At 39.2% G+C, this 61,006-nt stretch overlaps 2 protein-coding genes and 1 long non-coding RNA gene across 7 annotated transcripts; 1 reads left to right on the top strand and 2 right to left on the bottom strand.

Annotated features, from left to right (window-relative positions):
• The first annotated feature begins 15,325 nt into the window (after positions 1 to 15,325).
• Positions 15,326 to 23,773, top strand: LOC308101244 (serine/threonine-protein kinase/endoribonuclease IRE1-like). Its single transcript, XM_080450642.1, has 9 exons — positions 15,326 to 15,432; positions 16,551 to 16,922; positions 19,480 to 19,590; positions 20,012 to 20,572; positions 21,054 to 21,226; positions 21,313 to 21,533; positions 21,660 to 21,789; positions 22,321 to 22,418; positions 23,467 to 23,773. The coding sequence occupies exons 1-9, from the start codon at positions 15,345 to 15,347 to the stop codon at positions 23,615 to 23,617; spliced, it is 1,905 nt and encodes a 634-aa protein (XP_080306768.1). The 5' UTR covers positions 15,326 to 15,344; the 3' UTR covers positions 23,618 to 23,773.
• Positions 23,774 to 33,164: 9,391 nt separating this feature from the next.
• LOC308101693 lies at positions 33,165 to 34,621 on the bottom strand. Its single transcript, XR_013934538.1, has 3 exons — positions 34,407 to 34,621; positions 33,431 to 33,539; positions 33,165 to 33,203 (listed from the first exon to the last, which is right to left on the bottom strand). It is a non-coding gene; the product is annotated as an uncharacterized lncRNA (long non-coding RNA).
• Positions 34,622 to 47,848: 13,227 nt separating this feature from the next.
• Positions 47,849 to 60,593, bottom strand: LOC308101256 (inhibitor of growth protein 2-like). 5 transcript variants are annotated; one of them, XM_080450664.1, is made up of 6 exons: positions 60,348 to 60,593; positions 59,147 to 59,352; positions 53,880 to 54,141; positions 49,580 to 51,937; positions 49,133 to 49,322; positions 47,849 to 49,051 (listed from the first exon to the last, which is right to left on the bottom strand). In XM_080450664.1, exons 1-4 carry the CDS (start codon positions 60,496 to 60,498, stop codon positions 51,477 to 51,479), a joined length of 1,080 nt encoding a protein of 359 aa, XP_080306790.1. In that variant the 5' UTR covers positions 60,499 to 60,593; the 3' UTR covers positions 47,849 to 49,051; positions 49,133 to 49,322; positions 49,580 to 51,476. The 5 variants fall into 5 exon arrangements, with proteins under 5 accessions (XP_080306790.1, XP_080306792.1, XP_080306791.1 ...); XM_080450666.1 differs by having other exon boundaries at positions 47,849 to 49,322; positions 53,889 to 54,141; XM_080450665.1 differs by having other exon boundaries at positions 47,849 to 49,322; positions 53,886 to 54,141.
• Between the last annotated feature and the right edge of the window lie 413 nt (positions 60,594 to 61,006).

Raw genomic sequence — 61,006 nt, forward strand, 5'->3', positions numbered from 1 at the left:
GATCATGAAACAAATAAAACAAAAAAAGATTTTGTTGGTCTCCGTCTAAGGACTTTGTGGAGGGAGTCTTTTTTTCTGCCAGTTTTGCTTTGTTTTTGAGACCAGCTACAGTCAGTAAATATTCCTCTTTTTCTTTTTAGTTTCCTACGATTAAAAAATATATATTTACAGAAATACTTTTTTAATTTTTCTAAAGAACCTCATACATTTAAAGCAACAAATGGAACCAAATGGACCCTGGTCCACTGTTTCCCAAGTTATGGGTCGGGACTCAATAGTGGGTCGTGGACACATTTTTTTTTACATGAGTAAATAAATCCCCCCCCCCCCCCAACTTGTTAATTAAGTATTCAATCAAAGCTTCCAGCAGGTGATTGGCCCGTGGATTACAGTTCATTGAACATTGTAATGTATTAAATACATTTGAAAATGACATTGGTTTGTTCTTCATGGAGCAGATATGACATTTGGAATATTGTTGATGTCCAAAAAAACATTATAAAAGTGAAAATAAACTATCTACAAGATCAATGTCACAAAAATAAAACATTCAAAAGAATGTAATTTAAGAAAATGCTAAATAAGAAATTCCATAAATGAAAATAATGAAAATCTACAAGAGTGAAGATCTACAAGCTCAAACAAATTTCATAAAGTAAATACAAAAAAAAAAGCAATTCCATAAAGTAGGGGGAAACATTTGTTTAACATACAACTTGCATTTAGTTGAAATGTAAACCAGTGGTTCTCCACCTAAATAATTGGCAAAAACATTAAGATTTAATATAAAAAGTTATACCAAATAAATAACTTAGTTAATAAGTTAGTTCCAATGGATTGATTGGTCTTTAAAGCATGCTCTGAAAAGGCCCACCCATCTGTCCACTTAACACGGCTGTCATGTTAAGTGGTCAGATCCAGAATAAGGCTGAGAACCACTGATTTACACATTTCAAAGATCTACAACTACGGCAGATGAAAACATAACCCTATCGATTAACACTCTGTACATGAGCAACATTTAATTCTTTCACAATTAAGATCATTTTTAGAGGAACTATATTTTATTCACCACTTTTTTAAAGCTCGGCGGACATTGTTTTAATAAAAACCTGATAATGCTTTTAATCGGTTAAACGACAGATAATATTTTTTATCAAACAAAAATGTCCACAGAACTCACAATTGTGAAATAAAATCTTGACTCCACCAATTTTTTTTAATTTTAATTGTAATAATTTAATCATTTACAGACCATAAATGGGTAGCCATGTTAACATCTTTATACAAAAGAAACCGGTTGACGAAAAGACTCACTCCACAAAAACCTTAAGAAAAACACCTTAGACAGAGACTAAGAAAATATATTAGTGTTTTATTTTGTCATGCTCATAAAGTGCTCCAAGTGCTAAAAGTGAAAAGTGCAGCAGCAAACGTTTGTGTCAAAGGACCATCGTCAGTGCCTCGCCTACTGACCGCCGTGAATAATCAAGCTTTACCCGCAAACGACAACACATAAATCCACATCACATACTACACTACACTACACTACGGTCATTATGTGATGTGGACTGACGCGATGAAGCTTTAACCGCAAATGATTGTCTCTGATGCTATAGCACTGACGATGGTCCTATGACCTAAATGTGTGTTGCTGCACTTTTCACTTTGAGCACTTGGAAAACTTTATGAACATGGAAAAAATAAAATAAAAATATGTTTTCTTAGTCTCTGTCTAAGGAGTTTTCCAAGATTTTTATGGAGTGAGTCTTTATTTCTGCCAGTTTTCCTTTGTTTGAGACCAGCTACGGTCAGTAAATATTCCTCTTTTTCCTTTTAGTTTCCTACAATTTCTAAAACAAAATAATACATTTACAGAAATAAAAAGTTCTCATATTTCAAAAGAACCCAACAAATGGACCCTGGTCCGCTGTTTCCCAAGTTATGGGTCAGGACTCAATTGTGGGTCGTGGACAAATTTTCTTGGGTCATGAGTAAATAAATCCCCCCCCCCCCCAACCTGTTAATAAAGTATTCAAAGCTTCCAGCAGGTAATTGGCCGTGGATTACAGTTCATTGAACATTGTAATTTATTAAATACATTTGAAAATGATATCTGTTCGTTCTGCACAGAGCAGATATGACATATTGGAACTTTGTTGCTGTCCCAAAAACATTATGAAAAGTGAAAATAGCCGACCTATGTCGGCAATGTCACGAAAATAATCAACATTCAAAAGAAAGTATTTTAAGAAAATGCTAAATAAGAGATTCCATAGAAAAGAAAATGGAGTGAAAATCTCCAAGAGTGAAGATCTACAAGCTCACAAGTGCAAACACATTTCATAAAGTAAATAAAAAATCTATTCCATAAAAGTAGGGAAAGAAATATTAGCAAACATTTATTTATTTTCTTCATTTGTTTAACATACAACTTACATTTAGTTGAAATTTAAACCAGTGATTCTCCGCCCAAGTAATTGGCAAAAACATTAAGATTTAATATAAAAAGGTGATACCAAATAAATAAGTTAGTTCCAATGGATTGATTGGTCATTAAAGCATGCTCTGAAAAGGCCCACCTATCTGTCCACTTAACACGGCTGCCATGTTAACTGGTCAGATCCAGAATAAGGTTGAGAACCACTGATTTACACATTTCAAAGATCTACAACTACGGCAGATGAAGACATAACACTACCGATTAACGCTCTATACATGAGCAAAATGTAATTAAGTTTCACAATTAAGATTTTTTTTTTAAAGGAAAAACTATTTTATTCACTTTTTGTGAATTTTGTGCTCTGTGGATTTTGATAATGCAACCTGATAATGCATTTAATCATCGGGTAAACAATACATCATATTTTCAAAAATATCCACAGAACTTGCAAGTGTGAAATACAATCTTGACTCCTCCAACCAAAAACATTTAGACAATTGTAATAATATAATCATTTACAGACCATAAATGTGAAGCCATGTTAACATCTTTATACAAAAGGAAAATCGGTAGAAGAAAAGACTCACTCCACAAAAACCTTAAGGAAAACTCCTTAGACAGAGACTAAGAAAATAAATGAGTGTTTTATTTTTTCATGCTCATAAAGAGCTCCAAGTGCTAAAAGTGAAAAGTGCAGCAGCACACCTTTGGGTCAAAGGACCATCGTCAGTGCCTCGCCTACTGACCGCCTTGAATAATGAATTTTTACCCACAAATGACAACACATAAATCCACATCACATACTACACTACACTACACTACGGTCATTATGTGATGTGGACTGACGTGATGAAGCTTTAACCGCAAATGATTATATCTGATATAGCACTGACGATGGTCCTATGACCTAAATGTGTTGCTGCACTTTTCACTTTGAGCACTTGGAGCACTTTATGAACATGGAAAAAATAAAATACAAATATATTTTCTTAGTCTCTGTCTAAGGAGTTTTCCTTAAGGTTTTTATGGAGTGAGTGTTTATTTCTGCCAGTTTTAATTTGTTTTTGAGATCAGTCAGTAAATATTCCTCTTTCCTTTTAGTATCCTACAATTTATTTTTAGCAGATCTACAAGCCAAGCTTGTAGATCTGCTATTCTCACTAGGTCCCAGGGAGACACACGTCTTTTGGGTCTCGAGCTAAAACATTATGATAATCCTTACACTGGAATGTTTACATCCCAGTGTGTTTTTGCCATTGTTTGTTTATTGTTAATTTCAGATCCAGATTCATTAGTGACTATTCTTCCTGGGGTCAAATAGTAAAATGAAAATGAATTAAAAGTACATATAAGAAGCAAGCAAAAATAGAACATGTGCTATTTCGTGAAAACAACAAATCTAAGCAATAAATTAGAAACAAAAAAAAAAAGGTTGTGAAAATAGATTTACATGCTCGTTGTGAGCTTGCAAATCTTATTTTCACTAGTTTGGGTCCTGAGCTAAAAGGTTTGGGAACCTCTGCAGGGGCACAATGCCTGGTAGCTGTTAAATATAGAGCTTACACATTTTGATTGACATCAGTTATGACTGTAATGTTTAGAATGCAATCACACAGTTATGACACATGTTTAGAATGCAATCACACAGTTATGACTGTAATATTTAGAATGCAATCACACAGTTATGACTAATGTTTAGAATGCAATCACACAGTTATGACTAATGTTTTTTATTTTCCAGAAGTACAGTCTACAGTGACTGAACTGTCTCTTACACAGTGTCACAGTGGCTGCTAGCTTCTGCCTATGAGTTCAATTCAAAGTTTACAATTTAAATGGTGCATTTATCTATAGTACCTTTAACCAAAGCACTTTGTAATGTGCATTACATTCGCCAACCTACTCACCAGGGGGAGAGATAGAGATGAGAGGGATAGAGAGACAGAGAGAGAGAGACTCGTATAATTTACATCATTTGTGGACGATTGACATAAATTATACGAGGCGCATATGACGCAATGGCAGCAGCATTCTTTGCTTCATGTTCTCTGCATCAGTCTCAGTCCAGCATCAGTCCATTTTCTTCATTATTCTCCTGCCAAATGACGAGCATTGTACGCAAACAACGTGAAACGAAGTCCACATCACATACTGGTCATATGGTTGTATGTATCGTTTATATTATATTATTATATTATTATTATGTGATGTGGATTGACGTGATGAAGCTTTACTCGCAAATGACGGCACAAATAACGAGTAACTATACGTGATGCACATGCCGACATCCGTCACACACCTTCACATCACATACTGGTCATATGTGATGTGGATTGGCGTGATTAAGCTTTAACGCAAATGACGCAACGCAAAATCAATTGTGCCAATATTTGTCAGCAATACAGCAACAACATGAATGACATTAGTACACAACATACAACACTATGAATGACATTAGTAAACAACATACAACACTATGAATAACATTAATACACAACATACAACACAAGCAACAGGAATAACCAAAGTCATTAAATGCATATGATATGAATGATGGCCCTACATCTCTTCCTGTTCTGACCTACTGTAAACAACGGCGTGTACCTCGCCTATAAGAAAAAATTGCCGACCGATGTGAATGACGAGCTATCCGCAAATGTCGTGAAATAATCACAAAATCACATAAATACACATCACATACGACCAGTAATGTGATGTGGCCTGACGTGATGAAGCTTTACTCGCAAATAACCTGAAACGGTACAACGCAAATCAAATTACGTGAAACGACACACGACGTAAAGGACAACATGCATCACATACCTCCACATATGTTCATATGTGACGTGGACTAACGTGATGAAGTTTTACCCGCATATGTTGTGAAATGACACAACACAACACATACATCACATCAATCCACATCACATACGGCCCCTGTACAGTCATATGTGATGTGGGCTGACGTGATGAAGACTTACCTGCATATGACGGAAGCGACGTGAAATCATAAGACATGACGCAAATCAAATGTAATGAAGGTTTACCCGCATGTGTTGTGAAATGACAACACATACATCACATCAATCCACATCACATACTACACTACACTACACCATGGACTTATGTGATGTGGGCTGACGTGATGAAGACTTACCTGCACGGATCTGACGTGAAATCCTGAGACGCGACGCAAATCAAATTACTTATATACCAAATGACGCGAAATGCTACGAGACATAAATCACACAAACGCTGGCCGTGACCCAATAATAAAAAACACTGGTCCAGTCCCTTCTTACTTATTCTTCACGAATGACGGGCATTAAACGCAAACGACGCAAACCGCTGGCCCGCCACCCGTTAAATGACGCAACGCAAGCGGCGCTACGCGAACGACGCTGATAGTGCAAATTTGACGGTTAAAGCTAAAAAAAAAATTGTTGATACTATGACAGGGCAAAAAAATATATATTTTAACTTTATCAAAAATAGATAAAGCACAAATAGGTTTAACTATGTGAGTTTGCTATGTGACCAAGAGCCACATATACTATACCCTGTCACTATATTATACAACCTAGTATACATATACTGTACCCTGTCACTATACTATACAGCTTAGCGTAGGCCACATATACTGTACCCTGTCATTACATAAACAGCCTGGTATACGTATACTGTCAGTACTACAAATGGAACCAAATGGACCAATGACGGGTCCATTTGGTTCCATTTGTACACACAAAAACCACTAGTGAAGAACTAGTGCAATAGACAGGCATGAAGAAAGAAATAACAGACTTTATAAAGACTGTTATTCTGAGTACTCAAAGACACACTAGAAAACAAAAAAGTTATAACTTTATTCAAGCAAATAATGAAGAGAAAAGAGGGGAAGTTAAAGTATGGAGGTCAGGCAGAAACCTTGTATGTCCAAAATTGTTACTTTTTAAAATGGACACAAAAGAACTTGTGTTCCAATGGATCCAATGTAATTATCATGATCTTTGCGTTGTGAGCTTGTAGATCGGCTGTTTGTACTGCTTTAGTGTGTGACACTGTAGTATGACCAAGTAAAGAAATGTATTTACGACAAAAAAAATATGTATATATATATATATATGGAGATACAAGGTTTCTGCCCGACAACCAATGATAGACCGTGTCACTACTATCACTTACCTTGAACAGCAGCCACGACTCAGACAACAGCAAATGAAATAAAAAAAACACTAAGAAAGATGCAAATGACACTACGGACATCATTTGCTTTCTCTTTTAGTTTGCGCAGACCTACAGCATAGATGACTGTAAACACAGTGTTAATGGGGCTACATGCTACCATAATGATACCAGACATAAATCACATAGCTCCACATCACACACATTTGTACACACAAACCACTAGTGAAGAACTAGTGCAATAGACAGGCAAGAAGAAAGAAATAAGAAAGTGTTTTTCTAATACAAGAAATCGATCAAATAAGACACAAAAGTAAATAAAAACAAATCATTTTGTTATTGCTTTATTAAAGCAAAGAGAAAAAGAGGAGAAGTTACGACCACATATGGTCGTATGTGATGTGGACCGATGTGACCAAAGCTTTGGGCGCAAATTACGTGAAACAATAAATAAAATCACATAAATCCACATCACAGAAAGGCACATGGTCCTATGTGATGTGGGCCGACGTGATGAAGCTTTACCCACAAATGACGCGATGCAAATGACGTGAAACGATAGACGCAAATGACCACATACATGGTATGGTAGCATGTAGCCCCCTTAACAAGCAGCAGCTGCAATCAAAAGGTTCCTACCTTCCTGCCATCTTCACTGCAGTGACACAAAAGACGTCTTCTTCTTCTTGTCATCTTCGTGTTCTGTAAAGACACAAAAAAGAAAACACAAACGTTGAGTTGAGCAGGCCTTACAGGGTGACATTTTGGAAGCCATGATGATCTGTAGAGACATAAGCTGGTCACTGACAGCTGCGTGCTTAACTGAGTCTTCCAGTTTAGTAGACCTTGTATTGTGAATTTGTACTTCCATGTACTGTGATTCTCATGTCTTACTAAATAAAAGTACATCAATCAATCAATCAATCAAACCATTATGACATTTTACTTGAGTAATTGTCACAAATAATTGCGATTAACGATTTAATTGTATTATACATGAACATTGAACATGTTTGAAAATAAATGAACATTTTTGTAACCAGAAGAGTGGGCACCCGGGAAAAGTGGGCACTTCAATGTGTAATTGGCCATTTCTATTCCTCAAAGTAAGTAATTAAGTAACTTAAAGGAGTAGTTCACCCACAAAATGACTTATTTTATGAAGCCTTGAATTCATGGATTTGTTTTTGTCGCATTCCTATGCCAATAATTAGATTCCCGTCTCCTACCGGCTAATGTATCTGGTAGGAGACACAAAGTAAATTATTTACTTATCTCCTACCGGAAATACACCCGGTCATCAAATTATTGGCTTAGTAATGAGACAAAAACTAAAACAAAATCATGGGGTGTGCAATTTATAGAAAATAAGTAATTCTTTGGGTGAACTGCTCCTTTAAGTACATGATTTGAAGATGCTTGACTGGCCTACAGCCACTGTGGGCATAAAAACAATACGTTTTAGGTCTGATAATGATGTACCCACCCGTACATGTTCACATCATGTATACTTTACACTACTTAAAAGGGATAGTTCACCCAAAAACGTACTTTTTTTCTATCCATTAGTCACCCCATGGAGCCTTGAATTATGGACCGGTAGGCAGCGGTTCCGGTAGGACACACAAGGAGACTCTTTGTGTCTCCTATACCGGAACCGCTGCCGGTCATCAAATTATTGGTTAATTTGGTTAAAAACGTATCCATGACTAATCCATAGGAAAAATAAGTAATTTTGGGGGTGAACTATCCCTTTAACACCATTTTGCAAATTATTCATTTGTTTTACATTTTGGGAGAAAAATAACCAATTTAACAAAGAGGTGCCGTCTATTCCTGTATCAAACACCATGTTCAAGTAAAGTCTACAATGCTTATCATTTAATCCAGTTTCAGAAACAACTAAAGATAGTGGCTCTCAAAAGTTTTCATATCAAGGACCCCCAAATGAATATTCATTTGGCCAAGGATTGGGCCTCTTCCTTACTTCCTTCACATGTGTTACCAATGATACTAATGAAGGCTCTGTTCCATTTAGTGTAGCACAGTGGTTCTCAAAGGACCCCCATAACTCTGTGTACAGATGGAACCAAATGGACTGTAATTTGTTTCCATTTATACACTCAGAGTCACACACCCATAAGGGTCCGTTTGGAACAGAGCCTTCATTAGCATCATTGGTAACACCTGTGAAGGGAAGTGAGGAAGAGGCCCAGTTTATTTCCAATAAGGCCGCCGATTTCCAAAACTCAGTTTGTGCCTCCCTCCTACAATGGTGCCGGTGGTGTTACAGTGAAATTGGTGACCTTCAGAAAACATGTGACCATCTCGTAGACTTCACACAAACATCAATGTGACAGAGCAACTCTGTTCATAAACTAACAGCAGTGATTTACTTTGGGTGTTTGACATGATGTGAAGTGCAGAAGATGGACACATCTTTTGTCAGGTCACCAATTTCTCCAGAACACTGGAGTAGGCAGAATGTTGATTGGAATGGAATTTGAAACAAACTCTATGGTTTTACTAGACCTGTCACAATGACATACATAATGCTCGCAATGTTTTGCACAATCGTGAATCGTCATAATTGTTACCATGTTCAAGTGTTCATAAACGTCTTTTTTTTTATTGTGGGAATAGCAGATCTACCAGCTCCAAAACGTGTCACGTTGGGCTTGTAGATCGTCCATTTCCACTCCGCTAATTCCACTTATTAATGTGTTTTTTTAAAGTATAAGAGTAATTAAATGATGTATTATTATTGGTCATATCTGCCTTGTGCAACTTGTGTTTACGAAGCCTAAAAGCGGGGAAAAAAATAATTGCATTCACATGTTCCAATGTTCAACGCCAAACACAAGTAAATCATTAACCCTTTAAGACCGGGAACGCATCCGTGTCATTTTTAGATTTCTTTAGGCTATTAAAAAAAAATTCGAAAGAAATCGTTAAAATGTGTGCAAATCTTTGAATATATATATTTTTTTTTAAAGCAAACTTTTGTAACTCAAATCTTTGCTTCTGGGGGGATTCTACAAATGTAGAAATCCTCAGACCCCCGCAGACCCCATCTCAAAATATTTTGTACCAGAAGCAAAGATTTTAGTTAAGAATGTTAGTTAGAAAATATATAAATTCAATGATTTGCACAAAGTTTCAAGATTTTTCAAAAGAAATAGCAGATCTACAAGCTCATAGCGCGGCACTATGAGCTTGTATATCTGCCATTTTTTAATAGCCAAAGAAATCTTAAAATGACACAGATGCCTTCCCGGTCTTAATGGTTAATCGCAATCATTTATGTGACAATTGATAGTCAACGTACATTTTATAATGGTGACACAGCCCTATGGTTTATACTGGCCAGGTGTGATCCAGGTACGTACCGTGTGGGGTCTCCCGCCGCTCGGTTGAAGATAGCTGGTATTAATAGAGCCGCGTAGGTTGTATGGCACCACGTCCCGAGCACCGTACGCCTTGTATCTCGGACGGAGAGCGTTCGTTGGCACCGTTATACGTTTCAGCTCTCAGGGCTCGTTGCTGCGTCGACTCCATCGAGGTTCCATCTTCAAGCCCCTTGTCCTGAGTTACAGACACTCTATTACCAGCTATCTCCTGATGACTCCATCCATCCAGGACCTTCACTGAAGAACTCATACAGCGAGTCAAACGCTGAGTCATAGCTAGGAGCCATGACTCAGCGTTTTTAACTCACTGTATGAAGTAGATTTAGTCCACTCTGCAGAAGGTCACCTCATGATTAACCTGCAAGACACAGATATACACCAACATTACATTTAATATATTGTATAATAATAACAATAATAGAAAATCGAGTTTTTAAGTAGGCTATAGTGCAGGGTGATGCAACTTTGATGATGCAGAGGGCCACTATATTTCCACTCTCACTCCAGAGGGACACATTGCATATTGTTGCTGTCCGGCAAAAACCTCTTATATCCTTATTTTTACTTTTTTCGTGAATTAAATTTGTCATTCTAGTATGTGACACAAAAGTAGCAAAAATAGCAGATCTACAAGCTCAAAGCACGTCGCATCGCGACGCGTTTTGAGCTTGTAGATCTGCTATTTTTGCTATTTTGGAATTGGAAATCCAGAATTCTTTTTTTGGTCTTTTTTAATTGGAATCCTGAAAAGTTAATGTTTTATTTAATTTCAAATGCATTTAGTTATACTCAAGTTAACTTTATGAACTTAAATACAAATACATTGGACATAGTCATTAAACTAATAATATAGACTGAAGTAATTAAAGCGGGTCATGATTGCATGTTTGGAATTGGAACAGCTGAAATCAATAATATATCAATATTAACCTGCAGGCCGCATTAAGTGAAGGTGAGGGCCCGCCGGGCCGCCAGTTGCCCCTTTACGCATCAGTGTAACCACTTTAACCATTATCTTACACTTTGGCTATTTAAAAATAGCAGATCTACAGGCTTGTGCCACGCTATGAGCTTGTAGATCTGCTATTTTTTGAAAAATCGTGAAAATGTGCACATTTATTTTACTCAAATTTTTACTTCTGGGGGGTCCCTGGAACAACATATTTTGAGATGGGGGTCCACGGCCAAATACATATCATTTTGGGTGGTCCTTGTCCTTGACATGAAAAAGTTTGATTATAGCAACATACGTTCTTTTCAAAAAACTGTTATGATTTAGAAGACATTTGTAGAATCCCCCCAGAAGCAAATATTAAGGTTAAAATTGTTCACTTTGAAACATAAATTGAAAAATGTGCACAAATGTTCATGATTTTTCAAAAACAAATCAGATCTATAAGCGCGTAGCGCGGCACTCGGTGCCGCCCTACAAGCTTGTAGATCTGCAATTTTTTTTGTAATTGATAATACTACAGCGTCACATAAAAGCATCAACCGTAGCAGATCTAACAAGCTCGAAACGCACAAAGCAACATGTTTTGAGCTTGTAGATCTGCTACTTTTGCCATTTTTGAATCCTGAAAAGTAACAGTTTTGGACATTCTGAGGTTTCCTCCCGATAGAGACGATATTATAGTTTCATTTTAGCATTAGATCAAGACTCAGATTTCTTGTTATCGATTTTGATATCTTATTCTCCTGCCTGAGTGTTATGTTATGTTACAACTTAGCTCCGTTATCTCTCCTATAGGCTTTTATATTTGTTTTGTTCTAGATATTTTATGAAAAGTATGAAATGTGAAAAGTACTGTACAAATAAAATGTCATTATTATTATTATGATCTCATCTATGACATTCTTGAACACTCTCCAAAAATAGTGTTTGGAGTTTTAGTTCCATGTTAAAGTCTCAAACATCTTGATAAATGTATATTACTCTAAATATAAAGTGTTTATCCCAAAGCCACAGATGTTATCCCACCATGCGGACCTCTTGTGTGCAGTAATATTCAATGAATAAATGTTTCAATCAAGTCTGAACATCACTGTATATATCATTCAATGGGTGTAAGTGGCGCTGTTGCAGCAGGTGAACGCCGGTATAACACCCCGTGTAATCCTGGAAATACAATGACGTTCATTCACATACGGGATTAAAACACTTCTTTATTAAACTATACTGAACATTAACTGAACACTAACACCCCGTATGTGCAGATAACATATGTGGCTTTAAGATAATCACTTTATATTTACAATGCATACATAAATGTAGACGCACGAGCCTTAAGCACAGAACTACAAACGATTTGGGAAAGTGGCGCTGTTGCAGTAGGTGAACGCAGGTATTACACTCCATGTAAATGTGGAACTAGAACGGCGTTCAGACACACACGGGATTAAAACGCATCTTTATTCAACTTTACGTAATATTAAGGAGCACAACTGACCCGTATGGACGGGTAACATCCGTGTCTTTGTGTTTAAACACTTTTTTTATGTGTTGGATTGGGTTAATTTATGGGGATTTATGAGCCGTTTAAAACTACCAACAAACATCAGACTCGATCACCATAATACAATCCCTGACCGTCTTGATCCAAGGCTAAAATAGATTTATAAATACGCATGAATGTAATGTATGGCGGGGTTAGAGCTCCAAACCCCCACACAGTGAGTGAGTGTTTAAACTTTAGATATAAATCAAACATGAGTTTACAGTACCTTCAGCAGAGAGGCGTGGCGCGTTACAAGCCAGAATGTTTGAAACCAGGCGTAGTGCGCCTGCGTCTGATTTAAATCCGTATTCACATCCGGTCTAAAGACCCGCCTACTGGATCCGGTACGTTGAACAAGTTCACCCGGACGTTACATGGACAAACCATTTCCGTTTTCTGACCGGATCTTCACCCTGGATAGTGAATAGATCCACAGACTGCTTTTCACTCGTCAACACTAAATCATCTTCACCTGTGTGGAACACCGGTGTAAAGTAACTAAGTACGTACTCAAGTACTGTACTTAAGTACAATTTTGGGGTATTTGTACTTTACTTGAGTATTTCCAATTTTCAATACCTCTACTCCATTCTATTTGCCTCTGAGATGTATACATCTCAGAGGAAAATATTGTACTTTTACTCCACTACAATTATTTGAAAACTTTAGTTACTAGTTACTTTGTAGATTTTGATTATTATTACAAAACATACATTAACCACTTCAGCTCTATATGCATACTTAGGCTATTTAAAAATAGCCGATCTACAAGCTCACAACGCGTTGCAAAGCGACGCGTTGTATATATAAGTTCTATGTATAAGTATATCTATATCTATTTATTTAAACCCAGTATCTATGGACACATGATGGAATCAATATGAACTTGTATTATTTATAGCATTGGTTCTCAACTTGCGGTCCGGGGACCCCCAGGGGTCCTTGAGGAGGTTCCAGGGGTTCCTGGGGAGGTTCCAGGGGTCCCCATCAAAATGACTGAATATAGCATCACAATCATTTTAACCATTTTGTCCATATTTTATATTTTGGATATTTAAAAAAATCAGATAAACAAGCTCACAACATTTCGAATAACGTTGAATTTCTTAACATAACTCTTTTCTTCTGGGGGTCCCTGGCACAAAATATTCTCAGATGGGGGTCCATGGCCAAAAGCATGCATTAATGTGGGGGTCCACTGAGTTATAGATCCATAACTTCAGACACATGTAGTGTCTGCTGATGGACACTAGATGGCGTCCAAACAGCAGTTTTCCAGTCTGTCCATGACAAGTCAGTTGTTTTAGTTTTAAACTCTATTAATGCGTTTTATAACTCTATTAATGTGTTTTTAAAGTTCTCAAATAATTGTAGTGGAGTGAAAAAAGTATAATATTTGCCTCTGAGATGTAGTGGAGTAGAAGTAAAAGTACAGAAAATTGGAAATACTCCAGTCTCCAGTAAAGTAAAAAATACAAAAAAAATAATACTTAAGTACAGTACTTAAGTAAATGTACTTACACAATGTATTACTATTATTTAGTGCAACTACCTGAATTAAACCAAGACACAAAGCCTCTGTCTTTTAGTGGCTTTTTTCATGTCGAACCTGTCGCCTAGTCTCTAAGCTGTGCAGGTGTTTGCCGGTAACTTCCGCACACTTTATGGTGCGTCTTTTTTCACATACCCGTCAATCAATCAATCACAATACATCAAAATCAAAACATAAACATGTAAACCCTCCAAATAATAACACAATTAAAACAAACATTTAAACCATCCAAACAATAACACAATCAAAACATAAACATTTAAACCATCCAAACAATAACACAATCAAAACATAAACATCACAAACGATAGGACCTTATACCCTCAAAGGATGGCGTTCTTTTAAGGACTAGGCTACTTTGATTCATTGGCATAATCTTTTAAATGCCATTTAAAAAAACGAAATCCTATTTTACACATATGTGGCAGCGCTATAGAGTCTGCTGGAGGTTGATCCTGCCTGGGTTTAAACCGGATACGGAAACGGTAAATGCATGTATGTGCGCGTGCATATAACCGGATATGGAAGGCGGGCTCTAGACCGGATCACACTGGTTTATTCCATTGAGTTTCATGTTTTTCTGCCGTGTCGTGTGTAAAGCCCGGCTAACAGCGACATCTACTGGAACACAATGTAATAGTTCAGTAGCCATGGTTCACATGATTCTCGTCCGTCACAAGCGTCATGGCGCAACTTGTTCCTGGTTTTGTCACTTTCTCCATTTACAACCCGTACATACACGCTCAAACCCCAAATATAAAGTGGTTACCCCATGGCCACGGATGTAACAAGTTAAAACGCTTGAGTCTAAGTACCCGTATTTTCCGTATTGTTCAATAAAAAGCATTCTAATCCGATTGGTGGCCATTTTCTTAGAATTTTCTCTATATGCTTTCAAATACGCGAACCTATTGGTAGGGAGGTGTACTGCACGCTGATACATTATAACTCTATGATAAAATGGCCACCAATCAGATTAAAATGCTTTTTATTGAACAATACGGATGATACGGGTACTTTAGACCCAAGCGTTTTAACTTTTTACATCCCTTGCCATGGGGTCATTACTTTATATTTGAAATCTGAACGTTTAAGTAGATGTACGGGATGTAAATGGGAAAAACCCAGAAAACAAGAACAAGTTGCGTCATGACTGTTTCAGGGCTAAAAGTTCAGATGACTCCACGGACGAAATCGAAAGTATTAAAGTAAACTAACAAGTCTGATCAAATCCATGCACAAAGCAGGAGGAAAACATGATGGCGGATCTGTCCTTCCAACTCAGTGTTCAATTCAACATTCTCCTGGTCATATGGACCAGCTGTTACAACACATCTGTGACAGGTAAGGTTAAGTTATAATGTTACATAATAATAATACAACTTATAACAGTTATTACAGTGGAGTGGCGCATAGGGAGAGGTAGCTCTGGTCCAGAGCCTCAGTGAGTTCTCCGCTCTGCTTATAGACAAAGAATTACACGAGGGCTCCAACTTTAGTCAAAATAAACAAAACTACTTTACTAGGCTACTCATCAAAACAAATGCTGTTTTGTGTTGTTGAAAGTCTATTCTCCAGGGTGGGAAGCCTCTCAGCGCCTCACCTTCTCTGTATAATACACTTAGTTTCTGGGCAGAAAATAGTAAAAAAGGTTTTACTCAACTGCGCCCCCTACAGTTCTGGTCAATGGTAGTTTATATTGACCAGATATGTAGGGGGCGCAGTAGAATACATAACATAATTTCCGTTTCGCGGAAATATTTTGTTTTCTGCCCATAAAGTGTATTATACAGAGAAGGTGGGGTGCCGAGAGGCTTCCCACCCTGGAGAATAGACTTTCAACAACACAAAACAGCCTTTGTTTTGGTGAGTAGTGAAGTAGTATTTTTTACTACAGTTGGAGCCCTCGCAGGGCAGTGAGTGAGAGAACTCACTAACGCTCTGGACCAGGGCTAAGGGAGGGGCTGATAAAGTTTTGTAGAAAATAATCTGCTGACGTTTTATTTTTGTTTGTTTGATTGATTGATTTGATTTGATTGAATACTTTATTAGACAGAAATGCAAACAGTACAGTCCTACTCTTGGTCTAAAAGGATCACAAAAAAACGGGGAAAAAAAGTCCTGAGGACTTCAGTTGTTTCCATTAAGGTCCTATATTCTATTCATAGAGATATTATACAATAATATACAATACTGTATATCCTAGACATAATCATAGTAGCCTGGTTCACTTCCCTGCCCCGGTCTGTGTGTCCATGAGCAAAACACTAACTGCTCCCCCTTGTCTGTCTGTCTGTCTGTCTGTCTGCCTGCCCGCCTGTCCGCCCGCCCGCCCGCCTGCCTGTCTGACTAATACAACTTACAAAATAACTTTTTTAATTTACAACTTGTAAATTAAAAGTTCAAGATCAATGTCTGTAGACCTACTAAAACTTTTCTTTCTTGCTCTCTTTTTCTGTAAGGAAAACATCAGGTCATAGGGTCAGCTCAGCCCGTGGTGGCCAAAGAGGGAGATGATGTCATCCTTCCTTGTCACATTGAACCTCCTGTCAGCGTGGCCAGAGAGACGGTGGAGTGGACCAGAGTCAGACCCAACCCGAAGCCGGTTATGGTGCATCTCCGTCAAGATGGACGTGAAAATACAGATGAACTGGACCCGTTGTACAGGAAGTTGTACAGGACATCCCTGTTTCAAGACAAGCTGTCTCATGGTAACATCTCACTGAAGCTGAACAGGGTGACGCTCTCAGACAACGGGACGTACAAGTGTTTTGTTCCAAACCTGAAGAACAGCATCAAGAGCAGCAGTGAGATCCAGCTCCTTGTTGTTGATGGTAAGATTTACTGTTCAAAACATGGATGGGTAAACAACAAGGAAGAAAAGAGCAGCAAACATAGCTTTTATTACATTTTATTCAAATAGACCGCCGAAGTCTGACGTCATTTACACATCCTTTGTTTGTCTACCTGGTTCGCAGTTTTCCACCCCCGTTCTGAATCCCATAGACGTATTTAATATCGCGTCAAATAAGAACTGTGTTCCAAAAATAAACAAATGACCCCGGCGGGTTGACTCTTATGGATATGAAGCATCAACTGACGGTGAGAAAACGCTAATGTTACTTCCGCCGAATTAGTTACATTTTCGCCAGAAACAGACTGTATCAAATATAAGTGACTGACTATCATAAACGATACAGAACCTCCTCCCTGACAATAACGCCGACACGCGGTGTTTATTTTTGGACCACAATTCTTATATGAGACGATTCTAAGATGACCCAATGTTATTCTCCATAGAGAAATTACTTCCGCAAACCTGGGGATGAACGAGTGACATCAGGACTTCGGTGCTCTATACTTTTCAAAATCAACTCCTAAACGGTTGAACTACCAGTTTTCAATTACACATCTCTGCAAGCATATAGATATACTAGCTTTTCAGGCTGCTATACGGCCTTCAATCTAGTGTCATATCATGCTGATCAGAGCAATGTCACAGAGTTATGGCCATTTGGAGTGTTAAACACTGCTGTAACACTGTTACAGCAGTGTTTAGCCCATATACTGTATGTGCAATGTAGGTTTTGTTTGGTGTGACTATTCTCACGCCAGACCTCGAACAGTGTGCCATGTTTGGTGAGGATCAAAGCAATGATGCACCTCACAAGTCTGGATGTTACATTTGTGACATCCACAGTCTGTCTGCCGTCTGTCCGCCGATCCACCCTCCCTCTAGGCAAATTTAATATAGGATGTATGCATGCATGTATGTATTGTGGAACACTGATCAAGGCCAAGACACAGATAGGCAGGGTACAAACCCAATAAAGGGCATTTATTGAAGGTTTGGCTCAGAGAGCATTGTTTATACGTTTCTTTCAATTCAAAATCATAAGGTAAGTCAAATGTAACACAGGTTCTTCCCAGGTCGGGGTTTCCATTCACATTTCATTCCATGCATTTAGTACGTTCCGCAGGTTGCCTATAAAATAAAAGAGACATTCTTTTAGTTTCCAGTTTCACTAACAATGTCATCATTGGTAAAGGGAAATAGTGGAGTTTCTCACTTACCGCCCGAGCACCTGTCCATTCACCAGGAGAGCCAGTGGAGACTGAGACAGAGCGGCTGTGTTTTAAAGCTTGGGTGCCACACCTAGCCGGTCATCGCAGGTGCGCTGAGTTGGGGTTGATTCATGATGAGGAGAGGTAGGTACCGCCCCTCGATGACGTGGCCTAGGCTGCGGTGCTGCCTGCTTGGCCTCTCTCTGTCTCTCTCCCACTGTTTCTCCCTGGTGAGGTGCCTACCTGTCGGGCGGTTTCCCAGTGAGACTCCACAGTATGTACGGAGGGACGGACAGAGATAGACAGACAGACAGACAGACAGACAGACAGACAGACAGACAGACAGACAGACAGACAGATTGCCCCATAGTCTCAATACAATATCCTGTAGCGTGTGCTGCCCCATTATTATTTTAAATCTTGTAGTAATACATTATAATTGAATGCAATTATAATGTAATTAGTGGTTATTATTTAACATGGGTCTTTTATTCCTTCAGTCATCACAGGAATTTCTTTAGGCCTACTTTTAGCTTTCAGTGCCCAGCTTATTTATGGAATTTTGTCTCTGAGTGCCACAGCCAAAATTAATTGTAAAAAAAAGTGCTTAGGAGCCGAGATACAGCCTTTTTCAGTAAGAAGTTAAACAAAGAGTGAATGGAGCAGCAAATCTTCAAATCATCATATCTTTTTTTTTTATGTTTTAGACGTCCAGTGGCACTCGGGGCTTATATATCAACGGACGTTTTAGACGTCCAGTGGCACTGAATGAGTTAATGGATCCTATGTTAAGTAAAGCCTGATAAAAATATCATACTCCCAAAATCCACCAGAATACCGGAAACTGGAAAATCTACTCTGTTAAAGTTTTTCTGGGGGGGACCCTCAGACGCCCCATTTGGGGGCGTGGTCAGTATGACCCCCCCCCCCCCCCATAAACCCCCCCCTAGAAAAAAACTCTGACGGTCTGAGGTTGGCAGGTATGTGTGTTTGTTTAAGATAATTCTATGAGATTACCCTGTAGTGAGTGATACTACCAGTTTTCCAAATCATGTCCCAGCTTTAAACTAAAAAGGCTGTAAATATGTGAAATCGCTCGCAATATGAAACAAACAATAGTAAGCACAAAATACTCATGTATAAAACTAATAATAATAATAATAATAATATTACTATAAATGTACATGTCAAAGAGTGACACACTTTACCATGCAGGGGACACAGCTTTGGGCTACGGGACTGTGCCTATAACCATTTCAACACTGCTGTTGATTTGATTGATTCATTTTATAATATGTAGTTGTGTCATGACTTCCTGTCTTTCAGAGGAGAAAGGATCAACTGTAGGAATGATTGCAGGGATTGTTATTCCAGTGATCATCATCTTGGTGGCAGCAATACTGGGATATTTATACTGGAAAAAGAAGAAGCAAACTAGTAAGTCTTTAACTAATTTATTGACTACTTTATTTTTCAAATGTATATCTAATATTATAAATTTCTATTGTATTGTATTGTATTGTATTCTAGATATATCATCTTCTTTTGGCTTATTCCCATCTGGGTCACCTCAACAGATCATCTGTTTCTGTTTTCTGTATCTTCCTCACCTGCATGTCCTCTCTGTCACAAGTGTGTGTGTGTGTGTGTGTGTGTGTGTGTGTGTGTGTGTGTGTGTGTGTGTGTGTGTGTGTGTGTGTGTGTGTGTGTGTGTGTGTGTGTGTGTGTGTGTGTGTGTGTGTGTGTGTGTGTGTGGCACATGTCTCCATGTGGATCACGTTTGACTGTGTTTGTAAGTGTATGACTTATACTCAAGTATAGATGATATATCCATCTGATTCCATGTGTACCATAACAGAGCCTTCAAAAGCCTATGAGATGACTAACTTCAAAGACATGGAGGAAGAGGAGCTGAAAGCTGACACACCAAAACCACGGAAAAGGCCCCCAGTCAGTAAAAGATGGAGGCCACAGTTAGAGAAGCTTGCAAACATTGATGACTGTAACGTTACCAAAGTTGGTAGTCTTCTGTTTAGTAAGGATGATGAATTCTGCATCGCAAAGGGAAGTGATGGAACTCAGGTCTTCTTGGGGTTAAGAGATGACGGCACTGAAGTCGCGATCAAGAGAATGTCTAGACTCAACTTCAAAGTGTTGGAGAAGGAAGAAGAGTTTTTACGTCTACCAAAGCTTGATCATCCTTCAATTGTACGATATGTTGACTATGCAGAGGATAAGGACTTTGGTTACCTTGCTCTTCAGTTATGTGAATACTCCCTGGCAGAATACATCACACACAGCCTTTCTGAACTGGAGAGGAATGAGCTTGCACATCAAGTTCTCCAGAGCTTAAGTGTTCTTCATGGTCAGAATCCTACAATTCTCCACCGGGATATCAAGCCCCAGAATGTCCTGATTGGTAAGATACACTGTAGGGTGACATAGTTGTTCCCCCTCTGTATGGAACTCACTAACAAAGCACATACAGCCCACACCCTCTCTTCTTTTAAAACCGCCCTCGAAATCCACCTCTGCACACTTGCATTCCCCACCTAATCCTGTTTCTCATCTCTCCATTCCTATTTATCGGTGTGAAACTGTGCACACACACACTCCCAGAGCAGAACCCCTGCCCAAAAGTGTTCACATCGGTCTGTTATAGCGCCACCAGGAGGCTGATTTTTGCAAAACACATTTTGATATTACTCCTACAGATTTTGTCCAAACATCACGCAAATCGGTACACAGTATCTCTTTTCTAGTTACTCTCATTCTTATTATGCTACACAATAAGTAAACAAGCAGATGATATCTGAAATGTGAGCAACATACTGTATGCTGAATGTATTTGCTCAATCTAAAACTCTTGATTTTATTGATCTACCCAATATGCTTTGCAGATATTCAAAACAGGGCAAGATTGGCAGATTTTGGAAAAAGCAGAGAATTACCCAAAGGACACACGACCCATCGCACAACCAGTGCAGGAACATCATGCTGGACGGCAAAGGAGACGTTGGATGAAAACAGTGACAACAGTGTTGTCAGATACAAAAGAAGCTCTGACATCCAGGTTGGTTTGTTTTATTGTGTGAGAACAATTTAATGAATGTCAACAACATTCAAATGTTCTTACTCATGTTCATGTTCATTCTAAAGGTGACTGGGATGTTGATATACTACATCCTGTCTGGAGGAGAGCATCCCTTTGGTGAAGGCACTAGATGTGAAGCCAACATTCTGGATGGAAACTACAACCTGGACCATGTTCAGGATGTGGTTGCCAAGGATCTCATCGAGAGGATGATCAATGGAAACCAGGAGGAACGACCTACAGTGAAGGAATGCTTGGCTCATCCTTTATTTTGGTCAAACAAGAGGTATGATAAAAAAAAAACATACCACATATTATTCACTCATTCACTAATCTTTATCAGTTTGATCCAATGGTAAGGTGCTTATATCCTAGCCCAATGCTATCATTATTTATTGTTTTATTTTTCCAGGAAAGTAGACTACTTGAGAAGGATTGGAAACGAAAAGGAAGCTGTGAACTGTCCAGATGATGACAAGGACGCTGTGAGGAAGTTGGACCAGTATGCTGAGCAGGGACAGTTCAACACATGGAAACACAAGGTGACTTTACGTATAAAAATCTTTTGAAAATAGCCGATCTACAAGCTCAAAATGCGTCGCATCGCAACGCATTGTGAGCTTGTAGATCGGCTATTTTCAATAGGGCTGAAGTGAGTAATGTATGTTTGGTAATAATAATCAAAATCTACAAGTAACTAGTAACTAAAGTTGTCAAATATTTGTAGTGGAGTAAAAGTATAACATTTGCCTCTGAGATGTAGTGGAGTAGAAGTAAAAGTACTGACAATTGGAAATACTCCAGTAAAGTAAAAAATCCTCAAAAGTGTACTTAAGTACAGCACTTGAGTAAATATACTTAGTTACTTTACACCACTGTTTATTTTTCTGTTCTGTATTTTACTGCTTCTATTCTTTATTTCTCTTAAAATACTATGCCTTTAATTAACACATTGTTTATGTAAATGTACTGTACTCTACACTTGCTTTGCCAAAGTAACTACATTATAATTGAAAGCTCAAGCCCCTCTTTCTGTTTCCCAGTGCCTTTGATCTTTGGTTTTGTTTGTCCAGTTCACATCCGAGTTGCTTCAGAAGATGGATGCCATGAAGGCCTTCCCTGAGAACTCTTTTGGACTGCTGCGCTTCATACACAATCTCCATGAGCTCCAGTAAGTTTAATTAGACTTAAATGCATCTGTGTCACTTTTTGATTTGAGCTAAAAAGCATTATTTCACACTTTGGCTATTCAAAAATAGCAGATCTGCAAGCTCATAGCGCGGCACCGAGTGCCGCGCTACGAGCTTGTAGATCTGCTATTTTTGAAAAATCGTGAAAATGTGTGCAAATCTTTGAATGTATATATTTTTTAAGTGAACATTTTTAACTCAAATCTTTGCTTCTGGGGGGTCCCTGGAACAACATATTTTGAGATGGGGGTCGGCGGCCAAATACATATAATTTTGGGGGTCCTTGACATGAAAAAGATTGAGCACCACTGATATAGATAAGACATTAATAGAATCGGCTTCAGGTCTTAATGGGTTCAAAACAACAAACAAGTCACTCAGAATCAGAATCACATCACAGTTTTACTAGTGTAAAGAAGTGGGGTTTCCAGAAGGGAAGAAAAACGTAGGAAACAAACAGGTCCAGATAGAAAAATCAAAGATATTTACATTTATACATTATATATACATTAAAGGAGTAGTTCACCCAAAAAATGACTTATTTTCTATCAAATGCACACCCCATGAAGCCTTGAATTCATGGATTTGTTTTTGTTTTTGTTGCATTCCTAAGCTAATAATTTGATTCCCGTCTCCTACCGACTAATGTATCCGGTAGGAGACACAAAGTAGATTCTTTGTGTCTCCTACCGGAAATACACACGGTCATCAAATTGTTGGCTTAGGAATCCGACAAAAACTAAAATAAATCCATGAATTCAAGGCTTCATGGGGCGTGCAATTGATATAAAATAAGTAATTTTTTGGGTGAACTCCTCCTTTAAAAAAATTAGCATGTGTGTACACGAGGTGCAAAAAAAAAAGTAGCATAACATTGGTAGTCCACAGAGTGTGTGTGTGTGCGTGTGCGTGTGCGTGTGCATGTGCGTGTGCGTGTGTGTGCGTGTGTGTGTGTGTGTGTGTGTGTGTGTGTGTGTGTGTGTGTGTGTGTGTGTGTGTTCACCATCAGATGTGTCTTTGTGTTCACAGTGCTGAAGAGGCAGCTGGTGTTGACCTGATGGAGATGTTTCCTGCTCTGTTTGGATGTGTTTACCAGTTTGCCCAGGAGCAACGCTGGAACTCCAGGATTACCCTGAAGGACATGTTTCAAACAGAAGATGTCTTCACTAGTGCTGTATGAAAGTCCACACTTTAAAGACATACTGTATAGAGCGTCGCAGTTCCCGCCCACTTCCTGTTTTTTTTGGTGCCGGAAGAAAAAACTCAATGCATTTTTCCATTGACATTTCCAAAAATATTTATATCTATTAATTTAAGCCTCGAATCAAGCCATCACGAGATGACATGAATCATGACCATAAAACGTTTTTTTCTGTGATTTTTTTTTATTTTATATTTAATTATATGATATACTATATTTAATAAATACCCTTTGTTTTGCCGTTTTCAACAAAAAAAAAATCACAGAATCAAACGTTTATGGTCATGATTCATGTCATGTCATGATGGCTTGATTCGAGGCTTAAATTAATAGATATAAATATTTTTGGAAATGTCAATGGAAAAATGCATTGAGTTTTTTCTTCCGGCACCAAAAAAAACAGGAAGTGGGCGGGAACTGCGACGCTCTATACTCTCTCTCTGATTATTGAAATTGTCAACCCACCTGAACATGTATTTTCTGTTTATGAAAGAGCTAGAGAGATGGGGAGACCCTTGTTACTGAACACTCTCTCTATAGAAGTGGTTTTTAACCTTTTTCATGCCAAGGACCCCTAAATTGATATAAATTTGGCCGTGGACCCCCATCTGAAAATGTTTTGTGCCAGGGACCCCCCAGAAGCAAAAATTTAAATACAAAATTTGCTTCAAATATATATATATATATATATATATATATTCAAAGATATGCACACATTTTCAAGATTCTTCAAAAATAGCAGATCTGCAAGCTCATAGCGCGGCTCTCTGAGCTTGCAGATCTGCTATTTTTGAATAGCCAAAGCTAAGTGGTTAAAAAACACTGCTCTATAGCAATGATTACATATCACAATCAGAAGCGCAGCCAGCGCCGCTGCTGAAAGACGGACCGAATGATAATAATAACTCAACGTCTGCTTAACGATAGCTGGATGGGCACTCGGGCAGAAACCTTCCCCCCAACAACACTTCCAAACATGTCCACTGTTGGAGCGTCACAAACTGCATGTACATCATCTGTTTAGGTGATTAACCGTTCAACAAAAGATGACTGGAGTGGGCAAACATGAGTCACCAAAAAAGTTCTGTCTCCTAACATTTGGGAGAGATTGAATTTAAAGTTGTACAATGCAGAATCACAAATAACGATTTTTAGCAACCTCTGCTGGTCACTACCGTCACTGCATACAATTTCTGTAGTCCTCGATTACCCAGAATTCCATTCGTTTTCACCGGAAGCCGGAAGCGTTTCAAAAAGCGATCTTTTAATTGTTTTATACTATCTACGGATCGTTTCTCTTAGCCAGTGGAGCATTAGTTACCATGAGCTGTGCTTTCTTTTTCTCTTCTTTTTCGATCTTCCAATCCTACATTCTCTTAAAATCAGCGTGAGGTTCCTTTTTGTTATTAGCGCGGTAGTTCCTGGCCAAACAGGAAACCGTTGCGGTAGTTCCTGGCCGACGTCATGACGTCGGCCAGGACGTCGGCCACGACGTCATGACGTTGGCCAGGAACGTCATTTTCCCGGGAAAGTCCCCCCCGTCCACGTTCAATAGAAAATATATAAATAAAAGGCTTCCGGGGGTGAAATTCATGGAGTGGGTGTTGTGAAACTTTTGCCACTCACAAAAGATATACAATTTAACTTTAGTTTTGTTGAAAACGTTACCTAGTATTACTTTAATGTTTGAACTACTATTAAATTAGACATTTTCAAGTACCGTAGCAGACTGGAATCGGAGAAGGATGTGCATATGTTTGAACATTATTTGAGTTCTTAACTTTGTTTGCTGTTGTAATTGTGAATTTCAAATGACTCTGTAATTTGTGCAGGACGACATGGCTATCTTTCTTTTTCTAATAGCCTATGGTGCTATAGCTACTTCTCAATAGACATACTGTAGGCCTATCGGCCCGTGTTGTCCCCCTCTCTGCTATTCAAAAATAGCAGATCTACAGGCTCATAGCATGGCACCGAGTGCCGCTCTATGAGCTTGTAGATCTGCTATTTTTTTTGTTAAATCGTGAAAATGTGTGCAAATCTATATATTTTGAAGGCAAACATTTGTAACTCAAATCGTTGCTTTGGGGGGTATTCTACAAATGTCTTCTAAATCCTAACGTTTCTATATCAGTGGTTCTCAAACTTTTTCATGTAAAGGACCCCATAATATGTATTTGTCCGCGGACCCCCATCTCAAAATATTTTGTTCCAGGGACCCCCAGAAGCAAAGATGTTTGATACAAATGTTCCCTTCCAGTGTTTTATACTCTTTCATACTATGATGTCATACTATGATGTCACGTGGCATAAACTGTCAATCCACATGCTCACGTGTTGCATGTGAGCTTGTAGATTGACTTTTTTTTTGCCACATGGCACCGTCGTAACAATAGCATTCATATATTAATGTTATTCATGTTAAAGCTGATTGTATGCATGATTATAGTTCATATATCATTTTATAATAAAGTTTGAAATGATACTTTGATTGATTGATTGATTGATTGATTGATTGAATACTTCATTAGTCAGAAATATAAACAGCATAAACACTATTATGTACAAAGGAGATGGGAATTTACATTGACCTCCCCTTGTGGTCTCCTGATAGATGTTTTTTCAGGCCAATTTTGAAAGAAACCAGTGTTATACATATTTTAATGAATGGTGTCAGGGTATTACATTGTGGTGACACAGCATTAGAATGAGAACTTTCACATGTTTGTTCTAAATGTGGGTGTTACCACATCATGGTGGCTCCCTCTAGTGGTGTGGCTGTGGTTGACACTCAGAAGTAGACAGGTACTGTATATGAGAGTATTGTCTCTTTGTCTAGTCAAATACCATAACAATTCAACCCCATAAACATGTACATTACTTCAATGAAATCCCTTCCAGGTAGTTGTGATACTTATGCTCAGAGGATCTGCTGGGATTGTGGATCAACTCTCATTATAAAGATGTAAGGATCTACTCTCATAATAAAGATGTAAGGATCTACTCTCATAATAAAGATGTAAGGATCTACTCTCATTATGAAGATGTAAGGATCTACTCTCATAATAAAGATGTAAGGATCTACTCTCATAATAAAGATGTAAGGATCTACTCTCATTATGAAGATGTAAGGATCTACTCTCATTATGAAGATGTAAGGATCTACTCTCATTATGAAGATGTAAGGATCTACTCTCATTATAAAGATGTAAGGATCTACTCTCATTATGAAGATGTAAGGATCTACTCTCATTATGAAGATGTAAGGATCTACTCTCATTATGAAGATGTAAGGATCTACTCTCATTATGAAGATGTAAGGATCTACTCTCATTATGAAGATGTAAGGATCTACTCTCATTATAAAGATGTAAGGATCTACTCTCATTATGAAGATGTAAGGATCTACTCTCATTATGAAGATGTAAGGATCTACTCTCATTATGAAGATGTAAGGATCTACTCTCATAATAAAGATGTAAGGATCTACTCTCATAATAAAGATGTAAGGATCTACTCTCATTATAAAGATGTAAGGATCTACTCTCATTATGAAGATGTAAGGATCTACTCTCATTATAAAGATGTAAGGATCTACTCTCATTATGAAGATGTAAGGATCTACTCTCATTATGAAGATGTAAGGATCTACTCTCATTATGAAGATGTAAGGATCTACTCTCATAATAAAGATGTAAGGATCTACTCTCATAATAAAGATTTAAGGCTACAGTGAAGAGTATCATTCGTTCTTATCCACTGCATGCTGACATTCACTCCAAAACCTTGTATAAGGAATTATTTGTAATATGAATTTGACACCAAGATAAAGGGTAGCTTGAAGCTGCAATTAAAAGGCAATACAACATTAAATATATGGATTAAGATAATGAAATAAGGCTGCATCAGGTTATGTTCAATAACACACACCCTCACCACACACCTTCTGCAGAATGTGGGCGACTGACTGTGAAGAAGAACGCAAATCCTACAATTACAGCTTACCCAATAAAAACACAAAATACACTCATGTGTATCTTTGTACAAATGTAGTTTTGTTTCTGAAAAACAGACGTCATTAATAGAGAATGTTATTTTATTATCAAAGCAAACTTATTACAAAGATGTTTGAATGAGTCACAGACAATTAAAGCAGCTCCTTATAAACAAAGTTATTCCCTCCACATCACAGACCTTTACTATGTTCTGTTTACTAAAGAGCTGGAGAGACAGAGAGACTCCTGTTACTGAACAAATGAATACTATCAGAATATAGAGCTACTGTATATGACACTTATTGTAAGAATGAAATGTACCCTACCTTTAATGAACAATATATGATACAGTGGATAAATACTGGATTTAATGAACAAATATGATACAGTAGATATATACTGGATTTAGCAAATAAGTTAATTTTCATTCACAGTAAGAATATAAACCAGACGACAACATACGTCACATCATAAGTTTACAGTGTAAATCAGTGGATGAAATTTGTTTTTGTGCAAGTTCTATCGTTTTGATTATTTATAGAAAAGAGGGGGATAAAGAAGGAATAAAAAATAAAGGGAAAAAAGAGACAACAATGTATCTACATTGTTTTTTCTTTCAATTTTGATCCCACGATTTTGTAACCCCATTTTTTACTCCCAGTGCCAATTGTCTATGTAATCCTGGGCACTACACTCCCTCTGCCAACCTAGGGAGGAATGTATCTACATATTGACACATAGCATATCCATCCATAAACATTTATGTACATGAGTGATGGCCGTTTTGATGTCCATCAGTGCTGTCTGTCTTATGGGATTGTTTGTCCAACTGCATGAGCAAAGAAGGAAACAACTGGTCGATGTAACAGAACGAAACACAGGCCTCATCACCCTCTCGTAGCGTGGACGTCACATACATCATAAAAAATCCACAAGACAAGTAAAAATTAAAAACAATAAAAACAAAAACCCAGTGATATAAAAATAACACTGTAGCATCGCATCGCACCATTTAGTTTACTTTCAGCTGTTGGAAGTTCAGTTTAGATCGTACTACTGTATGTGTAGCAGTGTTGATTTTGACAGCAAATTTTTATTCAGTTTTAGTCATAGTCTTTTGAATAAAATTCCATTTAGTTTTAGTCATATTTTAGTCACCTGAAATGTTTTACTGTTTTAGTCGACTAAATATCATACAATTATAGTCGACTAAATCTACAGTTGATTTAGTCGACTAAAATGTATGTTGGCGGTGCCTTGATGGCGTCGTAATGGCTGATTTTACACTTGGTTGCATGCTGAAAATAGCAGATCTACAAGCTCACAACGCGTCGCAGCGCGACGCGTTGTGAGCTTGTAGATCTGCTATTTTCAGAGCGCAACACCCGAGCACAACCAAACATAAAATGACTTAATGGTCTTTTAGTTCTACTGGATCTCTTCTCTAGATCCCTCACTAACATTTTAGTCTAGTTCTTATTTGTTGACGAAATTGTCATTATATTTAGTCTTAGTTTTAGTCATCACAGCTTAGTTTGTATTTAGTTTTTATCTAGTTTTCGTCAGTGAAAAAAGGTAGTCGACCAAAATTTTTCGTCATAGTTTTAGTGGACGAAATCAACACTAATGTGTAGTAGAGGTTTAGTCAAACTGAAGCTGTTTAGACCAATTATTTGTTTACAAACATTGAGACTGGGATTGAATGGGAGGCTCTATGTCCTCCCGGTGGAGACAACTAAATTGGGAGGGGAACATGTTTTGTCACTACAGGATACTGCATATTGGACTCTTTAATCATGAGAGTCCTTCAAGACACTGAGTCATTGAATACTGATTCTTCCATTGGTATAGACTGAAAAGTGTCTTTGTCTAAGGGTTTGTGGACTTTCACACCGAACATCTTCTGTTTGAAACATGTCCTCCAGGGTTGGCCTTGAGTTCCAGTCTTGTTTTTGGGCAAACTGGTAAACACATCCAAACAGATCAGGAAACATCACCATCAGGTCAACACTAGCTGCCTCTTCAGCACTGTGAACACAAAGACACATCTGATGGTGAACACACACACATCTACAGTGATATAACCATATAACTGTGTTAGTCTTATGGCCAAACTTCTCCTTTTATAAGCAGTAAAACTCATATTTAAGTTTGTGCTGTTTTTAAATGTAATTAAACTTACTAGTGCTCATGGAGATTGTGAATGAAGCGCAGCAGTCCAAACGAGTTCTCAGGGAACGACTTCATTTCATCCATCTTCAACTCAAGTGATAACTGGAAATAAATATACAGCTTATAAAATAAAAGGGACTTCATATTTTACACACACACACACACACACACACACACACACACACACACACACACACACACACACACACACACACACACACACACACACACACACACACACACACACACACACACGTAGAATATGACGTTTCCATGTATACCATTACAGAGACATCAGTATCCAATGAGAAAAACATACAGCTTGAAGATTAAATGAATGACTATGGAACATAAAGCTGGATATGAGCTTTAAATGATGCTTTAGTTACCTTGACAAGGCAAGTGTATTTTAAAAGCACATTTCATACACAAAGGCATTTAAAGGCATTACAAAGGTATTGTAAGGGAATGAAGAGATAATGCAATATTCATTCACTTCTAGTGTGTTTCACCAACTGAGGGCTCTGGTGAGACTGGAGACTGACTTAAGGCTGGGGTGCTGACATTTGTAAACATCTGTTGTCAGACCCCAACCAACAGGTCCCTGGCACCAACCTCCTAAGGAGACAGTGGTCTACGCTCAATCGATTCAGGACTGGACATGGCCCCTGCTTGGCCAGCCTTAACACATGGGGCAGTAGCTCAAGCCCACTGTGTGCTTGTGGAGAGGAGCAGACTATGGAGCACATCATAGAAGTGTGTCCTCTCCAAAGACTGAAAGGAGGATCAGTCACCCTCCATACAGCAGACCAGGAGGCAGCTGCTTGGCTTAAGGACTTTGCATTCTCTAAATAAAAAGCATTTAACATTATAGGCCTACATAATGTTGGATACATTTATCCAACACTATTAGTAATAAACTCACCTTGTGTTTCCATGTGTTCAACTGTCCCTGCTCAGCATACTGGTCCAGTACAGTGATGAGGTCCTTGTCATCATCTGGACAGTTCTCAACCTCCTTTCCAATCCTTCTCAAGTACTCTACTCTCCTGGAAAAAATATATATTGAATGCATTAGACTATAAAAAAAAGTACCTTCACACTGGATCAAACTGATTATGATGAACTGAAATAGTTCAGTTATCAGTGAATTAATACAATGTGGAAGGAATAAAGTTCCTATCATACCTCTCGTTTGTCCAGAAGTAGGGATGAGCCAAGCATTCCTCCACTCTAGGTCTTGTGTTTGGGTCTTTATTGATCATCCTCTCAATGAGATCCTTGGCGACCACATCCTGAAGATGCTCCAGGTTGTACTTTCCATCCAGAATGTTGCCTTCACATCTAGCGCCTTCACCAAATGGATGGTGTCCTCCAGACAGGATGTAGTATATCAACATCCCAGCCACCTTAAGAATGAGCAAGAAAATTGAGTAAGAACATTTTAATGTTGTTATTAATTAAATTGTTCTCACACAGAATAAAAAAACAACCTGGATATCGGTGCTTCTTTTATATGGGAATCGATCATTGTCCAACGTCTCCTTTGCCTTCCAGTGTTTAGTTCCTGCAACTTTTGTGACTAGGAATGTTTGTTCTTCGGGTAATTCTCGGCTTATTCCAAAATCTGATAGTCTTGCCTTGCTTTGAATATCTGCAAGGAAAATTGGGTATATCGACATAATAAATGGTTTTAGATAATAAATTCAGCATATGTTGCATATATTTCTGTCTGATATAATTTGCTCTTTTTTTTTCGTAGCTTACCAATCAAGACATTCTGGGGCTTGATATCGCGGTGGAGAATTTTAGGATCCTGGCGATGAAGAATATGTAAGCTCTGGAGAAACTGATTCGCAAGCTGTTTCCTCTCCAGTTCAGAAAGTTGTTCAGTGATGTATTCTGCCAGGGAGCATTCACATAGCTGAAGAGCAAGGTAACCAAAGTTCTCATCGTCTGCAAAGTCAACATATCGTACAATTGAAGGATGATCAAGCTTTGGAAGACGTAAAAACTCTTCTTCATGGATCAGTATATGATAGTACATTCTAGTCATTCTCTTCACTGCGACTTCAGTGCCATCATCTCTCAACCCCAAGTAGACCTCAGTTCCATCACTTCCCATTGCGATGCAGAATTCTTTATCGTTCACAAACACCAGACTCCCAACTTTGGTAACTTTACAGTCATCAATGTTTGCAAGCTTCTCTAACTGTGGCCTCCATCTTTTACTGACTGGGATCCATTTCCGTGGTTCTGGTGATGTAATAGGAATGATGTCATCTCTCTGCTCCTCCTCTTCTCCTGGCATGTTAGCATTGGATCCTAATAGCCCTGTAATGGTACACATGGACACATCATATTCTGTGATTTGTGTGTATTGTACGCACGCACGCACGCACACGCACGCACACACACACACACACACACACACACACACACACACACACACACACACACACACACACACACACACACACACACACACACACACACACACACACACACACACACACACACACACACACACACACACACACACACACACACACACACACACACACACACAGGTGTCATCCTGGACTCCACCCTCTCCTTCCAGTCACACATGAAATCCATCACCACATTTGTCGACCTAAAAATCATCTCCAGACTCCGTCCCTCACTCCCAGACCCTCATCTCTGTCTTCATCACCTCCTGTCTCGACTACTGCAATGAAGTCCTGTTCAGTTTACCCAGCAGAGCCCTGGACAGGCTCCAGTACGTGTAAAACTCAGCTGCCCAGGTTCTCACCCAGCCCTGGCAGCACATCACCACCACCCTTACCCACCTTATTTCATCACATACAAACTCCTTACCTACAAACCTCTGTAGTTACCTGTCTGATCTCTTACATCATCATACTCCGTCACAGACCCTACGGTCCTCTGCTCTCCAGCAGCAAAGCTTTTGGTGACAGAGCCTTCAGTGTGGCAGCCCCGCCCCCACCCTCTGGAACCCTGGATTCATTTACAGACATCTGTTCACCAAGACCTTTGACTGTAATCTATATCATCAATATATTGAAGTTACAGTGTTCTCACCCTGCAGGAAGATCTGTCCTTCATCTGAAACAATATGAAATATTGGATTATATTATCATTTATACTTGTGTAAAACTCATGTTCTTACACTCACAGTCAAAAGTTACATGCATGTAGACACGTACACGTACACGTACACACACACACACACACGAGGACACACACACGCACGCACGCACACGCACACACACACACACACACACACACACACACACACACACACACACACACACACACACACACACACACACACACACACACACACACACACTTACCTCCTTGACATATGATGGAGGCTGTGGCTTTGTCTCGTTCTGTAAAGTTGAGATGTGAGACAGTGAGAGGTCAGAGTGGAGACACTAATCATTTAGATCTTCACATTATCATATATATATATATATATATATATATATATATATATATATATATATATATATATATATATATATATATATATATATATACAGATGTCAAATATGGATTTGAAAGAAATGATCATGAAAGAAATATATAAGTTAACAAAAATAAGTTCAAGACTTACTAGTTTTCTTCTTCTTTTTCCAGTATAAATATCCCAGTATTGCTGCCACCAAGATGATGATCACTGTAATAATAATCCCTGCAATCACTCCTACAGTTGGTCCTCTCTCCTCCACTCCGGGAATCTTATCCTCTGAAAGACAGTGAGTCATGACACAACTGTTATAACATAATAATGAATCCATCAATTCTGCTGTGATGTTAAAATGGTTTAAGGCTCTGTCTCGTGACCCAAAGCTCACAGGTTTGATTCCTGTCTGGTCTCCATTAACAGCCATGTGTCCTGTATGGTACAGTAAGTCACTCTGGATAGATGTATCAAGAAGCTCTGAGAAAGACAACCTCTACTTTGTTGTGAGTCCAGAGTAAAAACAGCTTCACATGTGGATGAAGACCCGACTTTATGATGAAATGATAACCTGACGTAGTCGTTCACTTTGTAAGTTGTATGTTTTTTTTTTACACGGTCCAATGTACATAGTTTTAATAAATGGTTTAATAGTTGACAGTTATAGGTATATTGAACAGACATTATTTCCATATTAATGCATGATATACAGTAATAGTGCACAACTAATGTGATAAGATACATAACTGCACTACAACTATAGTAACAAGAAGGGATGGCAGATGTAAATGAGTTATAAAGCTCACTCTCGCAACGGTTGTGTTGTGCAAATATAGCAGGTAAAAAGTGTTGCAGGTAAAGAGTATTGCATGTACAGATTAAGGGTGCAACAGTTAATCAAATTAATAGATTTAATTGAAATATAAAACAATCGATAATCAATTTTAATAAAACTAAATCAATTTAATAAAATAATATCTATTTCTCTGTACGGCGTCCTCAGACGAGCCCTCCATCTAAACTAGTTTCATATCTTCATTAATCATTACAGTGACTGAATACAGTGTCACAGTATGACAGAGGTTCCTCAAGGTGTTAAACAGTGAAGGAAAGGTTCATTACCTGGGACTGGGATGACATGGTGTGTCTCAACAGTGTGGTTGATGTGTGGTAGGTGAACTCTACAGGTCACATGACCTGCTCGCATCACGGTCACGTTCTTCTGGACAACATAACAGTGTTCAGAAGGTTTCTCTGTCACTGAGGGTTCAGCATTGATGTTGTTTCCATCTCTGTCCAGCCAAGACATCTCAGGTTCAGGAAACCAGCACCCAGAATCACATATCAAAGATAATACATCGTCTTTTTGTACGGAGATCACTGGCTGAGACACAGTCACTGCAAAAACAAATAAACACATCACCAGTCAGACTTTGATTATGAATCAGTCAGTCAGCTATAGCCAGCAATGTTGGGCTTGTTACTAAAAAAGTAAATTACTACTCATTACTCTTTTAAAAAGTAATATTATCACTCTACTTATTATTCCCTGCACAATAAGTAGTTAAATGTCGTACTCCTTTTACTTTTCTTAATCCTTTTACTTATTACTCTTCCGTTACAACAACCCTCACGTTTTGTAATTGCATCCTTTTCCAACGGGTCCATTTGGTTACATTTGTAAAATCATCAGAGTTCAATTCTATACGACCCCCAGATAAAATGATCATTTATGAGCCATTTATACACTTAGATGAAAGTTGTTCTTAAGAATGTAAATCTCAGAGACACAAATTATACTTTAGATTACACTACAATTATTTGACAGCTTTATTTACAAGTTTGCAGATTTAGATGATATATATTCATATAGATATTATTATTATTATTATTATTATTATTATAATGAGGATGCACTTTTACAACTCATTTACTACTTTTGATGCTGTAAGTTTATTTTGATGCCGATACTTTTGCACTTTTATTATTATAATAATAATAATTATTATTACTACTTTTACCCAAATACAATTTTGACTACCGGCCTTTCACTTGTAGCAGAGTATTTCTACATTGTGGTATCGATACTTTTACTTAAGTAAAAAACTATCTGAGTACTTCTTCCACCGCTGTCAGTGTGTGAGTCTCTCTCAGTCAGCCTGACTCACTGATAGGACCCTGAGCCTTTTAGTATTGACTTAATGACAGCTATGTTGTCATGATCTTTATTGTTGTTTTTACATCCATTGTTTTATGAACAGTAAATCTTACCAACAAGGAGCTGGATAGAACTGACGTTCAGGCCTGGAACAGAACACCAGTACGTCCCCTCATCTGAGAGCTTCACCCTGGTCAGCTTCAGTGAGATGTTACCATGAGACAACTCATCATGAAACAGAGACGTCCTGTGTTTGTACAACGGGTTCAGACCGTCAGTATTTACACGTCCATTGAAGAGGATATGCACAAACGTTGGCTTCAGGTCAGGTCTCCTCCACATCACCGACACCCTCCTCATGTTGATGGGTGGTTCAGTGTGACAAGGAAGGATGACATCATCTCCCACTATGGCCATCACAGGCTGAGATGACCCTATGACCTGACGTCCTTAAAACAAAACAATGTATTTAGAGTAGAGTTATTAATATGTAATGTATAATGTGTATTTAGACAAATGTACAGTGTGTTGTGTGTGGTGTCGGGTCTGGATCTCATCCTGGTGAAATCTCAGTGTGTGATCAATCATATAGTGTGATATAAAACCACTAAATATTATGTGAGACAATTTCATGAAAGAGAGTTGATATAGTATAGTGAGAAACGGTCTATGTTGTTGTTTTTTACAATGTGTTGTTTAGGACCACAGTTCAATGTACATAGTTTTAATAAATGGTTTAATAGTTGACAGTTAGGTATTGATTAAACATTATTTCCATGTTAGTGCAGGACATAATAATGCACAACCTTCTATAGTAAGAAGAAGGCTGGCAGATGTAAATGAGTTATAGCTCACTCTGGCCCAACGGTTGTGTTGTGCAAATATAGCAGGTACAGAGTATTGTATGTACAGATTAAGGGTGCAACCGTTAATCAAATTAATATATTTAATTGAAATATAAAACATAATCGATAATCAATTGTAATTAATAAGGATAATACATTTAATAAAAAAATATTTATTTCTCTGTACATCGTCCTCAGACGAGCCCTCCATATGTGTCTCCAGTCATTTCCATTCTCCATACATCTGTCCAGTTTGTTGAAAAAAAACATCTATTTCTCTGTACATCGTCCTCAGACGAGCCCTCCATCTGTGTCTCCAGTCATCTCCATTCTCCATACATCTGTCCAGTTTGTTTGTGCTTTTTACACCATCTTTCTTTAATTAGCACATCCACATATGTAGGTGTGGGACGTGCTTTTGATCAATGACCGTTAATCACATGGAGCATTCACAATTATCACTCTGCAATCGACTCTTCTTATTTCTTAGAGTTATCAAACTAGTTCCAAACCTTCATTAATCATTACAGTGAGTGAATACAGTCTTACAGTATGACAGAGGTGTTTACAGAGGTTCCTCAAGGTGTTAAACAGTGAAGGAAAGGTTCATTACCTGGTTTAACACTGACAGTGTGGTTGAAGTGTGGTAGGTGAACTCTACAGGTCACATACTCTAGAGCCACTGTCACAGTCCTCTGGACAACATAACAGTGAGCTGAAGGTTTCTCTGTCACTGAGGGTTCAGCAGTGATGTTGTTTCCATCACTGTCCAACCAAGACATCTCAGGTTCAGGAAACCAGCACTCAGAATCACATCTCCAAGATAAAAGATCACCTTTTACTCCAGTTAAAGAGATCACTGGCTGAGACACAGACCCTGCAAAAACACATAAACAGATCATCAGTCATTATCAGTCAGTCAGTCAGTCAGTCAGTCAGTATCAGTCATTATCAGTCAGTCAGTCAGTCAGTTGGGTTTGTTACCCAAAAAAATAGTAATTTATCATTGAACATTTTCAAATCAGCCTCATGGTGGCGCTATAGACCCCTTAAAAGACGACGTCACTCTGGTTGCAAGCGTCATACTGCGCAAGCGTCAAACCCATTCTGCCAGGTCTCGCTAGGGCGCGCAGCACTAGCCAACACACAAGAGGGGGTTGGGGTGTGCTGAAACCAGCGCACCCCGAAACAACAGGCTGAGAATTGATTGCATGAAACAATCACCTGTGCATCCAGTCTCAATGTTGGTAAACAAATAATTGGTCGATAACAGGCCGATTCGTGTTTTTACCTATAACTGCACCGATCTGTGTAAAAGTTTGTCTGCGTCTCTCTTTGCCCTGCATTTTTCACATGCCTTTTATAGCGCCACCAGGAGGCTGACTTATGTAAAACACATTTTTTGATATTAAGCCTTCAGATTTTATCCAAATTTAAACAGACCCCCAGATAAAAAATATAATTTATAAGCCATTTAGACAAGGAATACACTTAGATGAAAGTTGTGCTTAAAAATACAAATCTCAGAGACACATATTGTACTTTTGATTACACTACAATTATTTGACAGCTTTATTTACAAGTTTTCAGATTTAGATAATATATATTAATATAGATTATTATAATGAGTAACCACTTTTACAACTCATTTACTACTTTTGATGCTGTAAGTATATTTTGATGCTGATACTTTTGCACTTTTATCATTATTATTATTATTATATTATTATTATTATTATTATTATTATTATTATTATTATTATTATTATTATCATTATTAATTTTACCCAAGTAAAATTTTGTCTACAGGCCTTTCACTTGTAGCAGAGTATTTCTACATTGTGGTATTGATACTTTTACTTTCTTCCACTGCTGTCAGTGTGTGAGTCTCTCTCAGTCAGCCTGACTCACTGATAGGACCCTGAGCCTTTTAGTATTGACTTAATGACAGCTATGTTGTCATGCTCTTTATTGTTGTTTTTACATCCATTGTTTTATGAACAATAAATCTTACCAACAAGGAGCTGGATAAAACTGAGGCTGATCAGGTCTGGAACAAAACACTTGTACGTCCCCTGGTCTGAGAGCTTCACCTTGGTCAGCTTCAGTGAGATGTTACCACGACGCAACTCATCATGAAACAGAGACGTCCTGTGTTTGTACAACGGGTTCAGACCGTCAGTATTTACACGTCCATTGAAGAGGAGATGCACAAACGTTGGCTCCAGGTCAGGTCTCATCCACGCCACCCTCCTCTCCTCCATGTTGACAGATGGTTCAGTGTGACAAGGAAGGATGACATCATCTCCCACAATGGCCATCACAGGCTGAGATGACCCTATGACCTGACGTCCTTAAAACAAAACAATGTATTTAGAGTAGAGATATTAATCTGTAATGTATAATGTGTATTTAGACAAATGTACAGTGTGTTGTGTGTGGTGTCGGGTCTGGATCTCATCCTGGTGAAATCTCAGTGTGTGATCAATCATATAGTGTGATATAAAACCACTAAATATTATGTGAGACAATTTCATGAAAGAGAGTTGCTATAGTATAGTGAGAAACGGTCTATGTTGTTGTTTTTTACAATGTGTTGTTTAGGACCACAGTTCAATGTACATAGTTTTAATAAATGGTTTAATAGTTGACAGTTAGGTATTGATTAAACATTATTTCCATGTTAGTGCAGGACATAATAATGCACAACCTTCTATAGTAAGAAGAAGTATTGTATGTACAGATTAAGGGTGCAACAGTTAATCCAATTAATATATTTAATTGAAATATAAAACATAATCGATAATCAATTTTAATTAAAAAGGACAATCAATTTAATGAAAAACATCTATTTCTCTGTACATCGTCCTCAGACGAGCCCTCCATCTGTGTCTCCAGTCATCTCCATTCTCCATACATCTGTCCAGTTTGTTTGTGCTTTTTACACCATCTTTCTTTAATTAGCACATCCACATATGTAGGTGTGGGACGTGCTTTTGATCAATGACCGTTAATCACATGGAGCATTCACAATTATCACTCTGCAATCGACTCTTCTTATTTCTTAGAGTTATCAAACTAGTTCCAAACCTTCATTAATCATTACAGTGACAGGATACAGTCTTACAGTATGACAGAAGTGTTTACAGAGGTTCCTCAAGGTGTTAAACAGTGAAGGAAAGGTTCATTACCTGGTTTAACACTGACAGTGTGGTTGATGTGTGGTAGGTGAACTCTACAGGTCACATAATCTAAAGCCCCTGGCACAGTCCTCTGGACAACATAACAGTGATCTGAAGGTGTCTCTGTCACTGAGGGTTCAGCATTGATGTTGTTTCCATCACTGTCCAGCCAAGACATCTCAGGTTCAGGAAACCAGCACCCAGAATCACATCTCAGAGATAAAAGATCATCTTTTCTACCAATGAAAGAGATCACTGGCTGAGACACAGACCCTACAAAAACACATAAACAGATCATCAGTCAGTCAGTCAGTCAGTCAGTCAGTTAGCAGTTGGGCTTGTTACAAAAAAGTAATTTATGACGCATTACTCTTTTAAAAAGTAATATTATCACTTTACTTATTCCCTGCCCTACATGACATAGGTCTAGGACTCTAGGTCAGTGTATATCAACCCTGGCAAACGTCCCAATTTTGGGCCGGGGCTACTGCTGAGGTGTGCCACGCCGTTTGAAGGAGGTTTGAAAATAAATCATTTTGAAAAAAAAAAACAATAATAATAATCAGGCATGCAAACAGCCCCGAGGTGAAAAGGGTGACAACATGCTGTTTTTCTTCGGGTCAGGTGTCACACTATTGCCCTATTTGGATTCAAAACGGCTAGTGGAAGCTGAAAAGCTACAAGTTTGCATGTCTGAATAATGCAAAAACAGAAATATTTGTTTGCATTTGCTTTTTTCTCCCCCATATATTTTCATGATAAAAAAGTGCGTATCGTATCGAAATCGTATCGAAGTTGTGTGCCCAATATCGTATCGTTTCGTGAAATGTGAAAATCGGCACACCCCTAGTGTGTGTATATAGATATACCGTATATATATATATATATATAATTATATATACCGTATATCTAGGTGTGCCCTGGGATTTTTTGGCTATGCCAGGTGTGCCTTGGCACAAAAAAGGTTGATAGACACTGCTCTAGGTCATACAAGCCATTTAGACAAGGAATATACACTTAGATGAAAGTTGTGCTTAAGAATGCAAATCTCAGAGGCACATACTGTACTTTTGATTACACTACAATTATTTGACAGCTTTATTTACAAGTTTGCAGATTTAGATAATATATATTAATATATATTTTATTATTATAATGAGGATCCACTTTTACAACTCATTTACTACTTTTGATGCTCTAATTGTATTTTGATGCAGATACTTTTGCACTTTTATTATTATTATATTATAATAATAATAATTATTATTATTATCACTTTTACCCAAGTAAAATCTTGAATACAGGCCTTTCACCTTTTTTGAATACAGTGGTGGAAGTACTTCTTCCACCGCTGTCAGTGTGTGAGGCTCTCTCAGTCAGCCTGACTCACTTATCATTTTTTATCCCTCGATTTTGTAACTCTTTTTTCACCCAGTGCCAATTTGCTAAGTGATCCTGGGCACTACACTCCCCACACCAGCCTAGGCCAGGGCCGAGCTCACGCCTCCTTCAGTGCATGTCCTGGAAAAGACAGTTTATGCTCAACTGCAACTGTTTTTAAATACCCACGACATCTATGAAAAATTTCAGTCCGGTTTTAGATCAGGTCACAGCACAGAATCGGCACTCTTAAGAGTTTTTAATGACCTTCTTTTAACTGTAGACTCTGGCAGCCCAGCTGTCCTGGTTCTGCTTAACTTGACAGCCGCTTTTGACACGGTAGACCACAAAATTTTATTAGCGCGTCTCAAATATAATGTAGGCATTACTGGCACCGCCTTACAGTGGTTTAAATCTTATTTAACAAATAGGAGTTTTTCCGTCAAACTTGGGGAATTCTCATCCTCTATGGCCCCTCTGACCTGTGGAGTCCCTCAAGGCTCAATCCTGGGCCCCATACTCTTTTTATTATATATACTTCCCCTAGGTGAAATCATAGCCAAACATAATATATCTTTTCATTGCTTCGCCGACGACATCCAAATTTATCTGCCCCTTAAGCCAAAAGATAATAACCCAGATCATAACCCATCACAATTACTACAGGATTGCCTAGCAGACATCAAATCTTGGATGAGCTCAAATTTTCTTAATTTAAACGACAGCAAGACAGAAATCATAATTTTCGGCCCCGATTCTCCCATTCCTCCACCCGTCATCCTTGGTCCCCTTAGCACCTATAATCGCTCCTCTGTAAAAAATCTTGGTGTCACTCTAGATTCAGCACTCAAATTAGATAAACAGGTTAGCTCGGTCGTTAAAACCAGCTTCTTTCACCTCAGACTCCTAGCCAAGATCAAGCCCTATCTCTCGCAACATGACTTCGAGAGGGTCATCCATGCTTTTATTTCGTCAAGACTGGATTATTGCAATTCTTTATATATAGGCATTGACCAATCTTTGCTGAGGCGCCTGCAGTTGGTCCAAAACGCTGCTGCCCGTCTCCTCACTGGGACAAAGAAGCGTGACCACATCACTCCAGTTTTAGCCTCGCTCCATTGGCTCCCTGTCCGTTTTCGAATAGATTTTAAAATTTTAATGTTCGTTTTTAAAATTCGAAATGGGTTGGCACCCCCGTCCCTTGCCGATCTAATTTCTAATCATTCTCCACTCAGAGCCTTGAGGTCGGCTGACCAGCTACTGCTGGAGGTGCCGGCAACACCCACGAAAAAAACCAGGGGTGACCGGGCCTTTGCAGTGGCTGCCCCCAGGCTCTGGAATATTCTGCCCCTGCATATCAAAGCGGCCCAGTCGCTAGCTACCTTTAAATCTCAACTAAAGACTCATTTTTTCTCCCTGGCTTATAGTGCCATCTGATGTATCCCTTGATTTGTTTTTATTTGCACTTAATTTTTGTTTGCTACATCTGCTTACTTTGCATTGTTTGCTCTTTGTTGTGTTTTTTACCTGTACAGCACTTTGTTTGATTCCGTCATGTGAAATGTGCTATATAAATAAACCTTGATTGATTGATTGATTGATGAGAGCCAACTGACCTTCTTGTCACCTGACAGGAGAGTTTCCCTGGTTGGACGTAGCGCGTGGAAGGAACACGTTATTCCAACCAGTTCCTTTCCCCTCCATCAGTCACCCCGGCTGACCAGGGGGAGGCAGTATAGTGACCAGGATTACTACATGTTTTTGTGAGGGTATTAACTACCCTAGGAGACATGGGGAGAACATGCAAACTCCACACAGAGTGGGCCCTTTCGCCAACCCCACCTAGGGTTTGGGCACTTATGACGCGGAGGAGAAGACACGCCCCCAGCGCCCACAGCGTCCCCGGCGGGAATCGAACCCAGGACCTTCTAGCTGTGAGGCTACAGCGCTACCGACTGTGCCACCGTGCCCCCCCACCCCCCAGCCTGACTCACTGATAGGACCCTGAGCCTTTTAGTATTGACTTAATGACAGCTATGTTGTCATGATCTTTATTGTTGTTTTTACATCCATTGTTTTATGAACAGTAAATCTTACCAACAAGGAGCTGGATAGAACTGCTGCTGTTCAAGTGTGGAACATAACACATGTACGTCCCCTCGTCTGAGAGCTTCACCCTGGTCAGCTTCAGTGAGATGTTACCATGAGACAACTGCTCATCAAACAGAGACGTCCTCTGTTTGTATGACAGGTTCAGATTGTTAGTCCCGACACGTCCATTAGCGAGAATGTGCACAAAAAAAGGATTCAGGTCATCTCTCCCCCATATCACCGTCCCCCTCTCCATGTTCTCAGGTGGTTCAATGTGACAAGGAAGGATGACATCATCTCCCACCATGGCCATCACAGGCTGAGATGACCCTATGACCTGAGGTTGTCCTTAAAACAAAACAATGTATTTAGAGTAGAGATATTAATCTGTAATGTTTAATGTGTATTTAGACAAATGTACAGTGTGTTGTGTGTGGTGTCGGGTCTGGATCTCATCCTGGTGAAATCTCAGTGTGTGATCATCAATCATAGTGTGATATAAAACCACTAGATATTATGACAGACGATTTCAACAAAGAGAGTTAATATAGTAAAGTGTGAAATAAATACATGAAGATTTGATGATCTGATTACTCCCCCGACCACAGGTAAGCCTACTACAGTGTAGTAGGCCTACCTGACATTATGTGTCCACTCCTAATCCCTATAGCAGACAAAACATTTCTATATCCGTTACTCCACTGCAACAACCTTTAAGTTGTAATAATAAGTTGTATATAACGTTACCTGTCACAGATGTGTTGTAACAGCTGCTCCATATGACCAGGAGAATGTTGAAATAAATCCACATCCATGACTTCATGGTACAAACACTGAACTCCATTATTGTTGTTGCTCCTTGAGAAAAGTACGGATAATACAATTACAAAAGTACAGTACAATAATTGTACTGCATCACTCTGGTGTACTCTGGACTCTACATAAAACAAGCCACGTCAATGCCGTATCAACTTATTAAATGAGCCTATAAATGATCTTATCTGATATGCACCGCTCCATAGGTCATTGATAAAACACATTGCATTATGTTATAAATATGGACTCCAGGCAGACTGTTTCACTGTTACATTATAAACATAAAACATTTGAGTACATACGGATTGAGGAATGCAGGTATAGTACTCAAATGGTAAATATGAATGACTATTAATTGGAGTCAGGTTAAATAAATGTGTCTCAAAACCATTAACATGGCAGCCTTTAAAAATGTAGATTTTTTTTGGGGGGTCATTATGTTATTTTTTTGTTATGACTTGGCGGGCCGGATTGAGACGGTCAAAGGGCCGGGTCCGGCCACTGGGCCGTATGTTGCCCATGTGTGGTATATAGTATACTATGTACCTGTAGCTTACGCAAGATAAATGCAAACAATAAAGCACCTTGAACTTGAATCTTGACTCATTAAGATAAATATATATTTTAAACTAGAGGAGTTTCTACATGGGATGTGGAGCAATGTAAGAAAAAAATGAAGAAAAAGCAAGAAAAAGCAACTTGTTTTTACAGTGACATGTGGGATTGTAGAGGGAAGTAATAAAGATACATAATTTTAAACTTTTTAAAATGGAATAAAATATGGACCCGACAAACCTACAATGCTGTTCTACCACAGTATAATAATAAATAAAATAAAACGTTTTTATCACACAATGATTTGGCGGCGCTCCTGTAGTAACTCTGCGGAGCCCCTAGGGGTTCCGGACCCTCTTGTTGAAGACCCCTGACTTACTGTAGTGTGTAGGCCTACAAATGAAAATGCATTTTACACCCATAACCTCAGACATATACAGTGTCTGCTGATAGCCACTAGATGGCGTCCAAACAGCAGATTCCTGTCTGTCCATTACAAGTCACAGAGGTTTTTGAACACTCATTCAAACTACTCACAGAAACACACACCCCTGTCAAAACACAACTAACTTAATACTTTTAAATGTATATAATATGGTTGTTAATCATGACCACACCTCAACTTACTGGTCTAGTGAATCAGTAGGACTACCTCAAAGGCAGTGGTGTAAAGTAACTAAGTACATTTACTCAAGTACTGTACTTACAATTTAGGTATGTTTTACATTACTGGAGTATTTCCAATTGTCTATACTTTTACTTCTACTCCACTACATCTCAGAGGCAAATATTGTAATTTTCTCCACTACAATTATTAGAAAACTTTAGTAACGATTTACTTTGCAGATATATATATATATATTACATTATACAAAATACATTAACCACTTCAGCCCTATTTTATACCCAGGCTATTTTGTTGTGAGCTTGTAGATCTGCTATTTTCAAACTTTTCAGTACTTTTACTTTTTGGTACTTTAAAAAAAATTTAATTCTGGACTTTTACTTTTGTAACAGAGTATTTCTACATTGCAGTATTGATACTTTTACTTAAAACATTTGAGTACTTTTTCCCACACTGCTCAAAAGCTTCCAGATCTTCTTCTTGGACAGTTAGGCCTACATTATCATCTCTCAGGAGAGATTGCATTGAGGTCAGGAGCTGATGCTCTGAATCTAATGTAACCTGATTGAGTTGCATTGAGGTCAGGAGCTAATGCTCTGAATCTAATGTAACTTGGTTGAGTTGCACTGTGGAGACAATCCCTTCACAGAGAAAACACCATTGAAGAGTCTGCCTTCATCAGCGCTCGTGTCAGATGGGGCAAATAATGATATTCTGCCATTTGCAGTAAAGGGCCACAATCAGTGCCAGACTTATTTCTGGTTGTGTTGTCCCAGTGCCAGAGCCAAACACATGTAAAAAAAAAGTGCTCAGGAGCCGAGATACAGCCTTTTCCAGTAAGAAGTTAAACAAGAAGTGAGTGGAGCAGCAAATTTTCAAATCATGATATCTTGGGTTCTGAACATTTTTTTTTTCATGACGTCTTAGACGTCACGTGGCGCTCAGGGCTTAACAATGGCGATAAAACGTGACGTCTTAGATGTGGCACTGAATGAGCTTTGAGGAGTTTGTTTCAGAATGTTTGATCTCTACATTAAAAAAAAGAAGTGGGTATTGGAGACAATGTCATCAAATTGTGTGAGGAATGTGGCTAGGAAGATTTCTAATCATCCAAGGCAGCTGACCAAGTTTTGTTCCTGAACTTGAGGAGATGACAATCGCCGTGTTTTTTTTACTTAAGTAAAAGTATCAATACTGCAATGTAGAAATACTCTGTTACAAGTAAAAGTCCGGAATGAAAAACGTACTTGAGTAAAAGTACAAAAGTATTGGTATCAAAATATAGTACAAAAGTAAAAGTACTCATCATGCAGAAAGTGTTCAAAATGTATACAAATCTTTCGGAAATAGCAGATCTATCTAGAAAGTACTCATTATGCAGAATGAGTAGTTTCACAAGTTCTCAAATGTATAAAATGTATAGAAACAGATCTACAAGCTCGATGCGACGCATTGTGAGCTTGTAGATCTGCTATTTTCAAATGGCTGAAATGTATACAGGGCTGAAGTGGTTAATGTATGTTTTGTAATAATAATAAAAATGTACAAAGTAACTAGTAACTAAAGTTGTCAAATAATTGTAGTGGAGAAAAAGTACAATATTTGCCTCTGAGATGTAGTTGCGTAGAAGTAAAAGTACAGAAAATTGGACATGCTACAGTAAAGCAAAAATACCTCAAAATTGTACTGTAAGTGCAGTACTGGAGTGATTATACTTAGTTACTTTACAGCACTGAGGAGATGCCAATGGTTCCCTTCTCTCTGTGTGCTGTCGATGAAATCCTTGTACACCCCCCCCCCCCCCACAGACAAAGCCAACCTGATGTATGCAGTAGAAGATGCCAAGGCAGAGATCCTTGAGGTTGTCCCACAGATGTGACTCAGGAAGATCATCCAGGTGTTCTCCTTCAGCCTGACCTGATGGAGGAACATCCTTCTGACAAAGTTCTGATAGTTGACATTCAACAAAACACATCAAAACTATGATGAGGGTTGAGTTGTCTTTGATCGATATTAAGTCAATATGTGTCGAGTCTTAATAAAGAATAAGACCACAAGAAGAGAAAATATGTGTTTACAAAAATCATTACAATTATTAAAAATGTTCTCCAATTCTTTTTTTGTTTTTTTGCCCCTACAAAAATAGCAGAAGTGACACACTGTATATCTGCTTGTATATATATGCTATTTTTCAATAGCCAACATATAACATATGGATAAAGTGGTTAAAATGATGATACAGTGATGCTGTATTAACGAGTGTTGATTTTGTCGACTAAAACTATGACGAAAAATGTTCGTCGACTACCTTTTTTTACTGACGAAAATGACATGAAAACGAAATAAAAACTAAGCTATGGTGACTAAAACAATTTCGTCAACAAATAAAAACTAGACTAAAATGTTAGAGAGGGATCTAGTGGAGAAGAGATCCAGTAGAACTAAAAGACAAGTCATTTTATGTTTGGTTGCGCTCAGGTGTTGCACTCTGAAAATAGCAGATCTACAAGCTCACAACGCGTCGCACTGCGACGTGTTGTGAGCTTGTAGATCTGCTATTTTCAGAATGTATCCAAGTGTAAAATCAGCCATTACGACACCATCAAGGCACCGCCAACATACATTGTAGATTTAGTCGACTATGATCTTATGATATTTAGTCGACTAAAACTAGACAAAAACTAAATGGAATTTTATTCAAAAGACTCAAACTAAATCAACATTTGCTGTCAGAATTAACACTGGTATTAACACATTTAGCTGGGGAACCACTATAGTAACTCTCCAGCTCCAACAGAAAACACATGTTCTCTCAGGTCTGGACACCAATTTTATCCAAAACAAAAACCTTTTCCAAAGCAAAGTAAGTGTAACAGTGTGTGTGTAGTAAAGCATAGGAGTCACAGCCTGGGACTTCAATTCAGGAACAAAAGGTAGTTTAATTGAAATAAAAAAGGGACAGACAACATAACGAAGGACAGAGGACAGCCTTCACTGGACAGAGGACCTCGTCCACAGGGGGAAATTAACCACAAATACATCAAAATCATATTTAGAACCAATAACTTAATCTTGCTCATGTAGGTTAATCGAATAATAAGAGCTTTTTTTATTTATTATTATTTATTACATATTAACGAAAGAAAATACATATAAATGGACTAAATAGATTAGCGTGATTGACCACCTTTTTATACTATCGTTGTACCATGGTGGCGTCCAAACAATTAGAAATTAGCCGATGCGCCTTGTGAGCTATTAGTACAGTGGTTCTCAACCTGTGGGTCGGGACCCTCAGGGGGGTCCCCACCTGATTGGGGGGGGTTCAGATGACAGTGAAATGACAATTATTTGAGGACTTTTAAGACCTTTTTAATACCTAAAATAAATTGAAAAGAAAAAAGACCATCACTGCATCAAAAGTAATCTACAAACTATCCTATAAAAACTGGACAAACATTGGCCATATTGTCAAATGATATAAGAAAGAGGCAAAAAAATAATAATCAAAAATAGCATCTTGTAGATCTGCTATTTTCACAATATTGAGTTGTGTCAAACTAAATTGAATATCTCAACTCCTAAATTCCAAGTGCTTATCAGGGTGGGGGGTCCCCGGTTCAAATATGATTATTTTGGGGGGTCCCCGGTTCAAATATGATTATTTTGGGGGGTCCCCGGTTCAAATACGATTATTTTGGGGGGTCCCCGGTTCAAATATGATTATTTTTGGGGGGGTCACGGCCTGAAAAGGTTGAGAACCACTGAGCTTGTAGATCTGCTATTTTCACTATTTATTTTCTTTTTTCTTTTATAAAATCGTTAATCAAGGCAAAAGTTTGAAATAATTGGGGATGTTGACATGGCCCGGGCCCAGGGCGTAGCGACCCAAAAAGAGAAGAAATACATTCCGTTCTGTGTCTCGTATCAACAAAACGTCTCACAATCAAAAATAACTAAATAAAACAAAGAAAAAAGTAAACAATAGTTACAGAAAATGGCAGCTTGTGGGTCATGATTCTAAAGGCTTTGTTCGGACTGAAGGCAAATCCCATTGATTTCTGATAAATGTGATCTTTAGGACCTACTGTCCACACTGTTATTAAATGTGATCTTTAGGACCTACTGTACTGTCCACACGGTTATTAAATGTGATATTTAGGACCTACTGTCCACACTGTCATTAAATGTGATCTTTAGAACCTACTGTCCACACTGTTATTAAATGTGATCTTTAGGACCTACTGTCCACACTGTTATTAAATGTGATCTTTAGGACCTACTGTCCACACTGTTATTAAATGTGATCTTTAGGACCTACTGTCCACACGGTTATTAAATGTGATCTTTAGGACCTACTGTCCACACTGTTATTAAATGTGATCTTTAGAACCTACTGTCCACACTGTTATTAACCCATTGATACCTGGAACGCATCTGTGTCACTTTAGATGTCTTTGGCTATTCAAAAATAGCAGATATACAAGCTCATAGCGCGGCACCGAGTGCCGCGCTACGAGCTTGTAGATCTGCTATTTTTGAAAAATCGAGGGAAAAGAAATTTGGTTTTTTTTCCAAATTTTTTTTAGGATTTAGAAGACATTTCTAGAATCTTCTCAGGTCTTAATGGGTTAATGTGATCTTTAGGACCTACTGTCTATTTTTTTTTATAGTATTGAAGAAAAAATAATCCAATCAGATCTGATTCCAAACTGAATAAGTGCCGCCAGTGTGAACATAGTCTTGCGTGGCCAGAATGTTGCCTCCCACAATTTTCAAATGTTTCCGGTCAGACAGTCTGTGACTCGGAAGCTCTGATCATAGGCTGAGTGTAAACACAGCTATAGTTAACAGTAGTAGTGTGTATCATACAGAGATGTCACAGCACCAGTTAAATCAAGTCATTTTATTCAGATTAAGCGCTGCTACAGATTTATTTAAGGCCCCCGGCACACTGAAAGAGTCAAGTCAAGAGTCGTATCATTAAAAGGGATAGTTCACCCAAAAAAAAACACTTATTTTCTATCAATTACACACCCCATGAAGCCTTGAATTCGTGGAGATTTTGATGACCGGCGGAAAGATCTAATTATTGGCGTAGGAATGCGACAAAAAAAAAAAAACTCCATGAATTCAAGTCTCCATGGGGTGTGCAATCGATAGAAAAAAATCGCGCTATGAACTTGTAGATCTGCTATTTTTGAAAAATCGAGAAAATGCGTGCAAATTAATATATTTATATTATTTTAAAGCGAACATTTTTAACTCAAATCTTTGCTTCTGGGGGTCTCTGGATCAAAATATTTTGAGATGGTGGTCCGCGGCCAAATACATATCATTTTGGGGGTTCTTGACATGAAAGAGTTTGAGAACCACTGATATAGAAACATATGTTTCTTCAGAATACTGTTGGGATTTGGAAGACATTTGTAGGATCGGCTTCAGGCCTTAAAGGGTTAAGTTGGAGCAACTCCGAAATGTAACCTCTTTATTGTAAACTTATTGTATTGTATTGTAGTGGTATGTATGTTTGTTATCAATAATTTGAGCGTTCTAGAAACGCATGTCCGTGTTTTTTTTTTATTAAACGGTCGATGTGAACAGGCAGATTTTGCGTGACTATGTCAGTGTGTCGGGGGAGAGGGGGGGGGGGGGCAGGGCTTTAACGTTCAAATTGTGCTTTCACGTCTTTCTGACACCCGGGCTCAACTCTCAAACGGCGAAACTGGCCGACTTGATCCGGGGGACCGCTTGATCCGGTGTTTACATCAAAACAGGTGACTCGGTGAATTATGTGACTCCCAATTATACAGGTAAAATCCTGAGTCTTTATTTAAATACGAGTGTGCAAACAAAAGTGGAGGAGTAATTCACCCAAAAAATTACTTATTTTCTATCAATTACACACCCCATGAAGGCTTGAATTCAAGGCGATTTTTTTGGTTTTTGTCGCATTCCTGAGCCAATAATTTGATGACCGGCTGTCTCTCCAGGAGGAGACACAAAGGAGACTCTTTGTGTCTCCTTTGTGTCTCCTACCGGATACATTAGCATCTTTCCACCGGTCATCAAATGATTGGCTCAGGAATGCTACAAAAACTAAAACATCTCCATGAATTCAAGGCTTCATGGGGTGTGATATTGATAGAAAAAAAGTCATTTTGGGGGTGAACTATCCCTTTAAGCATCCATTTGGTTCCATTTGCACACCCGTAGTTATAAACGGATAGGATTCCTTTAGGCCCCGGTGACACATAATTCAACAAGTCACCAATTTCTGGTTTAACCCATTATTAAGACCGGGAACGCATCCGTGTGTCATTTTTTAGATTAAATTGGCTATTCAAAAATAGCAGATCTACAAGCTCGTAACACGGCACTCGTCGGTGCCGCGCTACGAGCTTGTAGATCTGCTATTTTTCCAATAGCCCAAAAGTATAAAATAACGGTTTAAGTGGTTACACAGATTCCCGTTCCCGGTTTTAACGGTTCAAAATATCAACACCAACTCAAGGCCAACCCGCGCGCCAAAAACTAGCGCTCACTACTACCTGGACCGGCGCTCCTTTCTGTTCTTGTCGCCCAGACTCTTGTCCATGGTCTTCTCGTTGTCCCCGCCCCGGCACTTGGGACAGTACCACTTCCCCTTGGGCTTGTAGGTCAGCCCCACGCAGCTGAAGTGGAACCACTCGATGGGGCACTGCTCGTTGTCGCAGCCGATCATCTCGCCGTAGCTCACCTGCTCGCACAGGCAGTAGGTGGGCTCGTTGGGGTCGACGGCGGCGAAGTCCACCGGCGAGGCCGAGGCGTCGGCGCGCTCCTGCTGTTTGGCCGACTTGCGCTTCTTCTTCTTGGCCGACTTGGAGGACGACGACGACTTCTTCTCGCTCCGGGGCTGCTGCTGCTGCTGCTGCGCCGAGGAGGAGGAGGAGGAGCCTGGTGCCGGAACCGGGTCCGCCTCCGCGTCGCCGGCGGGTTCGTCGGCGAGCGAGCCGCCGCCACCTAGGGCTGTCACCATTTCACATTTAACCCATTAATACCTGGAACTGTGTCATTTTTAGATTTGAGCTAAAAAGCATTATTTTACACTTTAGGCTATTCAAAAATAGCAGATCTACAAGCTCATAGCGCGGCACCGAGTGCCGCGCTATGAGCTTGTAGATCTGCTATTTTTGAAAAATCATGAAAATGTGTGCAAATCTTTGAACATAATATATTTTTAAAGCGAACATTTTTAACTCAAATCTTTGCTTCTGGGGGTCCGAACAAAATATTTTGATGGGGGTCCGCGGCCAAATACATATAATTTTGGGGGTCCTTGACATGAAAAAGATTGAGCACCACTGATATAGAAACATACGTTTTTCAGAAAACTGTTGGGATTTAGGAGACATGTAGAATCGGCTTCAGGTCTCAATGGGTTAAGTTGACGATTAATTGTCACTCAAATAATTGCGAGTGACGATTTAATGGTGTTTTTGGCATTGTTGAACGTTGGAACATATGAATAAAATATAAATGTCTTTATGCCTTTTACGCTTTGTAATCAAAAATTGCACAGGGCAGATATGAAAAAATAACTTAAATCTACAAAGAAATTATTTACATATTTAATCATTTTGTAATTTTAGTAAAAATTGCAGAAATAGCTGATCTACAAGTAGGGTTGCCAACTTTCAGAAATGGAAAAACGGGACACATGCGCGCGCGTGCATGCGGACCCCTCGCATGCAGGAGTTAGGTTAGGGTTATATTATTTAATTCATATTTTTGCCTGATTTTACCAATTTATTATCACAAAAAACAATTTCTGAATTGTATTATTATACCATTATATTAGACAACAACTAACAACTACATAAGAGTTATTCTTTAAATGGGCACACTATTTAATTATATTGATTAATATATATAAGAGTTAGTCTTTAAATGGGCACACTATTTAATTATATTGATTAATATATATAAGAGTTATTCTTTAAATGGGCACACTATTTAATTATATTGATTAATATATATTAAATAAATGTTTATTTATTAGACTTTAAAAACTCAACATTAATAAACAATCAACCATATTAGTCTACTGAAATAGCCTAGACTATGCCCACATCAGCAGCCAATATGTAGGCTGCCAGGGCAGGTGAAAAAAAATACTGACATCTTGCTAAAAAAACACAACCAGATAAATAAGATGTAATATCCCATACCGAATCGATCTCAGGAGATGTTTTAGTTGTCACAGGCAGCGCAGGGCAGAACGTATCCTAGCAACGTGAAAGCGCTAACTCTCATTGGTCGTGTTATGAGTAATGAGCCAATGAGCTGCTGAGCGCACTCCCAGACAATGGCTTCAAAGCCAGCGTTGCCAAGTCTGCTTATTTTCCCGCAACTTCCCTGGAACAAAATTTGGCTTGTTTTTGGCTGATTTTTGTAGGTCGGCCTGGCTCATTTCTCTCACTATACTTGGCAACACTGTCACTGACTGACACCCGTAAGCTCTCAGTCACACAGAGAAGAGACAGAACGGCTGCCCCGTCTCGTTTGTGTGTGTGAGTGTGAGTGAGAAATACTCTCTCATATAAAAATCGCGCCGTCATTCCACGACCCCAAAATACGGAACATAGCGCGTCCCGTAACAGTTCAATACGGAACACGTCTTTTAGTTTCCAAATAAGGAACGATTCCGTATTTTACGGGACGGTTGGCAACCCTATCTACAAGCTCACAACGCGTCACAGCGTTGTAAGCTTGTAGATCTGCTGTCACAAAGTGACGCGTTGTAAGCTTGTAGATCTGCTGTCACGAAGTGACGCGTTGTAAGCTTGTAGATCTGCTATTTCTGCTTTTTTTTATACGTTTTCAAATGTGTGAAAATCTTTCAACATGGAAACGATTATGCAAAAATAATTGCGATTAGACGATGATGTAATAACTGTGAGAGGCCTACCACCACCGCCGCCACCGCCGCCGTTGGGAGGAGCCAGGGAGAGGAGGGAGGAGTCTCCTCCTCCTCGGCTCTCGCTGGTGCGTTGTTGTTGTTGCTGCTGCTGCTGTCGACGGGGCCGGCGGGCCGAGGAGCGCTGCAGGTCGGACGCCAAGGACGCCTCCGGGAGGAGGGCGGCGCCCCCGCCGCTGCTGGCGGAGCGGCGCTCGGTGGCCGTGGAGGTGGGGCGGTCCGGGGTGCCGCCGCCGCCGGCCATGCCGGGCTCCTGGGAGGGACAGGGATGAGTTTATTTTTTTTTTTAACTTCATTGACTGACAGAAATATAAAACATCGTTTGCAACGCCGGCGCCAGCAAAAATCTGCGTTTTCCTTACCTTTCAACTGGTCACAGAATATTTATCTCCAGTATGATGGAGCCCCCGATCGTAGCTAAACACGGATGGTTTCACCGTGCTTCCGCGGGGAAACAATTTCATCGCGACCGATTTTTGGGCGGTGAAACCGCCCCTATAAGTGAGGTTTGGACATCGACATTCGCTGCACTGTGATTGGCCACCATTGTACCCCCCCCCACCCATTGTACCCCCCCCAACCCTGCGCTGTGATTGGCCACCATTGTACCCCCCTAACCCTGCACCGTGATTGGCCACCGCTGACTCTATTCAGGACTGTGATTGGCTAGTGAAACACATGACACATGTGCATAGCCCTATAAATAGGACTATGCACTTAACTCTCTCAGTGCCGATGAAAAAAAAAAAAGGTTGCGAACCATGCCAACTTTTTTCGGAAAAAAGTAAACAAAAAGTGCTTAGGAAGCGAGATACAGCCTTTTTCAGTTATAGGTTAAACAAAGAGTGGATGGAGCTGCAAATCTTCAGATAATGATATCTTGGGTTCTGAACACTTTAAAACTCGGGATTTCTCGTTCTGGCACTGAGGGTATAACCCTAAAACTCGGGATAACTCGGGGTCTGGCACTGAGAGAGTTAAAAAAAACACATATATGTTTTATTTTATTTTTTTAAACACATATATGTATTTTTTTAAGTTAGGGGTGTACAATGGTTGGTCCACAATATTACTTTTCTTTAAGTGAACTTCCATCACTGTGATGACCACTGTGACCACACCGCCCACTTCACACTGGGTGTGATTTTTTTTATTATGGTGAAATTGTCACCATGGGGTGTGTCATAGCCTGATTATCAGACTGAAGCTGCGTGGAGCTTCAGTCTGACATTGGCTACAGTGTAGGCGAGTACAAGGGGGAGGGGATTCAAATTTCCCTAAAACCAATCACAAGAGATCCGCGGATCCGCCTACATCTGACGTGCATCGCACAGCTTGCTTTAGCAGATATTCGCTGATTGGCTTGTCGTTAGACCCACCCCCACCTCCGACTCTCATTGGACGGTACTTTTTGTACCGAATAAATCCTAGGTTGACATTTACAACAACGGACCAAGAGGGGCGGTTCACTCAGAGAGTGGGCGGGGTCTATGGTCTGGAACCAGGCTAGGTGTGTCATACACTGGGGATCAGTTTGCTTTTCCCCCCCCGAGCTGCATATCCGGTACCACTTAGTTAAAAGCCTCTGTACGCAGCAAGACACAGAACTGTAAAGAGCATACTTGGTACACTCTTTTTACACTCTACACCAGGGGTTTCCAACCGGTGGTCCGCGGACCACCAGGTATTGCAGGTGGTCCCTGGCCATGCATTCAGAAATGTAGTAAAATCATGAAGTTGTTTTTTTTACTTAAAAAAAAAAACCCTAAACGTTTACCTTTATTTGCTACCCTTGTTTCTTGTTTGTGAATAATTCAATCTAATCAAGTGACCTCTTACGATCCGGTCGCTGCTAATATAGTCAGGGGATATTAGCACAAAGATTTCCAATCTTGGAATAAATTTCTTACCAAAAGAAATCTTCACCAATGTGTTTGTAAAGGTGTCTAGTAACACATCTCACAAAGACTGAAATTCAGTTTCCCTAGGAGAATTTTTGACAGCTGCTGAAAGTTGGGGTACCCACCATTTCCCTGCATTTCCATGCAGGGCAAAGAAAATCTAATTTTAATTCTGTTTTAGCATGTGAGGGGTCAAACTAGGGTGTTTTTATGATTCTGAATCCATTGCAAGCATTTGTTTTGCACCAAAACCACTCCTTGGGCTAAAAACGGCCATAGCCATCCTTGTCCAGGTATACTTTTTGTGTAAAAAGCCCATTGAGATTGGGCTGTTTTTAGCCCAAGGAGTGGTTTTGGTGCAAAACAAATGCTTGCAATGGATTCAGAATCATAAAAACACCCTAGTTTGACCCCTCACATGCTACTTAAAACAGAATAAAAATTTGTTTGCCCTGCATGGAAATGCAGGGAAATGGTGGGTACCCCAACTTTCAGCAGCTGTCAAAAATTCTCCTAGGGAAACTGCATTTCAGTCTTTGTGAGATGTGTTACTAGACACCTTTACAAACACATTGGTGAAGATTTCTTTTGGTAAGGAATTTATTCCAAGATTCGAAATCTTTCTGCTAATATCCCCTGACTATACTGTGTTTCTTATGCTCAGCGCATCTTTCAAATGTACGAATGAAGCCGTCAAAACTGTTGCAACACGTCACAGTGAATTGATTGAGAAGCCTATTGAGCATTTTCAGGAGATGCTGCGCAAATTCAGAGGACAGCAGACAGTCATGAGAAAGACTGCAAAAGCTTAGAATTGCACAATGTAAAAAGCCCCACACAATCGCTATTTTTATTACCATCACCAGTGGCCATTTAAGGAGGCTTGTGTCTCAATTTGAAAAGTACTTTGCTGAGTCTGACCAGTGGCGCTGTGACAGCAAGTGGATCCTGCTCCCATTCAGTGATGCAGCAGCAGAGGGGTCAAGCTTAAAGGGATAGTTCACCCAAAAGATTACTTTTTTTTTCTATCGATGTCGCATTCCTAAGCCAATCATTTGCCAATAATTTGATGACTGGTATGCAGCGGTTCCGGTAGGAGACACAAAGAGTCTCCTTTGTGTCTCCTACCGGAACTGCTGCCGGTCATCATTAATTATTGGCTTAGGAATGCGACAAAAACTAAAAAATATCCATGAATTCAAGTCTCCAGGGGGTGACTAATACATTAAAAAAAAATCATTTTGGGGGTGAACTATCCCTTTAACTCCCGCACACGTATGAAACACAGCCCCTTGCTAAGTTCTGGATGAGTTGTAAGGCAGAATTCACAGAGCTTACAGCGAAAGCAATGATGTGTCTGTTACCTTTTGCAACAACCTACCTCTGTGACGGTGGGTTTTCCACACTGGCTTATCTGAAGAATAAGTCCAGGGCTATTCACCCGTTTCCTAGAATGTGTGTTTTCCACTTCCTGTCGGATTTTATTGGATATCATTAGTCATCTGACCAGTTTCATTGGATTTCATTGGATCAAATCGACAGGAAGTGGAAAACACACAGGAAGTGGAAAGCGTAGGAAACAGGTGAATAGGCTGGAGCCAGAGAATGACTTGACACAGTCCCTGTCCACCACCATTTTGCCAAGATTACACAGACTGTGTGCAACTCACCATGCCCAGAAATCACACTAACTGTAACTTATAAACAGTACAAGTTATTCATTGACGCTCAATTCTTTAACTTTTTGCTTCAGTGATTGGAATGAAAAATACTATTTTTATGGTTTTGAATTGTCAAGAAGCATGTTGTACTCATTCATACAAATAAACATATTGAAAAAAAAGAAAATGCTGCTTGAGAAACTTGCATCAATCAAGCCTGCTGTGAAAGATGTCTTCAGTGTTTGTGCACATTTTGTCTCACATCACACATTTGTGTGATTGACTGAAAGGGACTTATTTTGAGAGAGAGGACTTTGGCCTGTCCTGCTTGTTCCACGCAGGGAAAACATAAATAGTTGATGCATTCAAATGTGTCAGTTTATCCAACAACACTGTTGTGCTTCTTGCCAAATGATGTCCCTGCTCTTTACTGATAATACAAAGCTTTTTTCATGAATGTAGCCTAGGCTGTGATAGTGTGATTAGTGAGTAACAAGTAAGTAAAAAAAAAAAGAATTTTAACCCATGGAATGGTGCATTCCATGACCCACCCCACACTATTGTGTGGGGTGGGTCAATGATGGACCCACCCCACACAATAGTGGTGATCCCCCCCAGGTTGCTCTTAGTCAGGAGCTTAGTGGGATCGCTCAGAGAGTAGAGCTACTCCGCATGGCGGCGGGTCGAACCAATCAGTGGCTGCTAGGGGCGGGATCTTGGCGAGACCGGTTGTGACGCCGTCGAGAAGCGCTTATTGCGTTGTAGTTCTTTCACGATTCATCATGGTTTGAATAGTATACAAAATAACTACTGCTGGCGCAGCTACTATACGTCATTTAGACACGTCAATATGATTGGTTGATAGACTGTGATAGACAGACGGTCCCATCCAATCACATGCCAAGTAGTCTCGAGTTACCAGACTGCTGCCTCCCACAATTTTCAAATGTTTCCGGCATACAGTCTGGGACTCGGATATAAACCGGATGTGGAGCCTTCTCTCCATTTCCGTTTCGTCTTTACAGTCGCGCAAATGTATCCTAATATAAATACAAATCATCTAAGTACACATAGCTTGCTGCTTAGCAGAAATGGAAATTAAAAAGTAAAGTGTAAAGATATTTTAAAATATATTTTCGTGAACGGAAGTGCCAGCTTCCTCTCTTGGATTTTGGGAGGTTGTAGTTCCAGACTCTATATAGCATTCAGAGATTGTGGAATAGTTGTCTGGCTACGCGAGACTACATGCCAAGTAGCTTGAAAAGTCAGGTTACTGCTCTACAACCAACAACATCATTTGCTACTGTGATGCGACGCGTTGTGAGCTTGTAGATCTGCTATTTTCAAATAGCCTATGTATAAAATAGGGCTAAAGTGGTTAATGTTTGTTTCATTATATCATAGTTTATATCTGAAAAGTAACTAGTAACTAAAGTAAATGTAGTGGAGTAAAAGTACAATATTTGCCTCTGAGATGTAGTGGAGTAGAAGTAAAAGTATTGGAAATTGGAAATACTCAAGTAAAGTACAAATACCTCAAAAGTGTACTTAAGTACAGTACTTAAGTAAATGTACTTAGTTACTTTCCACCACTGTGTGAGTGCTAAACATGAAATGTCTGTATATATATATATATATATATATATATATATATATATATATATATATATATATATATGGTCCCATCATCTCCTACCTGGAGGCCCAGAGAGTGGGAGTCCATCTGGCGCGAGCGGTTCTCCACCAGCTCGGTCATCTGCGTCACCACGCCGATCTTCTCGTCTCCCAGCTCCTGGCTGATGATCAGCGCCCGCTGCAGCTGCAGCTGGAGGCGCTTCCGCTGAGACGCATCCTGCTCGCCCTGGTACTTCTCAAACACCTCGTCCACCTCCTTCAGCACCTCTGGAAGACACACACACACACACACACACACACACACACACAACACATACACACACACACACATTCACAACACACACACACAACATATACACACACACAACATGAGCGTAAAATCAGATTAAGACGGGATTAAAACACTTCTTTATTGAAAGATATGGACTTATACTTTGCACAAACACTCCGGACACCTAGTTAACATGTGGGGCAAGCGGGTAAGAACCTTATATTTGGCATTTGTACATGTTTGGAGACATACAGGCTTTACTGGTGATATTCCAGGGCAAACTGGGGGGGGGGGTGGAGCTAAGACTCTCGTAGAGATAAAAAGAAAAGTCAAAATCGATAAAATACATTTACGAGAGTCTTGATCTAAGGCTAGTTACTTTGTAGATTTTGATTATAATACTCATATATGTGTATTTAATACATTAATAAGTATATTTACCTTGGTATTTAGAGTCAATCTCTCTGAGCAGAGACACATGTCTCTGTATGTCCAGACACGGACTAGATCTCCACACAGCACAGATCTCCACACACCACACATAGCTATACGCTACTAGATATACACATGTACTGTTGGAGTGCATGTGTAGAATACTCATATGAGTATTTAAGTCATTAATGAGTATATTTACCTTGGTATTTGGAGTCAATCTCTCCCTGAGCAGAGACACATTTCTCTGTATGTCCAGAGACATACTAGATCTCCACACACCAAACACATATAGGCTACTATTCTACACATATACTGTTACATTGCATGTGCAGAATACTCATATATGAGTATTAAATACAGTAATAAGTATATTTACCTTGGTATTTAGAGTCGATCTCCCTGAGCAGAGACACGTTTCTCTGTATGTCCAAAAGACATACTAGATCTCCACACATAGCTATAGGCTACTAGATAGTAGATCTACACATGCACTGTTACAGTGCATGTGTAGAATACTCATATATGAGTATTTACATACAGTAATAAGTATATTTACCTTGGTATTTAGAGTCAATCTCCCTGAGCAGAGACACATTTCTCTGGATGTCCAGAGGCAGAGACTCCACACACTCCAGGTAGTCCTGCACGTAGCTCAGCAGCTGTTGTTGAGTCCTGTTGTCATGGTGATGGTGGTGGTGTCCCAGCATGGTGATGCATCAGATCTGATCTAATAATAATAAACAGATCTAATAATAAAGACACTTTAAATGTTCCTGCTCGCTGCTTCACTTCAAACACAACACCGAGGCCGCTGCGCATGCGCGGGCCTGTCCTTATACGGTAATGCGACCGTTTCCTACTTCCCGTATGGGGCCCGGGGGGGGCGGGGCGCGGCTGTGGTGTTACGGCGAGACCGGTGACCCTGGATAATTCTGTGCCTTCGATTTACACAGTGATTGAGACACACGGCCGGAAGCGGAAAGCCTACAAATCCACGCCCACTTTTGACACTCGGGGTCCGTTAGAACGATGAACTGCAGCTCTCAGTGCAATCTCTATGAGAGGCATTGTAAAATACCGTCATTTCACTGGTTAACTACTGAGGCTGTAGCGATTTTTTTTGTGTTCTAATAATCTGTCCCATTTGTTTGATTTGTCCTTTTTAATGTCCCATATCTTTCATCTCGATATACTACCCACAATATACTATAATAT

The sequence above is a fragment of the Gymnoscopelus braueri genome, assembly GCF_963280865.1.
Source record: "Gymnoscopelus braueri genome assembly, chromosome: 15".
NCBI lineage: Eukaryota > Metazoa > Chordata > Actinopteri > Myctophiformes > Myctophidae > Gymnoscopelus > Gymnoscopelus braueri.

Excerpts from the sequence above, each read along its gene's own strand:
- LOC308101244 (XM_080450642.1), top strand. The coding sequence starts at position 15,345 with ATGATGGCGGATCTGTCCTTCCAACTCAGTGTTCAATTCAACATTCTC. Across the intron at positions 19,591-20,011 it reads GAAAAAGAAGAAGCAAACTA|AGCCTTCAAAAGCCTATGAG; the intron begins GTAAGTCTTTAA and ends GTACCATAACAG. Across the intron at positions 20,573-21,053 it reads GCCCCAGAATGTCCTGATTG|ATATTCAAAACAGGGCAAGA; the intron begins GTAAGATACACT and ends TATGCTTTGCAG.
- LOC308101256 (XM_080450663.1), bottom strand. The coding sequence starts at position 60,498 with ATGCTGGGACACCACCACCATCACCATGACAACAGGACTCAACAACAG. Across the intron at positions 54,142-59,146 it reads CCCACTCTCTGGGCCTCCAG|GAGCCCGGCATGGCCGGCGG; the intron begins GTAGGAGATGAT and ends TGTCCCTCCCAG. Across the intron at positions 51,938-53,879 it reads CGGCGGTGGCGGCGGTGGTG|CCCTAGGTGGCGGCGGCTCG; the intron begins GTAGGCCTCTCA and ends AAATGGTGACAG.